Source organism: Triticum urartu, chromosome 3A (assembly GCF_056163025.1).
Source record: "Triticum urartu cultivar PI428250 chromosome 3A, HENAU_Tu73, whole genome shotgun sequence".
In the NCBI taxonomy this organism is placed as follows: Eukaryota; Viridiplantae; Streptophyta; class Magnoliopsida; order Poales; family Poaceae; genus Triticum; species Triticum urartu.
Window position 1 is genome coordinate 709,179,118 of NC_141875.1, and position 72,089 is coordinate 709,251,206.

Below are 72,089 nucleotides of genomic sequence, written 5' to 3' on the forward strand. Positions count from 1 at the left end.
ATTTTGTACACGAAGTGCGTCCAGTTTTTGCCGTGACCCTCTCTACTCTTTCGTGCATGCTATGCGGGTGATATGATGATACCATGCCAAGTTTCATCATTTTCAGGATTCATTTTGTAGCGATTTTCAATTTCACGGTCATTTAGCTCTCTAAAACAATTAGGTAAATGACCGAAAAACAACAAATGATGTCAGAACATGTTGGAAATTGATGACGTCGCTTTGAATGCTGCATACTGAACACAAAAGAAGTCCGGAGTTCAAATAAGTTTAAAAAACATTGAAGTGGCCGTGTAACAGATGAGTTCTCGTCCGAAACCCTGATACTCCGAAAGAGTTTGTCCAGTTCGTACACGAAGTGCGTCCAGTTTTTGCCGTGACCCTCTCTACTCTTTCGCGCATGCTATGCGGGTGATATGATGATACCATGCCAAGTTTCAACATTTTCAGGATTCATTTTGTAGTGATTTTCAATTTCACGGTCATTTAGCTCTCTAAAACAATTAGGTAAATGACCAAAAAACAACAAATGATGTCAGAACATGTTGGAAATTGATGACGTCGCTTTGAATGCTGCATACTGAACACAAAAGAAGTCCGAAGTTCAAATAAGTTTAAAAAACATTGAAGTGGCCGTGTAACAGATGAGTTCTCGTCCGAAACCCTAATACTCCGAAAGAGTTTGTCCAGTTTGTACACGAAGTGCGTCCAGTTTTTGCCGTGACCCTCTCTACTCTTTTTGCGCATGCTATGCGGGTGATATGATGATACCATGCCAAGTTTCAACATTTTTAGGATTCATTTTGTAGTGATTTTCAATTTCACAATCATTTAGCTCTTTAAAACAATTAGGTAAATGACCGAAAAACAACAAATGATGTCAGAACATGTTGGAAATTGATGGTGTCGCTTTGAATGCTACATACTGAACACCAAATAAGTCCGGAGTTCAAATAAGTTTAAAAAACATTGAAGTGGCCGTGTAACAGATGAGTTCTCGTCCGAAACCCTGATACTCCGAAAGAGTTTGTCCAGTTTGTACACGAAATGCGTCCAGTTTTTGCCATGACCCTCTCTACTCTTTCGCGCATGCTATGCGGGTGATATGATGATACCATGCCAAGTTTCAACATTTTCAGGATTCATTTTGTAGTGATTTTCAATTTCACGGTCATTTAGCTCTCTAAAACAATTAGGTAAATGACCAAAAAACAACAAGTGATGTCAGAACATGTTGGAAATTGATGACGTCGCTTTGAATGCTGCATACTGAACACAAAAGAAGTCCGGAGTTCAAATAAGTTTAAAAAACATTGAAGTGGCCGTGTAACAGATGAGTTCTCGTCCGAAACCCTGATACTCCGAAAGAGTTTGTCCAGTTTGTACACGAAGTGCGTCCAGTTTTTGCCGTGACCCTCTCTACTCTTTCGCGCATGCTATGCGGGTGATATGATGATACCATGCCAAGTTTCAACTTTTTCAGGATTTCATATTGTAGTGATTTTCAATTTCACGGTCATTTGGCTCCTAAAACAATTAGGTAGATGACCGAAAAACAACAAATGATGTCAGAACATGTTGGAAATTGATGACGTCACTTTGTATGCTGCATACTGAACACAAAAGAAGTCCAGAGTTCAAATAAGTTTAAAAAACATTGAAGTGGCCTTGTAACAGATGAGTTCTCGTCCGAAACCCTCATACTCCGAAAGAGTTTGTCCAGTTTGTACATGAAGTGCGTCCAGTTTTTGCCGTGACCCTCTCTACTCTTTCGCGCATGCTATGCGGGTGATATGATGATACCATGCCAAGTTTCAACATTTTCAGGATTCATTTTGTAGTGATTTTCAATTTCACGGTCTAAAACAATTAGGTAAATGACCGAAAAACAACAAATGATGTCAAAACATGTTGGAAATTGATGACGTCGCTTTGAATACTGCATACTGAACACAAAAGAAGTCTAGAGTTCAAATAAGTTAAAAAAACATTGAAGTGGCCGTGTAACATATGAGTTCTCGTCCGAAACCCTGATACTCCGAAAGAGTTTGTCCAGTTTGTACACGAAGTGCGTCCAGTTTTTGCCGTGACCCTCTCTACTCTTTTGCACATGCTATGCGGGTGATATGATGATACCATGCCAAGTTTCAACATTTTCAGGATTCATTTTGTAGTGATTTTCAATTTCACGGTCATTTAGCTCTCTAAAACAATTAGGTAAATGACTGAAAAACAACAAATGATGTCAGAACATGTTGGAAATTGATGACGTCGCTTTGAATGCTGCATACTGAACACAAAAGAAGTCCGGAGTTCAAATAAGTTTAAAAAACATTGAAGTGGCCGTGTAACAGATGAGTTCTCGTCCGAAACCCTGATACTCCGAAAGAGTTTGTCCAGTTTGTACACGAAGTGCGTCCAGTTTTTGCCGTGACCCTCTCTACTCTTTCGCGCATGCTATGCGGGTGATATGATGATACCATGCCAAGTTTCAACATTTTCAGGATTCATTTTGTAGTGATTTTCAATTTCACGGTCATTTAGCTCTCTAAAACAATTAGGTAAATGACCAAAAAACAACAAATGATGTCAGAACATGTTGGAAATTGATGACATCGCTTTGAATGCTGCATACTGAACACAAAAGAAGTCCGGAGTTCAAATAAGTTTAAAAAACATTGAAGTGGCCGTGTAACAGATGAGTTCTCATCCGAAACCCTGATACTCCGAAAGAGTTTGTCCAGTTTGTACACGAAGTGCGTCCAGTTTTTGCCGTGACCCTCTCTACTCTTTTTGCGCATGCTATGCGGGTGATATGATGATACCATACCAAGTTTCAACATTTTTAGGATTCATTTTGTAGTGATTTTCAATTTCACAGTCATTTAGCTCTTTAAAACAATTAGGTAAATGACCGAAAAACAACAAATGATGTCAGAACATGTTGGAAATTGATGGTGTCGCTTTGAATGCTACATACCGAACACAAAATAAGTCCGGAGTTCAAATAAGTTTAAAAAACATTGAAGTGGCCGTGTAACAGATGAGTTCTCGTCCGAAACCCTGATACTCCGAAAGAGTTTGTCCAGTTTGTACACGAAGTGCGTCCAGTTTTTGCCGTGACCCTCTCTACTCTTTCGCGCATGCTATGCGGGTGATATGATGATACCAAGCCAAGTTTCAACATTTTCAGGATTCATTTTGTAGTGATTTTCAATTTCACGGTCATTTAGCTCTCTAAAACAATTAGGTAAATGACCGAAAAACAACAAATGATGTCAGAACATGTTGGAAATTGATGACGTCGCTTTGAATGCTGCATACTGAACACAAAAGAAGTCCGGAGTTCAAATAAGTTTAAAAAACATTGAAGTGGCCGTGTAACAGATGAGTTCTCGTCCGAAACCCTGATACTCCGAAAGAGTTTGTCCAGTTTGTACACGAAGTGCGTCCAGTTTTTGCCGTGACCCTCTCTACTCTTTCGCGCATGCTATGCGGGTGATATGATGATACATTGCCAAGTTTCAACATTTTCAGGATTTCATATTGTAGTGATTTTCAATTTCACAGTCATTTGGCTCCTAAAACAATTAGGTAAATGACCGAAAAACAACAAATGATGTCAGAACATGTTGGAAATTGATGACGTCACTTTGAATGCTGCATACTGAACACAAAAGAAGTCCAGAGTTCAAATAAGTTTAAAAAACATTGAAGTGGACTTGTAACAGATGAGTTCTCGTCCGAAACCCTCATACTCCGAAAGAGTTTGTCCAGTTTGTACACGAAGTGCGTCCAGTTTTTGCCGTGACCCTCTCTACTCTTTCGCGCATGCTATGCGGGTGATATGATGATACCATGCCAAGTTTCAACATTTTCAGGATTCATTTTGTAGTGATTTTCAATTTCACGGTCTAAAACAATTAGGTAAATGACCGAAAAACAACAAATGATGTCAGAACATGTTGGAAATTGATGACGTCGCTTTGAATACTGCATACTGAACACAAAAGAAGTCTAGAGTTCAAATAAGTTAAAAAAACATTGAAGTGGCCGTGTAACAGATGAGTTCTCGTCCGAAACCCTGATACTCCGAAAGAGTTTGTCCAGTTTGTACACGAAGTGCGTCCAGTTTTTGCCGTGACCCTCTCTACTCTTTTGCACATGCTATGCGGGTGATATGATGATACCATGCCAAGTTTCAACATTTTCAGGATTCATTTTGTAGTGATTTTCAATTTCACGGTCATTTAGCTCTCTAAAACAATTAGGTAAATGACCGAAAAACAACAAATGATGTCAGAACATGTTGGAAATTGATGACGTCGCTTTGAATGCTGCATACTGAACACAAAAGAAGTCCGGAGTTCAAATAAGTTTAAAAAACATTGAAGTGTCCGTGTAACAGATGAGTTCTCGTCCGAAACCCTGATACTCCGAAAGAGTTATTCCAGTTTGTACACGAAGTGCGTTCAGTTTTTGCCGTGACCCTCTCTACTCTTTCGCGCATGCTATGCGGGTGATATGATGATAACATGCCAAGTTTCAACATTTTTCAAGATTCATTTTGTAGTGATTTTCAATTTCACGGTCATTTAGCTCTCTAAAACAATTAGGTAAATGATCGAAAAACAACAAATGATGTCAGACCATGTTGGAAATTGATGACGTCGCTTTGAATGCTGCATACTGAACAAAAAAGAAGTCCGGAGTTCAAATAAGTTATTAAAAATAAAAAAGAGGTGCAATGCTGGTTAATTTGCTTCAAGCCATTTGGAATAGTGTAGACTGCACTACACATAGCTCAGTGCAATCTATGCTATTCCGCAAGGCTTAAAGCTAATCAACATGTAGGTGAGCATTGCAACTCTTCGTCATTGTCTGTGTACTCACGGCTTATAAATCGCTCATACTGCCTCTCTCTTGGCGAGGTGGGACTGAAAATCAGCTTACAAAGAAACTCTAGTACCGGTTCATGGCATGAACCGGTACTAAAGGTCTTCGTGGGGGCCCCAGACTGACCATAGCCTGACACAGCCTCATTAGTACCGGTTCGTGGCATGAACCGATACTAAAGGTTACCCACGAACCGGTACTAATCATGCCCGCCCGCCTAGCCGTTGGAACCGGCACTAATGGTCACATTAGTGCCGGCTCAAATTCAAACCGGCACTAATGTGCTTCACATTTGACCCTTTTTCTACTAGTGGTCACCCTTGATGAAAGCACTTCTATGACACGCGATTTATCATCATGGAAGTGGACACTTCCGTGATAATAATTTTGGTAATGTCATGGAACACTTCTACGACAGCACAGGTATGACTATCTTGATTCTGTCATAAATTTGTCATGGATGTACATGCATGGCAAAAAACGCGACCTACCGTGACAAACACGTATCATCATGGAAGTGTATTTTTTTGTAGTGTAAGACCATTGTTACTAACATCAAAGGACCCATTACAAAATGGGTACCTAAAACCAAGCATTGATCTCTTGTAGGCGTTTGCTTCCGGTGGGGGATCATGGTTGCTCGATAGTGGAGCCACAAATCATATGACCGGAAGCAATAACTTGGTGGTGGACGTGCACAAGATTCCATCTATGCCACCAATGTCGAGTGGGGTGATGCCTCATCTTCTAAGGTATTGGGCCTTGGCAAGGTTGTCATTTCTCATGATCTCACGATTGAGAAAGTCATGCTTGTTGAGTCCCTTGCATACAATTTACTTTCCGTTCGTCAACTTGCACTCATGGGCTTTGCCACTTTCTTTGATATTGATTCCATGGCCCTCTTGTGGAGCAATACTCTTAAAGTAGCCTTTGTTGGGCATGTCGAGAACGATCTCTATGTGATTAACTTTTCGGAGCGACCCACTAAGACCGCGACATGCCTAATGGCTAAAGTTGACATGGGATGGCTTTGGCATTGCCGTTTAGCCCATGTCAATATGAGATCTTTGCAAAGTCTTCTCAAGGGGGACCATGTCTGTGGACCAACAAATGTTAGTTTTGCTAAAGATCATGCTTGCAGTGTGTGTATCGAAGGTAAGCTACATGAAAAGGCTCACCCTCCCACAACTATCATTTATTATAAGAGGCATTTGGAGCTCCTTCACTTGGATCTCTTTAGGCCTCCATCCTTTGATAGTCTTGGGGGTAGAAAGTATTGCTTGGTGATTGTGGATGATTATTCAGGATACACTTGGGTATATTTCTTCAAGAGGAAGAGCGAGACCCAACAAAACGTCATTGATTTTGCAAATGAAGCTCAACGCCAACACAATGCAAAGATCTTGTCGATAAGAAGTGACAACGGCACCGATTTCAAGAACTACACCTTGGATGAGTTCCTTAGTGATGAGGGGATGAAGCATCAATATTCCGCACCTTACACCCCTCAACAAATTGGTGTAGCGGAGAGGAAGAACCGGACATTGATGGATGCGGCAAGAACCATGATGGCGGAGTTCAAGTCCCCATACAACTTTTGGTCCGAAGCCATCAACACCGCGTGTCATGCATCCAATTGGCTCTACCTCTGCAAAGGCTTGAACAAGACTCCATATGAGATACTCACCGGTAACAAGCCCAACCTCAAGTACTTTCGGGGGTTCAGGTGGAAGTGTTTCATTCTCAAGAAAGGTGTTCATTTGTCTAAATTTGAGGCTAGAGCTCAAGAGGGCATATTTGTTGGTTATGCTACAAACTCTCATGCTTACCGTGTCCTCAATAAATCCACGAGACTTATTGAGGAGATGTGTGACGTGGAGTTTGATGAGAATAACGGCTCCCAAGTGGAGCAAAGTGGCACTTGTGATGTAGGTGATGAAATTCCTCCCCAAGCCATAAGAAGAATGGGAGTTGGTTTTATCCTACCCATTGAGGAACCCCTTGTGGCCGAAGGAGAAGGACAATGCTCCACTCAAGTGGAGCCATCACCAACCCAAGGCCCACACGCTTCCGAAAAACAAAGTGAAGGCCCTCAACATCATGAACAAGACAAAGGGCAAGATCAATCTCAAGACGGTGTTGAATCACCAAGTGATGCCCAAGGTCAAGTTCTCTCCTCCGAGCAAGTTCAAGATAGAGAGAAAGCTCAAGATCAAGAACAAGCTCAAGACGACGCTCAAGATGATCAAGTGACCGCTCCTCAACTCATCCCCGAGGAGGAATTAGAGTGTCGTGCCGCCAAGATTGCATCCAAGCTCACTACTAAGGGACATCTCATGACAAGTGTGCTTGGAAGCATTAGAAAGGGGGTAAGAACTCGTAGAAAATTGGAAAACTATTGTGAACATCACACGTTTGTCTCTTGTGTAGAACCCCAAAAGTTCTATGAGGCGCTCGAGGATTCGGATTGGCTTAATGCCATGCATGAATAACTCAACAACTTTCAGCACAACAAGGTGTGGAGGTTGGTGCCAAGGCCATCGGGGAACCATAATGTCACTGGAACCAAGTGGATATTCAAGAACAAGCAAGATGCTCATGGTATTATCATTCGCAACAAGGCTCGATTGGTAGCACAAGGCTACTCCCAAGTTGAGGGTATCGACTACGGTGAAACCTTTGCTCTAGTTGCACGTCTTGAATCTATTCGCATGTTGATTTCTTATGCTTCTCATCATAATTTTAAGTTCCAACAAATGGATGTGAAGAGTGATTTTCTTAATGGTCCTATTAATGAGTTGGTGTATGTCAAACAACCCCCCGGGTTCGAGGATCCCTATTTCCCTGATCATGTGTATCAACTCAATAAGGCACTCTATGGCCTTAAACAAGCCCCACGTGCGTGGTATGACCACCTTACCGAGTTGATACAAGATCGTGGGTTCGAAATTGGGAAAATCGACCCCACTCTTTTTACTAAGAAGGTCAAAGGGGAGTTGTTTGTGTGCCAACTATATGTTGATGATATTATCTTTGGTTCCCCTAACAAAGCTTTCAATGAGGAATTTGCCAGACTCATGACCTCCAAGTTCAAGATGCCCATGATGGGAGAGTTGAAATTCTTCCTCGGGTTTGAAGTCAAGCAACGAAGAGAAGGAACCTTCATCAACTAAGCCAAATACACTCAAGACGCGATGTCAAGCCGGCTTCCACTCCAATGCCCGTCAAATGCCAACTTGACATTGATCCCAATGGTAAAGCGGTGGATCAAAAGGTATATCGCTCCATGATTGGATCCTTGCTTTACCTTTGTGCATTTAGACCGGATATCATGTTGAGTGTGGGGATTTATGCACAGTTTCAAGCCGCACCTAAGGAAAGCCACTTTGTGGCGGTCAAGCGAATCTTTCGATATTTGGCTCATACCCCAAACTTTGGCTTATGGTAACCAAGAGGATCTAACCTCAACCTTATGGGCTATTCGGACTCCGATTGGGCAGGAGACAAAGTGGATAGGAAGTCCACTTCCGGAGGGTGCCAATTCCTTGGTTTCTCTTTAGTAGGTTGGTCTTCTAAGAAGCAAAGTTGTGTGTCTCTCTCTTCCACCGAAGCGGAGTATGTGGCGGCCGATAGTTGTTGTGCACAAATACTATGGATGAGGCAAACTTTAAAGGATTATGGTGTCATTTGTGACAAAGTACCTCTTTGGTGTGATAATGAAAGTGCCATCAAGATTTATCTCAACCCGGTGCAACACTTCAAGACGAAGCATATTGAGATTCGGTATCACTTCATCCGGGATCACATTAGGCGAGGGGAGGTCGAGCTCAACTATGTCAACACTCATGCTAACCTTGCAGATATTTTCATGAAGCCCTTGGATGAAGCAAGATTTCGCGAGTTAAGGCATGAGCTAAATATCATTGATTCGAGCAATGTTGCTTGAACCCGTGCACACCTCACCATACTCAACTTGTTATCTTGTTTAGGTGTAGGCATGGACATAGGGGGAGTGTTTTTATCTCAATGAACTCTCCCTCCCACATTATGCATAAATTGATCAACTCTTTCACATTAGCCATTGTTGATGGTACTTGTGCTTCAAAGACGAGTTTTGGTCATGGGCCCAAGGATAATTCTTTGCGGTGCCACACCAATTGACTCAAACATAGGTGGCTTTGGCCACCGCCCTCTCTTTGGAGAGGTTGTGTTGCGTGTTTAGTCCTTGTTGTCTCTTGCCTCCCTTTTCTTCGTGTCTAACTTGCGTGTGTTGTCTTGTGGGTTAGCTCTTTGGTGTGTCCGCTCGCTGGAAGGTTGCTTTGCAAAGGCCCCTTTTTCTTCTCTGTTTTCAAAACGAGCATTTTCTTGGTTCTACGGTACTACCGTGGATTACCACGGTACAACCGCGGGAGCTGCGCACGGTACCATCGCACCCAGCACGACATCAATTTTTTACTGCCACTTGGGGAGCGGTACTACCGCCCACGGTGCGGTACTTCCACCCAGGCGGTACTACCGCGATGACATGCAGTACTACCACAGTCGAGAGCGCGTGGGGGTTAAGAGCGGGCAGGGGAAGTTCCCACTCCCCCATACCCATTCAACTCTTTTTCCCTACGCTGTCTCTCTCTCCTGCCCAAGAACGGCGCCGGAGACCCTCGCTGGATCTCCGTCTCCGGCCGCTCTCCTCGCATTCCGTCTGGTGGGATTGTTCTGCACCACTTCCTCTTGCCATGGAACAAGGTTTCTCCCCAAATCCCTCTCTCTTTGGTTCATTTTTTTGTTTCTAGGTTTTTGGGGAGATGCATGTTGTTCTTGAGATTTTAGGCCAAATCTTTGCAAGAATAGGATGTAGTAGAGTAGTAATGCGTAGAGATGGTACTTGGTATGTTTCCCCATGGTGGATTTGATCAACCGTAGTACCGCGTTGTTGATGTTCGGATCTGACACCGTGCGGTACTACCGCATCTCCGGTGCGGTACTACCGCTGGTCTGGTACTACAGCTTCTCAGGAGCGGTACTACCGCGTGAGGCGCGGCACAAAAATTCTACTTCCGCTTCGAGCCGCGGTACTACCGTGCCATCCTGGCGCAGTACTACCATGGCTAGGAGCAGCACTAAATTTTTAGTACCGCGCATTCATGCGGTACTACGATTGTGGTCAAATCTCCCAAGTGGCAATTACCAAGTGCGAGCTCTACTTGTTTCACCTGTTTTGTAGTGGTCTTTGCATTGACCCCTCTTGTTTTTCTTGCGTGTTCTTGTGTTGTGTGTCATAGGTGGTGGCTCCGGTGCCCCTGCACGCCGTTCCAATCCCAGCCGTGACACTGGCCCCAAACGTCTGCGCAACCAAGACGAAGCTCCAGAGGGCTCCAATGCCCCTCAACGCAGAACCAAGACCACCGCCACCAAGCTCAAGGAGCCCTCCATGGGCATGTATGAGATACCACTGGCTGAGTATGTCCCCTGAAGGAGGATCAACCCTTATGTGAATCCTCGTGCCAACTTTAGAGGGAATGATCTGTTCTGGACCAAGCAGCAGAATCTCATTTATCTGGATGTGATCAAGGCCAAGAAGAACATCTATGTGGACGTGCACTGGATTGACATGAATCACATGAGGGAGAACAAACACCATGGCTATTTTGGTGAGGCTTTGGACCTGATGGAGCACTTTGCCATTGAGGACGTCATCTCTTTCCACCTGGACTTTGACCCTGAGATCGTGGCCCAGTTCTTTGCTTCAGTCCACTTCAATTCTGATCCGGAACGGACCATGACCTGGATGACCAATGGACAACATATGACTGCTAAGTGGAAGGACTTCATGGATCTGCTTAATGTGCCTGATGAGGGACTCGACACGCCCCATTGGTGTTTGCCCTCATGCCGACCCCGAGTCTGCTAACAAGAACAAGCTCCAGCCATTCCTTGTTGAGAAGAGGCTTCCCAATGACAAGAAGACGTGGGTGCTGAACCCGTTCCTTGACATCATGCACCGGATCTTCCGCAACACTCTATTTCCTTGCATTGGTGACAAGGACAAGGTGCATGCCTATCTTGTGGATATGATGCTCATTTGTGAGGAGGCGCATCACTCTCAGACTCAACCACTTGATGTCTCACACATCATGTGGTGCGAGCTTCGGTTTGCGGTATTCAACCGTAAGGTGCCCATCTATGGAACTTACATGTTTCTCTTGATCACGAGGACTTGGGAGAAGCTCTATCCCCAGGATGAGTTTGCTGCCCTCGACTGGATCCGTCACGACCCCGTCAAGCTCCGCATCAAGCCTCAGTAGGCTAACACCACCACTCGTGCTGAGGCAGAGGCTGCTAGAACGAATGTTGATGAGGATGAGACTGAGGAGGAGGAAGCGGATGAGGACAGTTCTTCTGGGTATGCTCCTCCCTCTACTGAGCTCTCTTGGGCTAAGAAGCAAAAGGCAAAGATGAATGCATTGTTCTGCATGCAAGCCAAGGGGCAGTACAAGACTTATATTACTTCCAAGGAGAGTCGCCGCCGTGACAAGAGGATCATGAGGACCTTTGGAGAGCACTTCACCAGCGATTCCGAGGAGCTCATCACCCAGAGGCTGAATGGATGGCGAACCAGGGTTATGATACGTCTCCAACGTATCTATATTTTTTATTGTTCCATGCTATATTATATTCTGTTTTGGATGTTTAATGGGCTTTATTATACACTTTTATATTATTTTTGGGACTAACCTATTAACCGGAGGCCCAGCCAAAATTGTTGTTTTTTGCCTATTTCAGTGTTTCGTAGAAAAAGAATATCAAACGGAGTCCAAACGGAATGAAACCTTCGGGAACGTGATTTTCGGAACAAACGTGATCTAGAGGACTTGGAGTGGATGTCAAGCAACAGACGAGGAAGCCACGAGGTAGGGGGGCATGCCCACCCCCACCAGGTGCGCCCTCCACCCTCGTGGGCCCCTCGTTGCTCCACCGACGTACTTCTTCCTCCTATATATACCCATATATTGTGGAAACATCATATACGAGGCTAAAGCCCTATTTCCACCGCCGCAACCTTCTGTACCCGTGAGATCCCATCTTGGGGCCTTTTCCGGCGCTCCGCCGGAGGGGGCATTGATCACAGAGGGCTTCTACATCAACACCATAGCCTCTCCGATGATGTGTGAGAAGTTTACCTCAGACCTTCGGGTCCATAGTTATTAGCTAGATGTCTTCTTCTCTCTCTTTGGATCTCAATACAAAGTTCTCCCCGATCTTCTTGGAGATCTATTCGATGTAATCTTCTTTTGTGGTGTGTTTGTCGAGATCTGATGAGTTGTGGGTTTATGATCAAGTTTATCTATGAACAATAATTGAATCTCCTCTGAATTATTTTATGTATGATTGGTTATCTTTGCAAGTATCTTCGAATTATCAGTTTGGTTTGGCCTACTAGATTGATCTTTCTGGCAATGGGAGAAGTGCTTAGCTTTGGGTTCAATCTTGCGGTGTCCTTTCCCAGTGACAGCAGGGGCAGCAAGGCATGTATTGTATTGTTGCCATCGAGGATAAAAAGATGGGGTTTATATCATATTGCATCAGTTTATCCATCTACATCATGTCATCTTGCTTAAAGCATTACTCTGATCTGATGAAATTAATACTCTAGATGCATGCTGGATAGTGGTCGATGTGTGGAGTAATAGTAGTAGATGCAGAATCGTTTCGGTCTACTTTTCACGGACGTGATGCCTATATACATGATCATACCTAGATATTCTCATAACTATGCTCAATTCTATCAATTGCTCGACAGTAATTCGTTTACCCACCGTAATACTTATGCTATCCTGAGAGAAGCCACTAGTGAAACCTATGCCCCCCGGGTCTATTTTCCATCATATTAATCTCCCGACAACAAGCTATTTCTGGCGCCGTTTATTTTACTTTGCATCTTTATTTCTCTTTATCATAAAAATACCAAAAATATTATATTATCATATCTATCAGATCTCACTCTCGTAAGTGACCGTGAAGGGATTGAAAACCCCTTTATCGCGTTGGTTGCGAGGTTCTTATTTGTTTGTGTAGGTGCGTGGGACTCGAGCGTGGTCTCCTAATGGATTGATATATACCTTGGTTCTCAAAAACTGAGGGAAATACTTACGCTACTTTACTGCATCACCCTTTCCTCTTCAAGGGAAAACCAACGCAGTGCTCAAGAGGTAGCAAGAAGGATTTCTGGCGCCATTGCTGGGGAGCGCCAAGTCAAGTCAAGATTTGATTTCCCAACAACGAGCCATTTCTGGCGCCGTTGCCAGGGAGTCTATGCACAAGTCAAGACATACCAAGTACCCATCACAAACTCTTATCCCTCGCATTACATTATTTGCCATTTGCCTCTCATTTTCGTCTCCCGCACTTCACCCTTGCCATTTTATTCGCCCTTCTTCTGTTCATCTTTCCGTTTGCCTTGATGTCTTACTTGGCTAGTTTGCTCGTTTGGTTGGAATAATTGTGTATTTATTGCTAAATATAGAATCTAAGATCTATCGATCCTCATCCGCTTGGCAATCATTTTAAGAGATCCAATTATGGTGAACCAATTCCTAGTGATTTGAGTGCACTATATTATCTTTATGAGGTTTTGCTTGAAATCCGTGAATCTGAAAATTGTGATGAAGTGCTTTGTGAAGTGATTCACAATAGATCTTTGAATAAAAAGCATGATTGCAATGATGTTATTATAAATTCTATTAATGTCAATTGTGTTAATGATATGCAAAACCTAAGCTTGGGGATGCTAGTTTTGCTTTGACTACTATTTGTTGCAATGATCATGATTGGGGTGATTCTTCTTTTAATCTTGAAAATTTATTTAAGCCCCATGATGAATATGAGATTGATAATAGTTTTTGCAACATTATTGAAAGTGGTTTTGGAAGAGTGTCAACTTTAGATCCCACATATTTGGAGAATGTTCAATCTTATGAAGTTTTTGATAAAAGTGGGTTTGGAGAGGTCATGACTTTAGTTAATGTTAATCCCACTATTTTGGAAGAGTGTCAACTTTGCATGCATGTGGATCGTGTTGAGAATATGTTATGTGATAGCTATATTGTTGAATTTTCTTATGAGCCTACATGTAATTATTATGAGAGGGGGAAATATGGTTGTAGAAATTTTCATGTTACTAAATTACCTCTCGTTATGTTGAGATTGCTATTGTTTCTTTCCGCCTCCTTGCATATGCTAGATTTTTCTTGCCTTGATAATTTGTTTGCCTATAAGATGCCTATGCATAGGAAGTATGTTAGACTTAGATGTGTTTGTCACGTGTTTTATGATGCTCTCTTTGCGCCTCAATTCTTGTCTTTCATGTGAGCATCATTAAAATTATCTATGCCTAGCTAAAAGGCTTTAAAGAAAAGCGCTTGTTGGGAGACAACTCAATATTTTTACTTTCTGTTATTCAATAAATAATCCATATAGCTTCTGGTTAGATGTGTTTTTATGTTTTAATTAGTGTTTGTGCCAAGTTAAACCTATAGGATCTTCTTCGATGATAGTTATTTGATCTTGCTGCAAATTCCAGAAACTTTCTGTCCACGAAAACAATTGTTAAGAATCACCAGAACGTGATAAAATACTGATTACAATTGCAGTAGATAAATAAACAAATTATCTAGGTCTTCCTATGTTGGTAGAATTTTTTGATTTCCAGAAGTTTGCGTTAGTTACAAATTACTACAGACTGTTCTGTTTTTGACAGATTCTGTTTTTCGTGTGTTGTTTGCTTATTTTGATGAATCTATGGCTAGTAAAATAGTTTATAAACCATAGAGAAGTTGGAATACAGTAAGTTTAACAGCAATATAAATAAAGAATGAGTTCAATACAGTACCTTGAAGTGGTGTTTTGTTTTCTTTCGCTAACAGAGCTCTCGAGATTTTCTGTTGAGTTTTGTGTTGTGAAGTTTTCAAGTTTTGGGTAAAGATTTGATGGATTATGGAACAAGGAGTGGCAAGAGCCTAATCTTGGAGATGCCCATGGCACCCCAAGGTAATCTAAGGACACCAAAAAGCCAAAGCTTGGGGATGCCCCGGAAGGCATCCCCTCTGTCGTCTTCGTCCATCGGTAACTTTACTTGGAGGTATATTTTTATTCACCACATGATAAGTGTTTTCTTGGAGCATCTTGTATGATTTGAGTCTTTGCTTTTTAGTTTACCACAATCATCCTTGCTGTACAAACCTTTTGAGACAGACACGCATGATTCAGAATTTATTAGAATACTCTATGTGCTTCACTTATATCTTTTGAGCTATATAGTTTTTGCTCTAGTGCTTCACTTATATCTTTTAGAGCACGGCGGTGGTTTTGTTTTATAGAAATTATTGTTCTCTCATGCTTCACTTATATCATTTTGGGAGTCCTACAAAACAGCATGGTAATTTTTTTTTAATTGTACAATTAGTCCTAATATGCTAGGTATTCAAGATTAGTAAAAACTTTCTTATGAGAGGGGAGCGAGATCTGGATCAAGCGAGGAGAGGGGGGCTGCTAGGGTTTGGTTTGGGTTGGGTTGAGAGGGGACCTGAGAGACGTTGGATCCGTCGGATGTGGACGGTCCAGATCGGCTAAGGGGGGTGATCCGTGTGAAGAGCTCTGATTGGTTCAGAAAAAAAATATGATTTAGAATAGTTTCTAAGTACTAAAACTAGGAGGGTTTTGTGAAGCATCTATCAAAAATATTTTGCAAAATGGCACAACTAAAATTTTCTATCAATTTAGACCATATTTTATGGATGATAGCCAGTTTGCATGCAATTTTTTATCTTTGTAGCTATTTTAAATCATTATTCGAGTGCCCAAACTGAGTTTTTTTGTGAAGGGCCTACCAAATAATTGTTGCAAAAATGTACCAAATCAATTTTCTAAAATACTAGGACATATTTAAACCACAATTTATCAAATTGTTGGGTGTCAGAAGTTTTGATCCACCTCTGGCGAAAAAGACAAATTTCCGCCGATTCAGGTGGAAGCGGGTCAAATTTGAACTACAGCTACCTCGTAGTTTGCTCTTTATTTTTTCTAAAAAATCATTTCTAGGTACATAAGTATCTATTTAATCAGCGAAACACCAAAAAAAAAATCCAAGATTCAACCACTACCTAGGAACGGACATTCGCGCCGTTTTGACCGCATTTTGAAACGGGCATAAAAAATTCAAAAAAAATCAAAAAATTGGAAAACCTTCGCATTGTGTCATTATAAGTGACCAAGTTACCAGGAAAAATTATAAACTTGTAATACGGCGATTATTTTAAAAAAAGTGTTCTCAGAAACGAGCTATCAAGTGTGAAGATGAATGACTTTCAACCCAAATGCTGAATCTTATGGCCACATTCATGTCATAGTTTGTTAAAATGATCTCATATTGTGCACAAGGGTGCATATTGGAATGACAAATAATGTTGCTTAAGGAAGTTTTCATTTTCTTTGGATGAAAAATTCATTTTCCATTTTTTGAGTGCCCGAAAAGAGGTTTTTTGTGAAGGACCTACCATATATTTGTTGCAAAATTGTACCAAGTCAATTTTCTAAAATACTAGGACATATTTAATGCACAATTGACAAAATAGTTGGGTGTAAAAAGTTTTGATCCACCTCTCGTGAAAAAGACAAATTTCCGCCGATTCAGGTGGAAGCGGGTCAAATTTGAACTATAGCTACCTCGTAGTTTGCTCTTTATTTTTTCCAAAAATCATTTCTAGGTACATAAGTATCTATTTAATCAGAGAAACACCAAAAAAATTCCAAGATTCAACCACTAGCTAGGAACGGTCAAGCCCGCCGTTTTGACCGCATTTTGAAACGGGCATAAAAAATTCAAAAAAATCAAAAAATTGGAAAACCTTCGCATTGCGTCATTATATGTGACAAAGTTTCAAGGAAAAATAATAAACTTGTAATACGGAAATTATTTTTAAAAAAGTGTTCTCAGAAATGAGCTATCATGCGTGAAGGATCATGGCTTTCAAGCGAAATGATCAATCTTATGGCCACATTCATGGCATAGTTTGTTCAAATGATATCATATTGTGCACAAGGATGCATCTTGGAATTCCAAACAATGTTGCCTAAGGGAGTTTTCATTTTCTTTTCACGGAAAATACATTTTCTATTTTCCGAGTGCCCGAAATGATTTTTTTGTGAAGGACCTACCATATATTTATTGCAAAATTGGGCCTAATAAATTTTATAAAATACTAGGCCATATTTAATGCACAATTGACAAAATGGTTGGGTGTCAAAAATTTTGATCCACCCCTGGTGAAAAAGACATATTTCCGTCGATTTAGCTGGAAGCGGGTCAAATTTGAACTGCAGCTGCCACATAGTTTGGTTTTTTTTTCCAAAAATCATTTCTAGGTAAATAAGTATCTATTTAAACAGAAATACATGGTTTGATGGCGAGACATCGAGGTTCGGACGATGGCCGAGGGCCCCCAACTCTAGAGCGCATAAGCTCGCATGCCCGCCGCGTGGTCACCGCGTTACCGTGGCGTTGCCAATGTGTTCTGGGCGGCCTAGGCATGTCTATATATAGATTTCTATGGGGGTCAATCTGATGAGAGATGATTTGTGCCTTGTGGACATATGCACCATGAAGTCTATACTCAGGGAAGTAAATGTTTCCACTCTCGTTGAGAAAAAAGAGACTTTTTGAAATCGCTATACGCGATGAGGTATTTGTTGGCTCGACTCGAGTAATATTTACTATTCCCGTGGGTACTCGAGTAACGTCAAGATGCTTCATTGCTTCCTGGTTTAACTCGTACCCTACTAAGCTATAGAGGTATCCGTCAAAATAGTTTCCATAGAGAAACTTATGATGACAACAAAGAGGACTAACTTCTCTTTACCATATGCAACGGATATGGCAAGCACATTCTCTATGTATCATCTGGGTTGTACTACAAATACTACAAAACCCCTAGCACATGTTGCATATGAGATAGTTTTCCAGAGTGTCTTTTGCATGACAAACTTGGCATTCCCGCTTTCGTCATCATTGACATTGGGTTGAAACCGAAACTATCATCAATTCCAATGGTTTATGATTATTATGATGCTAAATTCTAACAATATTTGATTTTGTGTGCACTACATGTGATGCATGGGGGCAAATTTTAAGGCTCACACACCTTAAAGTGTATGTTGAACCACTCAGACTCCTTGAATGCATCAAGTCAAGGTAAGTGGCTCTTCCCGACCATTGAGTAGACTATTCAGGTATTCCATGGTTCTAAAAGACATATCTACATGATGGTCTTAAGTGTGTGCTTTATTCACACAAAACCATTGGCTCATTATCCTGACATCGATTTCAAGCAAATAGAATGGATAACATTGCAGAACTCTCCTTGAGTGCCTTCTCTATGGACCACAGATTGAAGTTTAGCAATTTCTCCTAATGTCTAGACTCAAAATGGTTTAGTAGAATCCCATCCAAAGAATTGAGCTCATTGCATGATCTTTACTTTCAAATTGTAACTTACCAACTTTACGTTGGAGTCATGTCGTTTTACACGCTCATGACCAAACTCCATAATATTATTCCCCTCTATCGTTGATACGTGGAAATCTACCAAGTATATCCCATCTGCGGTAATTCGGTTAGACACCGATATCACCACCCCGATATACATCATTGGCCCCTCAGCATATAATGGGATCTATGTGAGGAATAACTGTATTCCCGTCAATACCTCAAGCCCCTCATCCGGGGAGTTATTCAAGCCTAGTATGCTGATTTAGTGAGGAACATTTCCAGGCATTAGGGGGAGAGTTCAGGTACCATAAAGAATGCAGGAAATTAGTGGAATGTTCACACATTTCTGCCTCAAATCCACGTACTCAAAGATCTAAACCATGTGTTCAGAAGATTTGCAACACATTGCAAATAACCTACCAGATTCATTTATTTACTATAAAGGTGTCACACAATCCTAAAATACTAAAAAATGCCTGAAAGAGTGAAGGTACCAACAAAATCCACTCCACTCCTCATTCGAAGTAACAGGGGGAGATGTATGGCAAAATTACATCAGGATTCAGCTTCTCACAAGCAAGGATATCGAGGCCTTTGAATCAGTAAATGCAGGTCAACTTCATGTTGACAAACACCTAATGGGTAGTATACACCAAGTGGGTGGGAAACCTCCACCAACCCAGGTCATAGTGCACACCATGACCGGGACATCGGAATACCCGTGCCGGGGTTTCTGATCCACGGACACCTATGGGACCGGCAGACCGGGTCACTTTTGGTTCGGCGGGGGGCGGAGGTTGCGCAAAGAGCAGATCGAGGCGAAGCTCGCGGGCGGTGGAAGTGGGAAGAGTAAATCGAGGCGAAGCACGCGAGCGATTTACCCAGGTTCGGGCCGCACGGATGCGTAAAACCCTACTCCTGCTTTGTGGTGTGTATTGATTTCTGGCTCAGGAGCGCGGAGTGCTGCAGTATGCTCCAGAAGCTAGCAAGACCGAGCGTGAGCGTTCGAAGTGGCTAACCTTGATGGCTCTCAGAATGGCCGACCCCCCTCTACGTTGCGGACGGGCCTCCTTTTATACTCAAGGGGTTACCGACATAGAGCAACGGGGGCCAGGGGCAAAAATGGAAAGGGTGCCGCAGTAGGGGCAGCTAGGTGTTGTAGCAGGCACAGCTACCTGCTACAGTGCTATCATACCTAACCCTGACGGCAGGGGACAAGGGCATTAAATGCCCGTCTGTGTCGCCTGAACAGTACCGAAAGGGGCTTGCTAGAGAAGCCACCGCTAGCCACGGTGGTTATCTCGTCAGCGCCTGCTCACCACCTCGCACCCCTAGCTGCGCGACCTCCTACCACGTGTGCTTGGGGGAGGCCCCCAGAGCGACACGTGGTGGTTGTGCTGGGGCGCGGGCTCGGAGAGGCGGTTCCCGCGGCAAACTCCTCGCCGCGGTCGTCGTCTTGTCGCGTCCGGGAGCTTGTCGCTCACCGGGTCTTGCCGGGACGCGGGGCGCGCCGCGGCAGGTCTTCTGGGAATGCCTTGAGTGGGGCCTTGCCGGGACGCGTGGTGCGTCACGGCAAGTCCCTTGAAAATGCCTTGAGTGGCCTTCCCGGCAAGCTCCTCTTGCCGGGGTCTCGTTTCCTTCCCGGCAAGCTCCTTTTGCCGGGGCCTTGGTTGGCCTTCCCGGCGAGCTCCTCTCGCCGGGGTCTTGTCTTGGGTACTTTGTTCTTGAATGGTCTTCAAAGTAGCCACAGAGGGTCTTGGCGGTCACCCGGCTTGCCGCGGGGATGCTGCGACTGCCCGTGCACAAGTTCGGGGTACTGGGGTACCCCTACCTTAGTACACCAACAGGAGCCCCCGGGCCTGGGCCAGACACGGTGCCGAGTGCTGTTGGGCCAGGCCCAAAACAGTGCACGGGCACGCGCGGCCTAGGTCACGCCGAATCTTCCTCCATATCCACCGCGCCCTCCCCCTGAATGGCATGCGTTGAATGCGGCGTCGTGGGAGAAGTCGTGGGGGTTCCTTTTCTCGAAATGTGGAACGTCCGCCTCCCTCCCCCTTTAAAAGCAGGGGAAACAGGGGCAGTTGGCCCATTCGCCCGTTGCCGTTCCCAATCTCAGAAATCTCCGCCGCTTCCTCGCCTCCCCCAAAGCAGAGAGAAAGAGAGAGAGCAGCGCTTCGCCCCCCACTGCCGCCAGCACCACCAACGCCGTCTACCCCCTCCACTGCTTCCGCCATGGCTCCAAAAGCCGACAGGGGGAAGACCGTGAAGACGACCGAGGCGCAGCGGCTCGCGGCGCTGCGGAAGACGCGGGCCGTTTTCCCCCCAGGCTCGGCGCGAAGGAGCTGAGGGCGGACTATTCTCTGTTCTGGTCAGCGGAGACGCGCGCGCATCCGCGCACAAGGGTTCTCCCCGCTGCCGCCTGTAAGACTGCTCCAAATGGGTATGCCTTCTTCGCGTTGTTCTTCTATTGCGGGCTCTGCCCGCCCTTCTCTGATTTCTTCTGCGACATCATGAACACCTATGGATTCCACCTCCTCGACTTCACCCCCAACGCCGTTCTGACGATGGCAGTTTTCGCGCATCTCTACGAAAACTTTGTTGGAGTTCTTCCCAACGTAGCCCTCTTCCGCCATTTCTTCACTCCTCGAGTAGAGAGAGGAGAGCCTCTATCCGGCGGGATCCCCTGGATCTCGAGGACCGGCAAGAAGGAGACCTATCTGGAGGGAGAGTTCCGCGGCAAGTGGGAGGAGTGGAGGGCTGATTGGTGCTGGATTGTCGAGGAGAGTCCGCAGCCTTTCACCGACCGGCGCCAAACCCCGGTGGCGCGCGGCGACAACTGGAGCGACCTGGCCCCGGAGGACGACAGGCTGGGGATCGCCGTCACCAGGATCCTGCGCCTTCGGAATGCCGGGCTCACTGTCGGCGCGGTTGGCGCAGACTTCCTCCGCCGCCGCATCGCCCCCCTGCAAGAGCGGGGGAGGCCAACTTGGGAGTTCAAGAACGCGGCAGACATTATGAGGCTGCGGCCGGGCCTCAACTACAACTTCACAGTTCTGGAGCTCCACGCGATGCTGCAGGAGCTGTTCAGATATGACCCCCAGCATCCCGAGGTGTTCAGGTTGCCGGGGGCATCGTGCCTTTGTGCAACAACTCCGCGCTCGACCGCATCCGTGCAATGATGCCGGAATGCGACTCGCACGGGATTGTGCCAACTTGGCAGGAGCCTGCCGACGAGGTCGTGCAGCAGTTCTTCGACGACTTGGTGGAGGTGGCAGTCCGCCCCGACGAGAAGGACGGCCTCACCCGCGACACCACTGACACAGAGATGGCGCGTATCGCCACCAGGCTGGAGGAGGCGGCGGCTGCCGTAGCCGCGGGCGAGTTTGGGTTCACCGCCGCGGAAGCAGATGTGGCAGAAGTGGCGAGCTGTGGCGAGCAAGGGGAGCCTACCAGCAAGGAGGGGCTTGCCGGGCAAGATGTTGAGCCGAGCGAGCCCACCAAAGATACGGGCAGCTCGCGGCAAATCGACTCCTCTTCCTCCTTGCCTCCGGACAGCCCGCCAGTAGCAGAGCCTCCATCGCCACCAAGGAGGCGCCTCCGCAAGGTTGGTGATGCAGCGGAGCGGCAAGCGGGCCAACAGTCGCCACGCCGTGTGACGCGCTCGACCACGGCAAACACCGTTGCCACGGGAGCGCCTCATGCTACAACGGCAACTGGAGCGGGGTCCAGCCGGACCACCGCTTCGGTCCCTGCCGCTTCTCGTGCCGCGCCGTCAGCCGGAGCGGGGCCTTCTCAGACCACCGCCACTGCTCCCGCTAAGCGGCCAAGGGAAGCTTCTCCTCCGCCTCCTCGCTCTGGGAGCGCGCCCGGGTTGAACTTCTCCACGCTGAGCTCCGACGAGGAAGAAGAGGGAGAGTAAGCTTCTCTTGTTATACTCGCATTTCTTCGGTTTTTGCTGTTGTTCTTGTTTCTCAATTGCTTTTCCCTGAACCTGCTCCTTTTTAGGACTCTGGCCCAGAGAGCGGCAAAGAGGGCTAAGGCCCCGGTGGTCATCATCAAGGACGAGCCCACTGCGACAACAGGTGGCGCGCCCGAGACGACCTTGCCGGATCTGGCGACTTTCCTCCATGGCAGCCCCCGGCGTAAGTGTGTGAACTATTTTCCGCGGCGAGGCGTGCATGGGTACTTGTCCTTCCTGATATCTGCTTGTTGACTTATGTAGGAGCAGAGCAGCCCCACCAGGAGCGTCCTGAGACAGCCCCCGGCGTGCCATCTGCTACAACTACGCCGCCAAGGGAAATTTCTCCGGCAAGAGATTCTCCGGCGAGGGACTCTCCGGCAAGAGGAGGTTCTCCGGCAAGGGGAAGCTCTCCGCCAAGGGACGGCTCCAGCGTTCCCCCAGCGGCGGAGACCATGGCCACCGAGCCCAGCGCAGGTAATCTTCTTGCTTCAAAGTTTCCCTTGGGTTCTTCTCTTCTTGATCTTCTTGAGTTCTTGCTGGATTTTGCTTGACTCTTTTCTCCTTCACCGGCTGTCAGATCCATCCGCTATGGAGCGGATGGAGACAAAGGTCGCCGCCGACGAAGCTGCCGGTGCTGGAGACACCGCCGGCGCCGAGGCCGCCAAGGCTGGCGCCGCGGCGACTGGCGAGGGATCTGGCGACCGTACTGACGGCCCAGAGGCCACAGGAGCGCCGGACGCTACACCGACCGCCAACCCGTCCGCCGAAGCCGCTGCGCCAAGCACCGAGGAGCCCCAGCCGGGCGCTTACTTGAAGGCCGGCGAAGGCGTCTTCATCAACCTCCCCTGGGCGTCGAGCTCCAGAGCGCCGGTCGAAGGGGAGATCTTCGACGGTGAAGTGCTCGCCTCCGCGGGGCAGAAGCTGGTCGATGCGCCAAGCGGCAGCAGCAACGAGCCCGAAGAAGAGCGGCTGCTGCGTAGGTTGATGTCGCTCTACTGCGCGCGACAAGCCAAGCTGGAGTCCCGTGAGGCGCTTGTCACGAAGGCGGGAGCGGACATTGAGAAGCGCGCAGACGAGCTCGGGGGTTTCCACTAGGAAGCCCTCCGATCCCTGGCGGAGGAGCGGGAGCAGCTCGCTGAAGCGAAGAAGGCCTTTCTCCTCGAGAAGGCCGAAGCCGAAGAGCTGCAGCGACTGGCCGCCGTGAAGCTAGCCGCGGAAGAGGGCGAGCTGGCGCAGCGGAAGGTCAACCTCGACGCTCACGAGGAGGAGCTTGCCGCGCGCGAGGAGAAGCTTGGCGGAGCCCTCAAGCAAGCGGAGGACGCTGCCGCCGCTGCCGAGGCCGCCAAAAAGGTGCTGGAGATGAAGGTGGTGCAGCTGGAGGCTGACCGCAAAGCATATGGCGAAGAGCTCAGCGCCGCCAAGGACTCCAACGCCGCCCTCAAGTTGAAGCTGGTCGCTTTGACCAAGGCACTGGATGGCGCAAAGGAGCGGGAGGCGGCCCTAAAGAAGGAGATCGATGCCGACAAGGCGTTGCTGGAGAGTGCTGCCACCACCCAAAACGCCTTTAGGGATACGGTGGAGCACTGGACGGAGAACCTCGTGAACGCCGCCGGGGACATCGATAAGGAGCTGGCGCAGCTGGGGGTGGAGGACTTCGGGTACTCCTCCGACGAGAACCTCCAACCTAGCGCCAAGCTCACTATGTTCTTCCAAATCGTGGCGACGGCGCTCCAGCGGCTCCGGGATGAGATCCCGAAGCGGCTGGCCGACGAGTCGCGCGAGATTTGTACGGGAGCCCTTCAGAAGGTGTTGATGAAGGTGGCCTTCCGCAATCCAGGCCTCCGCCTCCACAACGTCCTCAGATCCTTGCCGCCTAATATCGATCAGGAAGAGCTCAAGGCCCTTGTCGCACCCATTGTGGACAAGGTGAGCGGGATCAAGAGGGTCGAGGGCGACCGCGTTGACTAGGCCGCCGGCTTCCTTCTTTCCTTGCCGCTGCTAGCCATGTCATAGAAAACATTTATTTGGGCTGCGACAAGCTATTTTGTAATATAACTTTCTTCTGGGTAGCCATTGCAATGTTATTCCCTTTACTTGACTCCTCCCTTTGTATGTTTTTGCCCTACGCTTTTAGGGAACTTGCCGGTGCAGGCACCCGAACCGCGAGCGCTGGGCGTGGAACTGGCGGTGCCGCTACCGGCAAGAAACCTTGTCGCAGCCAGCTGCAGCTCACTTAAGTTGCTGAGCGGGGCTCGAAGCAAAGTAAGGGCGCGGCTAGTTAAGCAACTAGCCGCAGCTAACTTACGTTGTTGAGCACGCTCAAAACAATGCAAGGGCGCGGCTAGTGTAGCAACTAACCGCAGCTCACCTAATGTTGTTGAGCAAGCTCGAAACAACGCAAGGGCGCAGCCAGCTACGAGTTGGCTCCTGCGCGCATAGGTTTCCCATACAAAGTGCAGTCGTTCCAGGGAGATAACTTGAAATTTAAAAAATTTGGCTGCTCAAACTTTGGCAACTTAGCTTTTCTGTCGTTTGCTTCCCGGCAAGACGAAATTCTTGAACGACGCCTGGTCCATACCCTTTTCTTCTCCCTCCCCCCCCTGCAAACTTGTGGGCGAGGGAACATTTCTTTCCTTGGAAGAAAAGAAAGAAGAGAAAATAAAGATATAGAGCCTTGCGGCTCGTTATCGCTTACTGTGGGGTTGGTGCTGCACAAATGTCAGATCATATATGCCAGAAAATAGAAAGCATAAAATCGACAAAATGTGCGGAGCACGCGACCTCTGCTTGTGCACGGGATCTGCGCCCGGGCTCGTACAAAGGATTACATGCAACAGCGTCAAGACTTTGTACAAGAGGTGGTTGCCGGAACGGGTTCCGACAACCGCGCCTTACGGGTAAAACTTACGAAGATGCTCGATGCTCCAGGAAGTACTCACTGGGATGCTATATTCGGTCCCAAGGCGGACAGCGCCGGGCCCTGTGACTCGTTTCACCCGGTAAGGGCCTTCCCATTTCGGCGTCAACTTTGTATGTTTTTACCCCACGCTTTTAGGGAACTTGCCGGTGCAGGCACCAGGGCCGCGAGCGCTGAGTGCGGAACATCAGCAGGCTGCTGGCGGTGCCGCTACCGGCAAGAAACCTCGTCGCAGCTAGCTGCAGCTCACTTAAGTTGCTGAGCGGGGCTCGAAGCAAAGTAAGGGCGCGGCTAGTTAAGCAACTAGCCGCAGCTAACTTACGTTGTTGAGCAGGCTCAAAACAAGGCAAGGGCGCGGCTAGTGTAGCAACTAGCCGCAGCTCACCTAATGTTGTTAAGCGAGCTCGAAACAACGCAATTGCGCAGCCAGCTACGAGTTGGCTCCTTCGCGCACAGGCTTCTCAAACAAAGTGAGCCGATCCACGGGGGATAGCTTAAAAATTAGAGATCTGGTTGCTCAGGCTTTGGCAACTTATCTTTGCCCTCGGCGCGGACGGAGCGGCTGCTTCCGAAACCTTCTTCTTCGGCGGCATGTTGATGAAGAAGGCGAAGATCTAGCTCGCGAGAACGCCGGATCTGATTCACACAACTTTGACGCCCCCTACCTGGTGCGCCAGAGATGCCGGGGTTTCTGATCCACGGACACCTATGGGACCGGCGGACCGGGTCCCTTTTGGTTCGGCGGGGGGCGGAGGTTGCGCAAAGAGCAGATCGAGGCGAAGCTCGCGGGCGGTGGAAGTGGGAAGAGTAAATCGAGGCGAAGCACGCGAGCGATTTACCCAGGTTCGGGCCGCACGGATGCGTAAAACCCTACTCCTGCTTTGTGGTGTGTATTGATTTCTAGCTCGGGAGCGCGGAGTGCTACAGTATGCTCCAGCAGCTAGCAAGACCGAGCGTGAGCGTTCGAAGTGGCAAACCTCGAAGGCTCTCAGAATGGCCGACCCCCCTCTACGTTGCGGACGGGCCTCCTTTTATACTCAAGGGGTTACCGACATAGAGCAACGGGGGCCAGGGGCAAAAATGGAAAGGGTGCCACAGTAGGGGCAGCTAGGTGCTGTAGCAGGCACAGCTACCTGCTACAGTGCTATCATACCTAACCCTGACGGCAGGGGACAAGGGCATTAAATGCCCGTCTGTTTCGCCTGAACAGTACCGAAAGGGGCTTGCTAGAAAAGCCACCGCTAGCCACGGTGGTTATCTCGTCAGTGCCTGCTCGCCACCTCGCACCCCTAGCTGCGCGACCTCCTACCACGTGTGCTTGGGGGAGGCCCCCAGAGCGACACGTGGTGGTTGTGCTGGGGCGCGGGCTCGGAGAGGCGGTTCCCGCGGCAAACTCCTCGCCGCGGTCGTCGTCTTGTCGCGTCCGGGAGCTTGTCGCTCACCGGGTCTTGCCGGGACGTGGGGCGCGCCACGGCAGGTCTTCTGGGAATGCCTTGAGTGGGGCCTTGCCGGGACGCGTGGTGCGTCACGGCAAGTCCCTTGAAAATGCCTTGAGTGGCCTTCCCGGCAAGCTCCTCTTGCCGGGGTCTCATTTCCTTCCCGGCAAGCTCCTTTTGCCGGGGCCTTGGTTGGCCTTCCCGGCGAGCTCCTCTCGCCGGGGTCTTGTCTTGGGTACTTTGTTCTTGAATGGTCTTCAAAGTAGCCGCGGAGGGTCTTGGCGGTCACCCGGCTTGCCGCGGGGATGCTGCGACTGCCCGTGCACAAGTTCGGGGTACTGGGGTACCCCTACCTTAGTACACCGACAACCCGACTCAACTACACTGGGAAATCGCGGGCAGTCACCATGGGTAACGATATTTCCATCAACTATCTATACATATATAGACTCTGGAGAAACATATAACCGGAAGTCTACAATTGTTGACATACATTTCTCAACTAGATTGTAAAATCCTTTCAAATGATTCAGATCCAAAGACCATGGCCATGGCAATGTGTGAACAACACTCGGACTGAACTCAAGCAGGAGATTATAATTTACGTAGAAATAATTTTGCTCAGTAAAGGGAAGGTATTCACATAAGCAATACCTACACCAATTTTCTTCTGGAAACAGAATTGCTAACAACGAGGTGGTGAAGCGTAGAGCAAGTATTGTAGCACAAGGGTTCATGTAGATAACTAACTATTCTCCAGAAGGTGGAATATCTTTTCGATAGATTTTATCATTGGCAGTATAAAATCATCTATCTCTGAAGTTGATAGATGTAGTGATTACATATCCATGTGGATCACTAGATTTAGACATGGATGACTCTTGTTGGAATCTCACTTTTGAATCAAAATGCAAAATGCAACATACATTGTGTAAAATCAGTAAGTCGCTATACGACTTATTGTTGTCAGTATATTTTGGTAGAACCGACGTAGTGAGTTCCTTATTCACAAGGTTACTCTTATATGATGATTACCCTTACATGTTAAGCATGTGATCATCTAAATGATGGAATTTGAGTTGAAGGATCTAGGAAAAACCTCGAGCACCTTCACTCATACATTATGGTACACTATGTTGTCTATATTCAAAATATATTGGAGAAATACATTCTGGACAAATCTTATGCATTCGTAACTCACATGGCTTCGTTCTCTAGACGTAGAGAAAGATCCATTAAAATCGTGAGTTCATGGGAATGCGATATTGGAACATAGAGTTCCATATCCTAGTGCCATTGGACCCACCATACATAATCTGTTGGGGCTCAAGAATATCTTTCGGTATCTCCAAGGCATCAAACATTTTGTCCTAATCTTTCAGTTTCAGAGAAATCTGGACACCAATATCATTGGATACATCGGTCAGATCCCTACTATGTTAGACTATAGACAAAGTTTGTGTTCCTGCTAGGTGTGATAGCCATCCCATGAATGTCTTTGAAACATACCTTAATGGCTACAACCACCAACCATTATGTCTAAGATAATGTTACTTGTGTTGCCCGGATGCATACATGTTACATAATAAGCAATATCACTATATTGCATATCTTGCAAGTCAAATCATATGACTGATTTGTTCATCAAGTCTCTACCAAATTTTACAATTTTGTCCGTCTCTCTAGCATTTTTGCCACCCATCCCATCACCCAGTCACCCACACTCCATCCCACACCTGCCACCCGATGCATGCTCCGCGAGATGCGACCGCCGCCGTGCTCCTCCCCCAGGCCATGCGCCCCTCCGCCGCACTCCTTCCCTAGGCCATGCACCCCTCCGCCGTGCTCCTCCTCCTGCCTACAGGTTTGCCACCTGGTCCTCCTCCCTTCGACGTGTGTCACACCAAGAAAACCCCCGGCCGGCTCTTCCTCTTACCTATTCCCGGCGATGAGCACCATGGCCGACACACGCCCAGCCACCCCTCCTCCTGCCTCCTCTAGGGGATCCATGCCGTGCCCGGCGGGCCTGCTGCCTCGGTCCCCTACGAGGCAGGTCGCCAATCCATTTTAGCTCCCTCCGCCGGGGTTCTGGTGGAGCGTAATGAAAGGAGCGACATCAGTGTTGCCGCACTGCTGGTCGGGGCGAACGAGTCCCCAATATGTGCCCACAAGGGTGCACCGGAGGTCTGGGCCGGCTGTGTCTACTCTTCGAGCAGATGAGCATGGCTGGCATGCTTCTGAGGAGGTAAACTTCTGCACAAGTTGTAATTCACGGGACTAGTAGTATATGACAACGACTGTAAGAGTTGCTCAAAAAAGTCTGACGAGGGAGGAGAGGTTAGGGAGTGGAGGCAGGCCAGGCAGTTGTTTTTTACCGGCGTCGGAGTTACCCACAAAATCAGATGACACTTGTAGGATGTATGTTTCATATGTGCGCAGATCAGATCCAATTGATAACTATTTATAGTTGTCCACCATCTCTTTTGTTTTGTTGATCTCCCTCTGTATGTTGCATACACACAAGGTTCTTCATGCAGTGAGCTTTATATGTCAAAATGTCAGTAATCACATATTTGTGTTCCTAAACAGAAGAATCAGTCAAGCATGCAACTAAATGCAACTACATGGGTCATCAGGTTCCTATTTGATTTATAACAAACTATCTAAGCTCGAGTTCCTTGTATTCTTGGCTAAGACAGTTGTTTTGGATTTATTTGCTGGGGACAGGGGCAGTAAGTTTGTTTGCTAGAACAAATTGAGATTTGCTTCGATAGTGACTACAAGAAGATGTTTATAGTTGTATACAACCACATGGAGTGCCCATTTTGATGAGTAGGAGTTGGTCATAGTGTAGCAACGATGAGTTTCTAGGCGGGTGGGGGCATATTTGTTATAATTGCAAACGACTAGTTGATTTACCGGGAGCGGGGTTTACTTAGCGATTTTGCAGGGTGAGAGATTTTTGTGCAGTGAGAGGGTTTGGGTGGGGACGTGTTATGGTGGATTCACCGGAGCTGGGCACGAGCACGATGTCTATAGTGGCACGCGTTTGTTGAGCAGACTGGAGTGAGAGACAAGGCGAGAGTGTTGAAATACAGGGGTTGCCAATATTATGCCATGAGTTGCTCTCAACTTTAGTAGTAGTTGCTCAGATTTTTTAAGTAAGGAGGGAGTTCATAGGGGGGATTGGCGTGGGTTGGTTTTGGGCCAGATAAACATGGATGAATACTGAACTTTTTAGTTCTAGAGACCCGCTCCTAGTTGGATTAGAATAGCTACTTACTAGTCACCAGAGATTGATCAATTGTTAGAGATCTCTGGTTAAGGCAACATGGAGAGGGTATACCACTGATTGATGGAGAGATTTTTGTGCATATAGGCTTTAGTGCTGAGCTGCAAAGGAGTAGCTCAACAAATGAGTTGTGTATGCTTGTGCTTGTGCATATGTATGTATATCAACATTTGTGAGAGTTTTGCGAAATGTCCAATGATTGATCAGGTTTTAGTATGTATCAGTTGTTTGTCAGGCATATCAGAGACACATATTTGTGATGTGCTCGGCAGGATATTTTTGGAATCATTAGTTTATATCGGAAACTCCCAAGCTTTATTTATGTAACACGGGGTGGTGGTGGGTGGAACCTATGGCTACTGTTTATCAACTTGCAGCAGTTTTGAGAAGTTTCATAGGATGGGTTAGGGGGTGTACAATAGTTGCCTAAGAAGCGCATGCTAGTTGCTTACTTTTGTTTGTCGCTCATCATGTGTTCTTTTTTTCTGTTTCCAGAATGACATGCAAAAATAAAAACAGACGGTGATGCCAATGATGCACGAGGTGAAACAACGGAGCAAAAGGGGGTACATGTTGGTTCTGAGATGCCCTTTTTAATTTTTAAGATACCCTCTTTTTTTACATATTTACCCATGCCTTTTTTTGTTTGACATATTGTTATTCAAAAAATGGTTGGCTACATGGACCAGCAATGTCGGACACAAGTGTGGGCACACCAAGCAAAAGTAGAAATCAAGAGGTTGAAGAAGTTGAAGAAGGAAGGGAGACGAAACGGACAAAGTAAGGCATGCATGAGGTAATTCTAAAAGTTTAAGCAATAAGGAGTTGCATCATTTGATAGTGGGATTTGCTCAGTCCACAGCAGTAGTTGCCTTAAATTTCCCTGTGAGAATATGAGGTGGGGGTGTGTGAATAATAGATGATTTTTGTTTTTAGGTGCTTAAACTCTAACTCGCCTCATCACACATATCACATGTATTTTTTAGTTAGTTGCCTAATCAATCCCAAAAACAGCACATCGACATTTTGCTATCATTAAAAAACACGGTAGCAGATTAAGTTGCATCAGGATATATATGGAGTTTCTCAGTTTACATCAACACTTGACTAAGAATGCCTGGAACAATAATTTATATGGATGACCAGAACACAAGTTGTGTTTTCGAGGTCAAAAGCATGCGAACAGTACTCTCATAAAGGACGTGATAAGGAAAGGAGTATGTGTATGTTTTTCCCAAAGAACTATGACATTGTTTGATAACACATTTTGTTTATTAATAGTTGCCCATGAATCACACTACAGTTGCTTGTTTTAGAGAATATAGTTGCTTATTTTTGTTTTACTTTACTGTTTTCCCTATCATTTCATGTTTGTGTATCCTCAATATTATACATGTTTATAAGGTTGGCTGCATCTAGACAGACACAAATCATGATAATCCGCTGCATAAGTTTTCCGTGTTGGACCATCCACCCAAAATAAATTCTCACACCTCCCCTCCACATCCATCTTTCATTTGAAAAAGAAATCTGGGCCCGCCTCCTTCAGCTTGTAAAAGTAATTAATCATCTCTTCCACATCAATGTCCTTCTACAGTGTGTTCAATATTGCACAATCAATTCAGAGCCATAGAACTTTGACATAAATTAGAGGCAAGTAACCGCATCAAAGAAAGCAACTTAAGACAAATCAAAGGCAACTACTGACACAACAAACATGCTGCATGTGAGAAAATACAAAAGCAACACAACTAGATGGGGGTGTGGTGGGCATTAGGACTGGGGATCACAAATATATGAGATCAGCAGGGTTTGCTATGGGGGAGTTACTTTTTTTGCAAGAAGAACTACCATACATGAACATGTAGTGAAACCTGGTAACTATTGGTAGGTAACCAGTACAATCAGGCTTGCAAAAAAGAGTCAACTATTGGTAGGATTAGGGCAACTTTTTCAGGGTTTAGAGGCAAGTGGTTGGTATTTTTGGTCAACCAATTAGAGAAACAGATTGTACAACACAGAGTCGGCAATAGGAGGAAATTGTGTGTTCCATGTTTCTAAATTATTTAGTGATTGTTAGATTTTGTTTATTTTTCTATACAAATGTTCATTCTATTTTTCAGCAATATTTTTCCGCCCAATATCAATGCATTTTATTTTCTTTCTCTTTTGCCAGAGGTTATAGCAAGATTACTTCTCGAGGCGTAGTGGAGACCTAGTGGTGTGTGAAGTCTCTTTTTCTGTCCACATTGTGCGTTATGTTCCATGCCGGGTAGGGAATAGCAGCCATGTGATCGTATGGCTAGTACACTTTGATATTATGCGACCGTGTTTTTGTTTTTACTTGTGTATATAATGCACTTATATATGTGTTACTGTCACCTATATATGTGTTACTGCCACCTATATATGATGTACTCTACTTACTGTTTTTGTGGTTCTTTGTTTTTTTTTCTTTTTCACAACGGTTTCCTAATATTACTGCATGGAGCTTATTGGGGCAACGGTCCCTTTTTTAATGCCCAACACTAGTTGCTTCAAAATTTAGCATGACTTGCCTGAAATCACAAGCAAAGTTGTTGCATGTTTTTACTTTTTCACAGGGGATGCATGATATTTTTACTACAAGGAAATATTTCGATATGGGTAGCAATCATTTTTACATGCCTGATAGTAGTTGCTTCAAATTTTAACACGAGTTGCCTAAAATCACTGGTAAAGTTGCCTCATTTGGTTTCACTTTTTTGAAAACAGCACAATCCACAACCCATACATGTATGAACTTTTTTTTAAGATTCTCTACTTGTAGTACATAGTTGCCTAGCTTTTTGGGAGCTTTCTTCTCAAGTTCGTACAAGCCATACCAAGCGCTTATGTCTATGTGAAAGGAGCCAAGCCAAGCTTTTACTTATCATCAACCTATTTTTTGTGGTTTTTTGCTGTTCAAGTATTCCTAGTAATTAAAACAAGTGAAAGTGGAAGGTGGGGGAGTGGACAGAGCGGGTGTGCAGGTTTTGTCACCTGTTTTTTGCTGCAACATGATTGACGCCTTTAAGGAGGAGAGAAAGATGCTCCGTTCAAGACATTATGATTTCCAAGGTTTGTAGATCTATAGGAGAGAGGATTTTGGAGAGGGTTAGGTGGGAATGAGAGGAAGGACGACGGGCTGGAGGATTGGGGGCTTGCATTGGTAGTCAGGAAAAGGAGGGGGGAGGGGACCAGGTGGGCCGTGCGACTAGGGTGGGCGCGCATTGGCTCATGGGGGACCAGGTGGGCTTTGTTCTTCCCCAAATGCTTAAAAGTGCGGATGCACTTTTTCGTCATCTGGAGCGCACGCTGCATCTGCCGCACGATTCCATCCCAAGACAATCTAGAGCACGCATGTCCTACCTGGTCAGACGGCAGGCAGCCCACAAGCCCCAACTGCAAAATCCAAAATCCCCTTCCTTTCACACCAGCAAACTTTATTTTTTGGCCGTGTACGACGCCGTCGCGGCGGCGCTGATCCGGTTGTTGTTCCCCTGCAGCACCGCTCATCGGCATCCATGATAGAGTGACCCTGACCAGTGCCTCCACTCCTCATCCTCACCCATCGGTGCCGGATCTAAGACCTTCCCCTCCTCCTTCCTCTCGTTCGGCGACCTACTCGACGCGGCCGCCCGGGCAGGGGGTCGCGGCGCGTGCCGCTTCCTCGTCGACCTTGAAGTCAACTCGAGGATCAACCTCTGGCTGGGGCACCCAGGGAATCTCCTAATTCGTGCATGTTTGGTTGCTGTAGGGCCTTGACGAGGTGCAAATCAGCCCTGATTTTGTGTGGAAATTTTTTGATTGTATTTGCACCAAACAAGATTCTTACGTTTTTGCATGGACAAAGTTGCTTATAGCACACATGATAGTTTCTTAAAACTAGTATGCTCGTTGCTGGGAGAAGGAACACATGGTTAGTACACTTTGATATTATGTGATCGTGTATTTTTTGTTATTACTTGTATATATAGTGCACCTATATATGCGTTACTGCCACCTATATATGTTCTACTCTACTTGCTATTTTTGTGGTTCTTTTTTTGCACAAGCGTTGCCTGATATTACTACAAGTAGCTTATTGTGACTGCCCCGATTCAATCGTACACTAATCATGCACGCAAACGTGTACGATCAAGATCATGGACTCATGGGAAGATATCACAACACAACTCTAAAAGAAAAAAGTCATACATGCATCATATTACAAGCCAGGGGCCTCGAGGATTCGAATACAAGTGCTCGAACATAAACGAGTCAGCGGAAGAAACAATATCTGAGTATAGACATAAAGTTAAACAAGGTGCCATATGATGGCTAGCACAAACTAGGATACAGATCGAAAGAGGCGCAGACCTCCTGCCTGGGATCCTCCTAAACTACTCCTGGTCGTCGGCGGCCTGAACATAGTAGTAGGCACCCTCGGTGTAGTAGGAGTTGTCATCGACGGTGGCGTCTGGCTCCTAGGCTCCAGCATCTGGTTGCGACGTCCGAGAAGAAGAGGAAAAGGGAAAAAGAGGGAGCAAAGGAACCGTGAGTACTCATCCAAAGTACTCGCAAGCAAGGATCTACACTACATATGCATGGGTATTTGTGTAAAGGGGCAATATCGGTGGACTGAACTGTAGAATGCCAGAATAAGAGGGGGATACCTAGTCCTGTTGAAGACTACGCTTCTGGCAGCCTCCATTTTGCAGCATGTAGAAGAGAGTAGATGGTAAGTTCACCAGTATCATCGCATAGCATAATCCTTCCCGGCGATCCTCCCCTCATCGCCCTGTGGGAAAGCGATCACCGGGTTGTCTCTGGAACTTGTCTGGGTGTGTTTTATTAAGTATCCGGTTCTAGTTGTCATGAGGTCAAAGTACAACTCCGGGTCATCCTGTCACCATCGACACAACTATTCAAATAGATCAACTTCCCTGCAGGGGTGCACCACATTACTCGACATGCTCGATCCCTCGGGCTGGGCACACTTTCCTGGGTCATGTCCGGCCTCGGGAGATCAACACGTCGCAGCCCTAACTAGGCCTAGCAGAGAGGTCAACACGCCGGTCTAAATCCTATGCTCACAGGCGTCTAGGCCCATCGCCCATTTCACACCTTTACATTGCGCACGTGGCCGGTGAGCAGACCTAGCAACCTCCATTACAAAGGAAGTTGCATTACTTGGTCCAACCCGGCGCGCGCCGCTCAGTCGCTGACGTCTAGGAGGCTTCGGCCGATACCACGACGCCGATTGCCCATATCTTGTCCCACGTGGCGGTTAGTGCGTATAAGGTCAACGACCCAACTCAAATCAAATACCAAGATCTTGTTAAGCGTGTTACACTGGTACGCATCAGTGCTATACAAATGGTTTTAAACCCCTTTCCGCCACGGCATTTGGAACCGTCGCCAAGTGAGTGTGGGCGATAGGGAGCCCCTTCCCACACGACCCAGAAACCGTTAGGGATATGCCCTCCTGGCACACATGCTCAGAAAAATGAGGTCATGTGCGACCTGCGAGCGAGCAAATATGGTTATACGTACAGTAGTGCTAAAAAAAATTATACAGGCGAAATCATTTTCGGTCGTAGGTACACCCCACACAGTCAGCCCCCGCTAAACGTTTCCGTTCGTATGTACATTCCACATAGTCCATCCAAGGAATACATTTCCGTTAGTATATACAACCCACACAGTTAATACAAGAAGTACCAAACGTTTGTGATGCGCACAACACCACAAACAATCAATAATTTCGGAGTGTGTGTGGTAAGGTGACTATCGCAAAAATTTAATAAGAAAGAACTGTGTGCGATGCTGTTGTTAATCACACACGTTTTTTCTTGGCTGATCGTGTGTGCAGTGGAGATTGATCGCACATGTTTTTTCCTGGCCGATCGTGTGTGCGGTGGAGATTGATCGCAAAAATGGTCGTTGCATGGATCCTTGCCAATGGCATATGTACCTACAAGCAACAATCAATATTAGAAGCTAACAAGTGTCCAGGCTTGGATCTATATGCACTACATTATGGAACGACGGGGGAGTACCAGCCAAGGGATGAAGCTAACCTCGGCGGAAAATGGTGGCCACTCCTGTTGTTGTCCTGCATAAGTAGTGGAAAGGCATGATAAGTACGACAACCTTAACATCAAACAAATATAGCAAAGGTAAACAATATCATCTCCAAATGATAGCTTGAATGTGTTGGTTTCAGCATGCTGTTAAAGCATATATAAAATGGAAGGCGATGTTACTCACAGCAGGCTTAACAACCATCAAACAGTGCAATTAAAAATGGTAATGTTGAAAATGAATAGAACGTAGGTAATGCTTAAACATCACTGGATAAATGTGTAAAACTGAACTAAAGGGCATGTGTTAACTGTTAACTACACTAGGCATAACTGGAACCAAATATAGCCGTTCAAACTGGTATTGATGCAGTCGAGCGGCACAGTTTCGACTTCTACATAATGAATAACACATTGTGAATGACTGAAATAAACAAGGCATAAATGATCAGTATAACAACCAAATATAGCCATTGAAAACTAGATAGATTCTCACCGGAACCAACCTAACAAGCAAATATAGATAAGCAGGACATATGTTTGAAAACTGGACAAATGGTGACTGCAACCAACCTAACAAGCAAATACAGATAAACAAGGCATCTGCTTGAAAACTGGACAAATGCTAAAAAAGCAACCTAACAACCAAACTACAGATAAACAAGGCACATGCTTGATAACTGGACAAATGCTCACTACAACCAAACTAAGACAAAATATATATAAACAAGGCATCGGCTCGATAACGGGAAAAATGCTCACTACAACCAACCTAACAACCTAACACAGATAAACAAGGCATCTGCTCACTATAAACAACCAAATATAGCCATTCGTGAAACTGAAGTGGAAAATTAATACTTAAACATCACATAGCCCTATTGAACAATACATTTTTGCATAACTGAAATAATTAAATAGGGCACAGTTATAGCACCCATGAAAAATGCTACTACATGAAAGGGTATGGGTTGGCAAGCTAGAAAAGGTAAGATTTGCTTATAGGATGTTGACTCACATTTCATGGACTCAATCCTTCCAGTTGCAAGAGCACAGACCCATGGTGAAAGAACCTTTGTGGGTGCCCTCCTCGTGGTCGTGGTCGATGAGATCTGACTTGGCAATTGAGGATTCCAAGCCGCCACAGTAGATCATGTCCTTCAGAAATGACAAAATGGGCTCGATGGCGTATAAGGATCGGAAATTCTTGACCGTTTAGCAGAGGAGATCAACGGCAAGGCCGTCGAAGAGATTGGCGGCGGTTGAACCAGAGGGTTGGGGATGGACCACGTAACCTGTGACATGGCCCGCGTGAAGTTGTCGCTGTCGATGAGCTTGATGTCATAGCCAGCTTTCCTGAGATACAGTAATACGCAAGCCCGCTGACATGAAGCCTTAGACATGACAACGTAGTCAACGTCTTCGCCGGCTTCCGCAGTGACGTGTTGCTCTGGGATCGACAGGTTGGGGCGAACGGCAGCCACCTCGCCAACGTCCGCTGGAGAGGCCATGATAAGCCACTTCTTGGCCGAACGCTCGTCAGGCTCCCCGGCATACATGGTCGAGCTTAGGCTGCGACATTCTGGAGCAGGGGATGTGGATCTGGCAGGGAGGGACACCGCAGGCCTCATCTAAAAACTCACGGGAGTGGGGCGACGGTATGTGAATCGCTGGGTAACCTGAAGTTTATTATCTAAGCTAGGAGGAATGGGAAGACCGGCATGGGTTGGCGGCGGCCGCGAGATAGGGTGCCAGGGGGGAGGGGGCGGGTGGGTGGACTGTGGTGGTGGTGGTGGGGGGGGTTGTGGTGTTTGAGCATACGCCGTGGCTACTGATATTTTTAGTAATGGTGGGCGGAGATGGTCGTGGACGAGGGAGGGCAACAGTTCAAATACCTCGGCTACTGCAATTTGACTATAAGGTCGGTGCTGGAGAAGTGTGGGCGACGGTTGAACTACGATGGCTACTAAAATTTGGGTAAAGGAATTGATGCAGGGCGGGAGTGGCCAAGAACGCGCAGTCATGGTGATTTCATAGCGCACTTGCATCGCACACGGTTAAGACAGTACCTGCACCATTTTGCTCGCGCTTGCGCGGTCGTGGTGATTTCACAGCGCACATGCATCGCACATGGTTAAATCAGTACCTCCACCATTTTCTCGCGCGTGCGTAGTCATGCTGATTTTACAGCGCACTTGCATTGCACAAGGTTAAGATAGTTCCTGCACCATTTTGCTCACGCTGGTCACCCTATGGGAACTACTCCCTCCTATCACGCACATTTTTTCTTTTAGAAACTGTGTGCGATGGCTGGTGTGTCGCCGCCTAGCCTTCAATGAGCACTGACACTGGTGGCGGGAAACGGATGGGAGAAGTGGCGGGAAACTGATGAGAGGAGTGGCAGGAAATGATAGCCTGTTTAGAAAACGCACAAGAGAAGGAAGCGTGAGCTAGACGACGCATGCGCACAGTGCTTACCCATGTATTGCATGTGCTGTCGAAAGGGCTGAGGTTTGCCGTTCGATTTGGGAGCATCTAACGGTGCAGACGTACGATCCGTGGGGTTTGGATTCTGGCCAATTAGAACGCACGACTCAAATCGCGGGCGGCATCGGCCACGGTTTGGTAGGCACACGGCTTTCGTTTGGCCTTTTTATACACTAATTGAGTTTCCTAGGCATTTAATGTCCATAATGCAAATATGAACTTCAAATACATGCTCCATTTCACAAAAATGGCTAGAAAAATTATACATGAAAGTTGGCATGGTGTCACGTCATGAAAGTTGGCATGGTGTCACATCACGGTGCATATATGTCATGGTAAAAACATTGTCCAATTTGGGCCAAGCTTTATTAGAAACCTCAAATGAACTCTGAAAAGGTTGAAAGTTGGCATGGTATCATCATTTCACCCACATAGCATGTTCTAAAAGTTGAGAGGGTTACGGCAAAAACTAGATGCACTTCATGTGCAGAATGGACAATCTCTTTCGAAGTATCAGGGTTTTGAACGAAAACTCATCTGTTACAAAGGGATTTCACTTTTTGAACTTATTTGAACTCCGGACATTTTGTGTGTTCAAAATGCACAATTCAAAGCCACATCATCAATTTTCAACCCTTCCTGACTTCATTTGGTATTTTTCATGCATTTACTGATTTTTTGAGCTAAATGACCCTGAAATTGAAAAGCACTTCAAATGAACTCTGAAATGGTTGAAAGCTGGCAAGCTATATATCATCATTTCACCCCCATTACGAACCTCTTACAAATCAGAGCTTCTCTCAATAAGAAGCCTTGTGGTTCCGACAGGGAAATGTGTTCCCCTTGTTGTCGAAACGTAATCACAGCCTCTTTTCGCCTTGTATTTTCTTCTATGGGCAACATGGAACTACATGATATCCATGCTGAAATTTAAACTTATTCAGGGTTCGTTTGGCCTTTTTATACACTAATTGAGTTTCCTAGACATTTAATGCCCATAATTCAAATCTGAACTACAAATACCCCTTCCATTTCTTTTTACTCCGCATAAGGTTTGGTAAAGGTCACACTACACAAAGTTTGACCAAATTTATATAAAAAATATGAACATCTACAATATTAAAACTGTATAGTATGAAAATACATTTTCTGGTGCATCTGATAATAATGATTTCATATTGTCAATGTTTATATTTTTTAATATAAAGTTAGTCAAACTTTACAAAGCTTGACTTTGACCAAACCTTATATGCAGACTAAAAAGAAACGGAGGGAGTACATGATCAAGTTCACCAAAATGGCTAGAAAAATTGTACATGCATGTGTCCTTGGGTGCATGTTTAATTAGGTCCCATGCCAGGAATGTGAATGAATGAAAACCGTACCGGCGTCCTGGCTTGTCCCCAAACATTTGGAATCTCGGGTTTTAAATCAACATAAAATCCAAAACTCACCAGAAAGTCATCAAAGGTGGCATGGTGTCATCTCATGGCACATATATGTCGTGGTAAAATCATTGCCAATTTGGGCCAAGCTTTATTACAAACCTCTTACAAACCGGAGCTTTCTCTCAACAAGAAGCCTTGTGGTTCCGATAGGGAAACGTGTTCCCCTTGTTGTCGAAATGTAATCACGAGCTCTTTTCGCCTTGTATTTTCTTCTACGGGCAACATGGAACTACATGATATCCATGCTGAAATTTAAAATTATTCAGGGTTCGTTTGGCCTTTTTATATATACACTAATTGAGTTTCCTAGGCATTTAATGTCTATAATTCAAATCTGAACTACAAATACATGCTCAAGTTCACCAAAATGGCTACAAAAATTGTACATGCATGTGTCCTTGGGTGCATGTTTAATTAGGTCCCATGCCAGGAATGGGAACGAATTACAACCGTACCGGCGTCCTGGCTCGTCCTCAAACATTTGGAATCTCGGGTTTTAAATCCCCATAAAATCCAGAAATCACCAGAAATTTATCAAAGGTGGCATGGTGTCACGTCATGGCACATATATGTCGTGGTAAAAACATTGCCAATTTGGGCCAAGCTTTATTACAAACCTCTTACAAACCGGAGCTTCCCTCAAGGAAGCCTGATGGTTCCGATATGGAAATGTGTTCCCCTTGTGGCGAAACATAGTCGCTCCCTCTTTTCGCCTTGTATTGTCTTCTACGGGCAACATGGGACGACATGATATCCATGCTGAAATTTAAACTTATTCAGGGTTCGTTTGGCCTTTTTATACACTAATTGAGTTTCCTAGGCATTTAATGTCCATAATTCAAATTTGAAGTACAAATACATGCTCCAGTTCACCAAAATGGCTAGAAAAATAATACATGCATGTGTCCTTGGGTGCATGTTTAGGTCCCATGCAAGGAATGGGAACGAATTACAACCTGACCGACGTCTTGGCTCATCCTCAAATATTTGGAATCTCTATTTTAAATCCCCATAAATCCAAAACTCACCAGAAAGTCATTAAAGCTGCCATGGTGTCACGTCATGGCACATATATGTCGTGGTAAAAACATTGATTTGGGTGAAGATTTATTACAAACCTCTTACCAACCAGAGCCTGTTGCAAGAACCCTTGTGGTTTCAATAGGGAAATGTGTCCCGTTGTGGGACAAACGATAATTTCTCCCTCTTCTAGCCTCGTATTTTTTCTACACGCAACACGTACGGAACAACGGGTGATTCGCGCTGTTGAAATTATTCATAGTTATTTTGACCATTTTTATTCATTAATTGAGTTTTCTAGGCATTTAATGTCCATAATTCAAAGCCGAACTACAAATACATGCTCTAGTGCACCAAAATGTCTGAAAAATGTACATGTGTCTTTGGGATGCATGTTTAGGGTTCGTATGGCCATTGTATATATTAGTAATAAGTTTTCTATGCCTTAAATGTAGTCCATAATTCAAATTTGAAGTACAAGCACAAAATGGGTGGAAATCGTACATGTGTCATTCGGTGCATGTTTAGGTCTCATTTAAGGAATGGGAATGAATTACAAACTTGTTGTCGTCCTAAAACATTGAGAATCTTTGTTTTTAAATCCCAGTAAATCAAAAACTCAACCCAAAACACATGAAACATGGCCTGGTTTCATGACATGGCACATATATGCCATGGTAAAAAAATCGTCCAGTTTGAGAAGAGGCGCACACATTAGTAGCCAACGAAGTCCTTTTTGAAACAATAAGCCGACACGTTAATATCACAAATGGTTGTATCATATGAACCGTGCCAATATTTAACCATACTCAATGGCGTGCGTGCAACTGTTTGATTAGACGGGACGAGCATGAGAAGTCCGGGGTTCAGGCTCGACAGGACGCGTGCGAGCAGTCCGCCGCGCAGGCTCGACGGGACGCGTGCATCTTGTCCACCTCGCAGGCTCGACGGGACACGTGCGAGCAGCAAGGCCGCCCATGCTCACCGGGAAGCGAGCTTTTTGACCTCCATGCACCAGCCGCAGACCACCTCGCTCAAAACTTCGCCATTAATGGGTTAATTAAAGCGCCTGGACAAAGGTTTTTTTAGGGGTGGACGGAGGGTGTTTGGTTGTGATCCGATGGCAACCTTTGCTTTGTTCATGTTTTCAACTCATATTTTGGCCTAATTTAAATTGCCACATAGGGCAACGGATAATAGGACGAAAAATAAAATGGCAACGGATAGTACGACGACAAATTTACAATGGCGCAGATAATAATTGTCTTACATATTCTGGATAATTTTAAATGCCACATGCGGCAAAGTTCGGAAGACACGGGGGCAAGAGAAGAAGGAAATCGTAGACAACAATCTACTAGATCGCTACTGTATCTACTCTTCGATGGATCGCCGGGTGATGACATCCTCCAGCTCCATCCTCAATTCCTCACGGCTTCGCTTGAAGCCACGGATTCCTCCACCTCCTGCTCACGCTCGATCCGGATCTTCCTCAAGTCACCAATTAGTTCCTGGACGACCGCTGTCAGCGTCATCCCCGAGGCACTGCTCTGCTCATGCAGCATCTTCCAGCCAGCGGCCTCCTCCTCCTCGGTGAGCGCCTTGAGGAGCCTCGCATTGTCACCCATGAGTTGCTCGACGAGGCCGGTCGCCTTGTCAACCGAGGCAGCGCTGATCTCGAGCAGCTGCAAAGGACTTCAGCAATGCCAGCTCATCGCGATCGCTGACGTGACGAGTGCGCTTGTGAGAGCCCTCACATGCCCATGAGAGCTCGTTCGAGGGCTCCGCGGCGCGCTGGGACATCTCTGCTGCAGCTACAGCTGCCGCTCCACGGCGAGACCTCTCTGCTGCGGCTGCCACTTCGCGGCGGGAACTCTCTAGTGCTTCAGCAGCCTTGGTCTTTGCTGCGTGGTTATATGCCCACCCGAAACTCCTCCTACCGGTCATGGCGGAATGACTTGACAGGAAAGACCAGTTTTGTAGGTCATGAGGAGAGGAAATGTGAAGTAATTTTCGAGTGGGTAGCTTTTATAGCCCGGTGCTAAGTGTGAACACATATAAGTTTGATCTGTGTGAATAGATTTGTAATTACTTATTGCGTTGTAATCTGCAATGTGAGGAGAAACAAAGTCAAAATTTATTGATGGTTCTGGGCCCACAAAGCCCCGTTTTTGTTGTTCTATCTCATCGCAAACAGTTCTTTTGGATCAACCATATGCCACTCATCGGAAGCCCGAAACGTGGGCCCTTGTTCTCGGATGTGCGTGTAGGTGTCTGCCCACTATCACACACGAACTTACTATAGTAACCGTCTGTGTTATAATTTCTCATCCCAAATTATTCATCCGAGTGGGCTGATTGCTGCGTATCACACACATCTGGTTTACACGAATCGTTTGTGTTCTTTGGGCTGATCGCAAATGCCGCATATCACACACATCTTGCTAAGATGAACCGTCTCCGTTCTCTTTCCTAGTCGAAAATAGTTTGTCCGAGTGAACCGTATGCTGTATATCACACACACCTTGATCTGGCTGACCGTTTCTATTGCATTCCCTAATAGCACACAATTCATCAGAGGGAACTGTATGCTGTATATCGCACACACGATATGGCTGCCCGTTTCTGTTGTTCTGCCTCATCACAAACTGTTCGGCTGAATCAACCATATGCCCTGCATCGCACAAGCAACTAAAATCTAAACCGTGTTTGATGCATCGGTCATCGCAAACGTTTTGGACATTTTTGACGATTCTCTGACACCACCGTTTGCGATTATTGCATCACACATAGTTTCTCGAAGGGTCTCTGGTCGTAGTATCGCATTAGCAGCATCCTGCAGTAGTGTTAATTGGTGTAACCGCAGATGCGAACCAGGACCAAGCCCACCTGTCGCCTAGGTGGTCACAACCTGCCCTGTCGCTCTGCCTCAAAGTAACACTCGGGAACCCAGGTCCACCACTACCTGGATGGAACCACCTGTCCTTTCAGCCCCCATATCCGAATCACTTGCGGGCACTCTATGAGCCGACCCTACTTTAGTCACCACCTATATAGAATGTATGTATGCATGTATGTATGTATATACCCGTGATCACCTGCCGAGTGATCACGGCCCGATAGTATAGCATGGCAGACCGACAAGAATGTAGGGCCAATGATGAAGTACTAGCAACCTATACTAAGCATGTAGGATTGCAGGTAAAGGTATCAACAATTGTAGCAACAATGACAGGCTATGCAGCAGAATAGGATTAACCGAAAGCAGTAACATGCTACACTACTCTAATGCAAGTAGTAGAGAGAAGGAATAGGCGATATCGGGTGATCAAGGGGGGGGGGCTTGCCTGGTTGCTCTGGCAAGAAGGAGGGGTCGTCGACTCCGTAGTCAATCAGGGCAGCAGCGACGTCAGTCTCGTAGTCTACTGGAGAGAAGGGGGGAGAAACAATAAATATAATGCAAACATAAGCATGACGATGCATGAAATGACAATGAGCGATGCTACATGTGCCCTAACGCGGTAGTAGATGATACTGGCGAAGGGGGAAACACCCGGGAAAGTATTCCCGATGTTTCGCGTTTTCATACAGATGAACCGGAGGTGAAATGTTGCACGTTCACTATGCTAGGGACGTGTGGCGGGCGAACGGACTGCGTATTCATATTCATCTCATTGTTCTGAGAAACTTTCATGTATAAAATATTTTCATCCGAGTTACGTATTATTTTATATGATTTTTCAAAGTTTTAATTAATATTTTGAAATCCTAGAACTAATTTAATTTGAAAATTAAATGGATAAATTGCTAGGGGTACAGGGAAGTGTACCCAGCAGAAAGCTCATTAGGCTGACAGTGGGGCCAGGGGCCGAGTCAGCAGGTCAACTGTTGACTGGTCAACTGTTGACTGGTCAACTAGGTCAATAGGGAGCCCACTTGCCATTGACTGGGATAGCCCAGTTAGCAGGTTGACTGGTCAATCCGACCAGTGGATCCCATTAGTCAGTGGGACAGTTAATAAATAGTTTTTTCAATAAACCTAATTAATCTAATTAAGCATGGGGTCGAGCTGTTAGTGGGCCAATTAATTAATTCATTAACGATAACCTAACCTAATTGCTACAGAGGCGACCCCACTTGGCAGTGGCTATTAGCCAACCAATTAGTAGCTAAACAAATCGAACATGGTGGCTCGGCCGAGATTAAGCCGACGACAACCAACTCCACGGCGGTGCTTCACCGAAAAACGTGCATAGGGCACGGATCCACGCACACTTGGGATCTACGGGATGCTAGGAACACGCCGCATCCAATGGTGACCAAGGTTAGTGAGGGGGTGGCTGGAGCTGACCGGGGCGGCGACGGGGAGCGGCAGTGGCGCTCGGATGCGATGATGAATGGCGATGGGGGTCATGGCGGGGCCAACAGGTGGGCGCTTCGGACTACTCGGAGCTCCAGGAGCTCGAGACGAGGCCCAGACGCGAGCTACGCATGCGGTGGTTGTGACGGAGAAGTAGAGCGGCGGCGGTGAGCTTGCGGTGCGTCTAGCTAGGGGGCGATCGAAGCACTGGGAGAGAGAGGAGGCACGAGATCACAGCGGGGGCCGACAGGGAGCCGAAGGGAGCTGGGGGCGGCGGGATGGTGCAGATCGACGACGAGAAGCTGCATCGGTGTCGGGGGGGGCGGGGTCGAAGGTGACAACGAGGTGGCTCCCCGGCTCCGTTCCCGCGGCGTAGTCGAAGGAGAAGAACCAGCCGGAGCTCGTGGACATGCCGACTTGGCGCAGGGAGGCCGGTGGTCGCGCCTACGCCAGCGACATGGCGACGGCAGCGCTGGCGATCTCGGGCGTGTGGGAGAGGGGTGAGGAGAGGCGGTCTGGAGGGCAGCTAGGGTTTGACCGGTGTATGGGTGCCCTTGTAGGTCGACGGGGGCGACGGGGAATGGCCGCGGATGGCCAGCGCGTGGAGAATCGGCGCCGTCAACGCGCGCGCTGCGTCCACCGCGCCCCTGGTGAACGGGAAAAGGAGATGATGCGGCGGTGGGCTGGGCCGCGGGGTACAGGGCTGGAAGGCTAAGTGCACAGTGCACTTAGGCCTATTTCATTTATTTCTCTCTTTTTTTCCTTTTATTATTTTCTTTTTCTTATTTTGTTTCCTTTGTACTTTATATTTATTTTAGTTTTAATAAAATACAAAAAATGACACCTAAAATAGGGTTTCAAAATATTCCTCTGCTACAAAAAGTTTGGTGATTTAACTATTTAGTTTGCATTCTTTTATAATCTAAAAAGGTATTTAAATAATTGTTTTGGGTCCATTTTTTAATTATTTAAGGGCATTACAATACATTATAAAATTTGGTTTCTTCACCAATATTTATTATGGATTATTTGCCACATTTTGAACACTTTAGTTTTCATGTTTCGAGAATTTTATGATTTTGCTTATATTTTCAATTTGAATTGAATTTGAATCTAAGAGAGATTAGCAACAATATTTCCGATGACGTGGCACCATTAACATGGGATTACTGTAGCTTAATTATCCGTGTGTTACAAATATCCTCCAGTACAAGAAATCTCGCCCCGAGATTTAAGAGATAGAGTAGGGGAAAAGGTTTGGTTACGAAATTCTAACGGATCTTCTTGGTCTTGGGTTCTCCTCTCGAAGAAGTTGATCCCTTTCGTTGATGTCTTTATTTCTCTGCTCCAACTCATCATGATGAAGTCGTCATCCTTTCTTCAGGAACTCCATCATACTTACGAAATGGATAGGAGGGAAAACTACAATGACAGATGTCTGCAGGGGCTGATATTTGATAATTAGCTCAGGGGTTTTGGCCGAAGGTACCCCTCGAGTTGAAACTTAGGAAAAAATTGAGAGCAAAGTAAGAAGGCACAATAAGGAGTTTCAAGCGGCTAGGCAATCATTCAATGCCTAATCAGAAGGTGAAATGGTTTCAGTGCAATGAGAATAAGTATTGCGTCTGATGCCCGAATATATCACTAGGAAGGTGGCCGAGGAATTACCTACGAAACCAAGCGTAAGGATAACTTTGAATCAGGGATGTATAGGAGAGTCAGGTTTCGATCCTGTGGAACTATGGGTTATGGTCCCACCATGTAGGTTAAAAGTAGAAAGGGCGGTGATAGTTTGCACAGTCATGATAATAAGGCATGTCAGAGGATAGCCTGTCAATTTTGTCAGCAACAACATCGGTACCAAGGGCGAGGGACGGAGAGAACCATTCTCCTGCTCGTTGAATGAGGCAGACGAATAGGCAAAGTTCTCGTCCATCGGTGGTTACCGGAATGTCCTCAACAGTACTTACAGGGTTACACTAGACAAGATGGTACACCGAGGTTTTTACATTAGCAGGGAAATATTACTGCTTATATAATGTAGGTCACAAGAAAGGTTAACCAAAACAACATAAAGGAAAATGTGATTATTACAATAATTAGACCAATGGAAAGAAAAAGGTGTTTATACTCAATTATTAGAGTATATCTTTACCAAGGAAAGGTAGAGCAAGATATTAATGATAGGGCTCCAAATATGTAGTCATTTAGACGAAGGGGCAAGGATTTTATGAGGTTTAGCCATATAGTGGTCTTTGGATAATTGATACAGAAATTTAGCATTGGGCTTCAGATGCTCTTATTGATGATCGAAGTACCACAGACATGCTTCTAGGTAGCATTGCCATGGTCATCAGGTAAAGATCAGGCTATGGATACACAGAGGATCCATCAAGAACAACTTATAGAATAAGTCTTACAATTTCCTCAGGGAAGAAGGGTTAGCCTTGCTAAAAAGGAAGAACTATAACAATAGGTCCTCCAGCCAGGCGAGCTAGGCATGACATCACCTTATCGAGTCAAATACTAATGTTATAACTCTTGGGAATTTGTTCCAACCATCATATCTGACCGAGATTCAGATCTGATTGGGGTCAAGATACCTCAGACTCAGGATGCTTGAGAAGAAGACGTGCAACACAAATCAACGAGATGACAAGGTAAGATTCTCAGGAAATGAACTATGGAAGCGAGTTTCGAAACAAGAATTCATCATTAAACGAAGGAGAGGATGAGGAGGTAGTTGATGAACTCAGCGACAATTCATCAAGATTTCCAAAAGATGGATTTCCACAATTATGTGAACAAGGAGATAACCTTTGTTAGATCAAATGATATAATGATGTATGCTCGAGGAAAACATACACAATTAAACATTGGTTGAAAGGTGCACCTGCAATATGGCCTTAGGTAGCATGATCAAAGTTAGAATGCTGATTCTATAACCAATAGTCTAAGAACGAACGGTTGACCATGAACTTCAAAGCAATAGGGTCGCTAGAAGTTTTAAATTTACACATCACAGTTCATTTGTCGGCATTTCGGTTAGAAACAACACTGAGACGAAGAAAAGAATGGTGATGGTAATAAGTATTACCTGTATCAAGAATTCTGAAGGGGTGGTGAAATTCTCGCGACATTCTTGACATAAAAGACGGTAGTACTCCAAGGTAAAGAACAAATGCTGGATAGCAAGGAATTCAAAGTATAACACAAAACATGAACACATTTGTGTTGGAGGGGAGCCAATAAAGTGGTCGATGATAACACAAATCGTCGAGGGAAAGGATGGTATTTCTCATCATGAATTCAATTGATATCCTGGAAGGAGTCAAAATGTTGATGATGATCACGACAAATTTTTTCGGGAGGCTCCACGAAGAAGCAATCGAATAGTGACTCCATCAAGCAAAATGACTGATGCAACGAAAGATTATTGGAACCGCAGATACGACACAAACTCGGAATCAAGTTTGTTGTTCAAGGCGGAATGATATGTCGAGGAAAATCAACGTAAGCTTAGCTCATCGTCAAAAGTGGTGCTCTGGGAATAAGGACCAGGTAGCACAGTTAAAATCATCACGATAATGATATAGCGAAACAGACTAGGAATGACATGATCGGGTACATACTCGTAAGTAAAGAAGGTTACTAAGAGTTGTTGAACCGTAATGCGGACTCGGTTCAGTTATCGATGTTTTTGAGTGTTTAAAAACTGGGAGCCCGTTAAAAATTGGAATCAGTGAGGATGTAGTACTTGATGAAGAACTCATAAGTAGTTATGCAGTTCCATGCTAATCTCGAGATACCAGGGGGTAATACTTGATGACAGATCAAAGTAGAGGTTCGACTGGGGTATTGCTCTGTAGAAGACAAGTTCTTAAACTTGCACGAGAAATGGTATTTGAAGGAGAACATGGTCGGAACCATGATTGAAAAAGGCCAGCTCCCAGATATAAGATGAACTCATACCAAGGGAATAATTTACTTTAAGAGAAGATTTAATGGTAAGATCTACATCGTGTCCATGGGCATGAACACAAAGTTCAAGGTCGACTCCCACTTCTTCAATGCATAACCTTTCATTACTGCTCAAAAAAAATGATTTGAGTGCAAAGATCTACCCGGTGAATTACCAGAGGAGTATGAACATTGGTAAACCCTCGGGTTCACATAGATTAAGGAAGGCATAGGTTCAACCCATCGGGGCTTCTTAGGAACATATACCACAAGCTTCGAGAGTAATTATCACCAGTTCGAAAGCAGAGAATGGTTGGCCAAATCCGAGAATAGCACTTACCAATGGCATTATGTATCAGGGAAAGAACTACTCAAGGTTTTTGTATACGAAGGACACTGTCGGATACTAATTCAACGAAATACATGAAGGTCCATAACGGAGTTGATGTGAGCACCGACACAATCAGAGGAAGATACAATGTAAAGGCATTGGATTATAGAATACAACTAACTACACTACAAAAAATACACTTCCGTGATGATACGTGTTTGTCACAGTTGGTCACGTTTTATGTCATGCATGTACATCCATGACGATTTTATGAAAGAATCAAGATAGGCATACCTGTGCTGTCGTAGAAGTGCTCCATGACATTACCAAAATTATCATCATGGAAGTGTCCACTTCCATGATGATAAATTGCGCGTCACGGAATTGCTTTCGTCAAGGGTGACCAACACATGGGATCCACCGTAATGGAACGCCGTTAAACTATCGGGTCCGCTTTTGGATCCGATAACCCGTTAACAGCCGGACCAATGGGGATTTTCCATGTGTAAAATCATAATTGGCCGAAGGAAACACGTGTTGCCTCACCGTTGGGACAGATGTCATCCACTCATTGGACAGGAGGCGCCTATGATAGGTCAACACGTGGCACGACCCAACAGTGGCCCATTCCGGTGAAAAAGGCCGGACTAGTAAAAATTAGTAGGCCGGCCCATATAAGGCCTACTTGTGTCAGGTCCATTTAAGTCCATGGCCCGTACGAGATGTGCCAATTCGGCCTGCTAAGGGCCCGTTAAAGATTTGACACCATTGCAGCCCATCGTCAGTTCAAGCCCGCTAGCATCCTCCTATATATTTGGGCTCAATATCGGCCCGATGAGATTTCAGCCTGTTAACGGCCCATTCAAGGGATGGGCCAATTTTCAGGATGTACTTCTTTCGGACTTTTAGCGACCCATTTAAATGTTCGGCTAATTTCCGGCCCGGTGTGTCTTTCAGCCTGTTGACGGCCAATAAATCAGTTGGGCCATTTGTAGTCGGACCTAAGTTTTGGCCTTTTAGCGACCCATTTAAGTGTTGGGTCAATTTCCGGCCCGGTGTGTCTTTCAGCCTGTTGACAACCCATAAATCAGTTGGGCCATTTGTAGTCGGACCCGAGTTTTGGCCTTTTAGCAACCCATTTAAGTGTTGGGCCAATTCCCAGCCCAGTGTGCCTTTCAGCCTGTTAGCGACCCATAAATGAATTGGGCCATTTGTAGTCGGACCTGAGTTTTGGCCTTTTAACGGCCCATACACTTCATGGTCCAATACCAGCCCGGTTTCTCTTTCAGCCTGCTAAAGGTCCACAACACAGTTGGGCCATTTACTATACGACCTGACTTTCGGCCTCTTAGCGGCCCATGCTCTTCATGGTCCAGTACAAGCCCACTGTCCCATAGTATAGTTGGGTGATACGTCTCCGTCGTATCTATAATTTTTGATTGTTCCATGCCAATATTATTCAAGTTTCATATACTTTTTGCTACTTTTTATACTATTTTTGGAACTAACATATTGATCCAGTGCCCAGTGCCAGTTCCTGCTTGTTGCATGTTTTATGTTTCGTAGAAACCCCATATCAAACGGAGTCCAAACGGGATAAAAACGGACAGAGAATATTTTTGGAATATTTATGAATTTTAGGGAAGAAGAATCAACACGAGACGGTGCCCGAGGGGGCCACGAGGCAGGGGGCGCGCCCCTGACCCTCATGGGCACCCGTAAGGCGGTTACTGCTCTTCTTTTGCCGCAAGAAAGCTAAATTTTGGAAAAAATTGTGGCGAAGGTTTCAATCCAATCGGAGTTACGGATCTCCGGTTATAAAAGAAACGGTGAAAGGGCAGAATCCAGAATGCAGAAACAGAGAGAGACAGAGAGACATATCCAATCTCGGAGGGGCTCTCGCCCCTCCCACACCATGGAGACCATGGACCAGAGGGGAAACCCTTCTCCCATCTAGGGAGAAGGTCAAGGAAGGAGAAGAAGAAGGGGGGCTCTGTCCCCCTCGCTTCTGGTGGCGCCGGAACACCGCCGGGGGCCATCATCATCACCGCGATCTACACCAACACCTCCGTCATCTTCACCAACATCTCCATCACCTTCCCCCATCAATCTATAGCGGTCCACTCTCCCGCAACCCACTGTACCCTCTACTTGAACATGGTGCTTTATGCTTCATATTATTATCCAATGATGTGTTGCCATCCTATGATGTCTGAGTAGATTTTCGTTGTCCTATCGGTAATTGATGAATTTCTATGATTGGTTTAATTTGCTTGTGGTTATGTTGCTGTCCTTTGGTGCCCATCATATGAGCGCGCGCGTGGATCACACCATAGGGTTAGTTGCATGTCGATAGGACTATGTATTGGAGGGCAAGAGTGACAGAAGCTTCAACCTTGCATATCAATTGATGTATACGGGATTGAAGGGGGACCAATATGTCTTAATGTTATGGTTTGGTTTTACCTTAATGAACGTTAGTAGTTGCGGATGCTTGCTAATAGTTCCAATCATAAGTGCATAGAATTCCAAGTCAGGGATGACATGCTAGAAGTGGCCTCTCCCATATAAACTTGTTATCGGTCTAGTAACGTAGTCAATTGCTTAGGGACAATTTAGCAACTCCTACCACCACTTTTCCACACTCGCTATACTAACTTTATTGCTTCTTTATCTAAACAGCCCTAGTTTTTATTTATGTGCTCTTTATTATCTTGCAAACCTATCCAACAACACCTACAAAGTACTTCTAGTTTCATAATTGTTCTAGGTAAAGCGAACATTAAGCGTGCGTAGAGTTGTATCGGTGGTCGATAGAACTTGAGGGAATATTTGTTCTACCTTTAGCTCCTCGTTGGGTTCGACACTCTTACTTATCGAAAGAGGCTACAATTGATCCCCTATACTTGTGGGTTATCAAGACCTTTTTCTGGAGCTGTTGCCGGGGAGTCATAGCATGGGGTGAATATTCTCGCGTGTGCTTGTTTGCTTTATCACTAAGGGCATCTCCAGCCGTTGGCCCCCCAGGGGGCGTCTAAAAGCGCCGCCTGGGGGTGAGCCGGCGCAAAAAATGGCCCTGGGGGCGAGTCGGTCCCCAACCGTCGGCCCCCAGGGCCGCCCCCAGGCGCGTATTAAAAAACAAAAAAAAAGAACGTTCGGCGAAGTTATGATAAAAACTAGTTAAATTTCGGCCAAACATGGAAAATTTCGGCGAAATTCGTCCAAACATTACATTAACCTAATCTAAAAAAAAGAAAGGGGGAAGTCGTCGCCGCCATCGTCGTCATCGGCCTTCTCCTCCTTGACGCGGGCGCCCCTGCTGGACCCCTGCCCGGCGTCGCCATGGCGAACAGGCGGCGGCGCGTCGTCGTCGTCGCTGCTGTCGCATAAGACGACGACCCCGCCTTCCTCGCGGCCGCGTCGGCACTCCTCGAAGCGGCGTAGGGCGGCGCGCTGGCGCTCCTTCTCCTTCTCGCGGCGCGCCTTCTCCATCGCAATGGAGTCCTGGCGCGCCCATTCGAGGGCGGCGTCGCCGTCGTCGGCGAACTCGGCCTTCACCGGCGCCAGCCCCGGCTCCGTCTTTGGCTTGACGAAGCGCGGAGGAGCCGACGAGGGGGCGCGCCGGCCGCCCTCATTGATGACGATGCCGGCGCTGCGAGTGCGCCGGCCGAGCGGCGTCTCCGTCGCGGGCTCGGCCTTGACGCCGAGCAGCGCCGGAGAGCCGGAGGAGTGTGAGGAAGAACGGGATGATGAGGAGGAAGAAGAGGAAGAACGGGATGAAGAGGAGGAAGAACCTCCCATGGCCCGGCGCGTCGGTGTTGCGCCGGGACGGCCACCCTCGCCGGGGGGTACGCCAACGGCGCGTCGTTGCCGCCCTCGAGGTACGTGAGCATGCCCTCGAGTGTGCGGCCGGGGACGCCCCACCAGAGGTAGCGTCCCTCGTTGTTCTGCCGGCTGCCGACCAACGGTGCGCCGTTGGTGGACGCCAAGCGCTGCTGTTGGCGGTGCTCGAAATACGCCGCCCAGGCCGCGTGGTTGTCGGCGGCGTACTGGGGGAGGGAGAGCTCGGCGTCGGTGAGGGACGCGCGCACGATCTTGACCTCCTCGGCGAAGTACCTCGGGTCCGCCGCGGCGTTGGGCAACGGGGGAATGGGCACTCCCCCGGCGCTGAGTCTCCACCCCATCGGCCCGGCGCGTATGTCCGGCGGCGCCGGGATGTTCGCCTAGAACAGGAGCCAGGACTCCTGTTTGCGCAGCGAACGGCGGCCGAAGCCGTTGGCCGCCGCCGTATCTCCGGGGAAGCGTTCTGCCATGGTGAAGGCGGGGCTGGGCAGGCTCGGAAGAGGTAGAGGGAGGGGCTGGGCGGCGGCGCTCGGGGAGAGGTAGGGAGAGGAAGGGCTGGACGGCGGCGAGGGGCGGGGCTGGTGTGGGCGCAGGTGAGCGGAGGCCGCCGGCTTTTATAGCCGGGCCGCGCCCGTGTGTACGCGTGCGAGGGAGTGGAGGCGTCGGCGTGCCGTCCCGTGAACGCGCTGCCCGTGAGGAATCAATGGCAAGGCTGACCGGCGGCAGCCTTGCCATTGATTCCCCGCGGGAACCGAGGCCGTTGGGGGAAGACGAGGCGCCGAGTCACTGACGCGGCTGGCCCGCGTCTTTTTCGCGCCAAAATAGCTCGCCCCGGCGCCCCCGGGCGCCCCCCAGCGCGCCGGGTTCGGCCTGGGTCCGCCGGCGCTGTTTTCGGCCCAAGCCGGCGAAAATCGGGCTCCTGGGGGCGCGACTGGGCCGTTTTTTCGGCGCCGGCGCGAAAAAATCGCCTGGGGAGGCCTTCATGGGGGCGCGGCTGGAGATGCCCTAAGTAATTTTTATTTGCTGTTCTTAGCTGTTTTCTACCTTTAGTTGTGGGTAGGAAACGCAAAATACCAAAAACATTAATTGTACCTACTAAACCAATGGTTGAAGAACCACTCAAAATCTACCACACTACTGAAGCTTTTTACTTGGATCATCTTCGATCCCTATGTGCTCGTGCTGAAACCCCAACTAGCTTAGTTGAGGGCAAATCTTTAGATGAGCATGCTTGTTATGTGCGACATCGCATATCTGAAAAAGGGAAACTTTTACTGGATCAAATTCATCGTTTGCAATGCTATGCTTGGAATTTATGTGAAATTTATGATGTTGTTCTAAAAACCCGAAGAAACACCTTCCCTACCAATGTGAGTTTAGTGATAATGGAATCATATCTTTGTATGCTAAGGGTGTTTAAAATTACTATGACGTTCAACAAATTAAAGAATTTGTTGCTTTTAAGGGTGCTTATGAAATTGCTTCTTTGATTGACAAGTATGATGCTACTCTTTACAAATCTAAATTTTTTGCCATACTTAAATATTGTTATGATAATTATGCTTACTAGTCGTCAACCCGTGCGAACGCACGGGCTAGCATATAGGGAATGTTAGTTGTCTACAATTGTAAATGAACATTACAACTAAGTTGTTATTAGTTAATAACGGTTTTGCAGTTAATTACATAATCATTTTATCGCGGATGCAAACATGTTTTTTTTCATGGAAGGCACGACATGGCTTTTCGTCTACTCATTTGTGTCGGTACACATATCAGTGAATTTAGAGCCATTCTAAAAATATGTTATCCAATTTTGCAAAAGGGGCGATGCTATTTAGCGCGCGAGCATTCCAGCACTCGATTTCCGACCGAAACGCAGGTAAGTCAAAGTTTCCTTTTTTTTGACGGGATCTCAACCTTCCTTTTAAGTAAAACCCTGTGACAGAAAAATTAAGGGACGCACCTGGCCCCACCCCCGTTGAAATCAGGGGGGGGCAGAGAGATTTATGGAAGGCAACGCTGGGCCCCACCTGTTTAATTTATTGCGATAGAGATTTAAGGAAGTAAAGACTGGGTCCACTAATTAATAGAATTAACTGGAGGAGAGGTTATGGATCGAGCATTTCAATGCTCGCCCGCAAAGGAGCGTTCTCCCCCGCTCGGTACCCTAGAGCCCTAACTCATACGATCCTGATTCTTTCTCTCCCAACGTAAAGCTCCGATCCCATCTATTCCATGCAGGCGCCGCCACGGTTGTTCATGGCCCTGATTCTTTCTCTCCCAACATAAATCTCCGATCCCATCTATTCCACGCAGGCGCCGCCACGGTTGTTCATGATGATCGTTTGGAAGGCGTGCAATACACATCGCTTCCCATCTGATGCTGCGGCGCTACAGTGCGGCGCCGGCTAACTCTCCGGTGACCAGTTTGTCGGTCTAAACAAGTCAATAGGCAGGCACGCAGAGTGCCTCAAGTAATGGTGAAGATTCAACTTGCCGCTGCTCCTCATTGGCGGTCGTGGCTGCAACATCAAGGCATAAACCACGTCGCCTCCTGCTGGTGCTACATGTACAAGGTACGTGTTTGATTAAACAATAGCAGTAACGATGTTGCCATGGCCTAGCAAACAAGCTCTTAGTAATTTAATATTTGTTATACATACATGCAAACAATATTCGCCACGGTCATGGACAAGGAACTAATCTATCTACTATTGCACGGTCATGGACAAGTAACTAATCTATCTACTATTCCATTGCGACCTCACTCCCTTCCTCCCTTCATAAAAAAGACAATTGTGTGGTATGATTTCTCTACACCCCACAGGAAAGAAATATATCATGTCTCAAACTCGTGATTGCAGGTTGGCGCATGGATCCCGTGTGGTCAAAGGTCAAATAGCTTATTTCCTCGAAAGGAATTTCCTCATGTGGATCAGGTTTGTCTTTGCCGCACATTATTTTTTTTCAGAATTTGTTTCTTCATTGTTTATAATTGATTCCATTTTATTGATCACATCAGCTGACCGTAATGTGCCAAGTCCATGTTAAACAGGTGTTTCTTCATTGCAAGTTGGGCATTCTTTTTTTCTCCAAGTATTCTTCCCACGCACAATATTTGTACACCTCGTGGACATTGGGTCGGAGCACAACTATACCCATCAGCTGGGCAACATTATCATCAAAGAGCATTATGTTGGTTGTCAGTTGTCACCATCACCGCCGGTTAAGGTTCTCCTCTGGGTGCAAAGGTTATTTTTGGTCAGCAGCTGCCACTACCCAGGTTAGATAAGTGTCTTCTTGCAAAAGAAGAAACAAAATTCTAGCGATTTGTTGTACCAGTTTAGAATCACGCTGTTACTCAATATTGTTAACCTACTACTTTTCATACTCCACTCATTCCAATTTGCGTCTTGAATCATCTTTGAAAATTTATTTTCCTTCATGTCATAAAGATTTATGTTCCTTTTTTTTGCCAGTAAGATTTCTGTTCCTTTAACAATATTAAAGTTCTATTTTATTTATTTCCAGAAATTCAAGGTCTAAAACAATTAATGGTGTGTGATACGCTTAATGCAATTAGCAATAAGAAGGATTCCAGCAAAGTGAATGTCCGAGTAATTAGGCACGGGCGATGCTATTTAGCGCGCGAGCGTTCCAGCGCTTGATTTCCGACCGAAACGCAGGTAAGTCAAAGTTTCCTTTTTTTTTGACGGGATCTCAACCTTCCTTTTAAGTAAAAACCTGTGACAGAAAAATTAAGGGACGCACCTGGCCCCACCCCCGTTGAAATCAGGGGGGCAGAGAGATTTATGGAAGGCAACGCTGGGCCCCACCTGTTTAATTTATTGCGATAGAGATTTAAGGAAGTAAAGACTGGGTCCACTAATTAATAGAATTAACTGGAGGAGAGGTTATGGATCGAGCGTTTCAACGCTCGCCCGCAAAGGAGCGTTCTCCATTTCAAAAACAGGTGACTTAAGTTCTTCCATATCAGGGCAGTGCTTGAAATGCTTACATTTAGTTAATAATAGTAATTAACTCTGGCTGAATTCTAATATATAGAGAATGTTAACTTTCTGTGTTCGGAAACAAATATATTTTTATAGTGTGACAATTGCTTGCTGTTTTCATTTCCGGTGTGTGTGTGTGTGGGGGCGGGGGGGGGGGGGGGGGGGGGGGTGTTAATATTGTCATCTTGTCCCGAACATTTCCATTTATACACAATTGTTGTATGAATTTTTCATGGACACCATTTACTTCTTCTCCTTATGTTCACTTTGCGATCTACTCATTTACATACAATTCTAGAATGTCTTGCCAAGCTCTTGCGACTGATAGATCTATGGTTCATCTTTGACTTGGTCTAACCAGTCAAATAGTAGACAGAGTTTATTTTATTTTTTAGTTTTCTTGTGTCCCTCCATTCCACAATGTAGTTCCATGACAATGGTTTGAATACCAATTTAAATGTTCGGTAGAGTTTATTTTTATTTTTATTGATCGCTAAAAATATATAATATGAAACTACATCTTACGATGAATCAAATGATATATGTATGGCATTCTAGATGTAGATGTTTTTCTCCATAATCTTGGCCAGAATTTGTGAAGTTTGACTTTTCAAAAAATATATAGGCACTACATTATGACACTACCTTATGGAAAGGAGGAAGTATATGTTAACTATATTTGTATTATACACAGCAATTAGCTTTTGTTGTGATTTATAATTCATGCCAGAACATCTGTACCCAGACTGGTGCATTTCATCCGTCGCATAATACTTTTTTGCGTGAGAGATGATGCCCATTTCAAAAGTAATTGTGAGATACATAATATTGTAAGAAATTATTCATTGTACATGTTCTTTGGTAGTTAACTCAAGCTTCTACAGATACTTTCTTACATATAGTTTTAATATGAAAACAGTTTTAAATTTGGCAATTGATATTTGCGATCTTTATTAGTTACCAAGGCGCACAGTTGAGTTGAGTTATGTTTTTCTTCGGCTTATTAAAATAAACTATGTTTTCTTATTTGAGACTCGTTCTTGTGCGTTGTGAGGTTGGCAAGGCACATCTTATCCATCTGCTGAAACAACGAAGCAGCATCTTATGCTTTTAGTATGCATCATCAAACCTCTGATCTTGTGTGTACGAACAGGCACGTGGTTTCCAATCCTATCTCCCTATAAAAAAATTCATAGGCAAACTACGCTCTCTGAGTATTTAATTAGTATAGGTGCCTAATGGAGAACGCTCCTTTGCGGGCGAGCGTTGAAACGCTCGATCCATAACCTCTCCTCCAGTTAATTCTATTAATTAGTGGACCCAGTCTTTACTTCCTTAAATCTCTATCGCAATAAATTAAACAGGTGCGGCCCAGCGTTGCCTTCCATAAATCTCTCTGCCCCCCCTGATTTCAACGGGGTGGGGCCAGGTGCGTCCCTTAATTTTTCTGTCACAGGTTTTTACTTAAAAGGAAGGTTGAGATCCCGTCAAAAAAAAGGAAACTTTGACTTACCTGCGTTTCGGTCGGAAATCGAGCGCTGGAACGCTCGCGCGCTAAATAGCATCGCCCCCGAGCGGGTGCTTTGCAACGCTTGGTTGAGAAAAGGATGGTGGGTCTTTTCAGCGGGCCTCTTTAAGAGATTTGCTCGCAGATTGAGCATTATGACAAACCAGAATATACAGATCGATCTAGACCGTAATAATTTGGTCCCACCGAGATTAACGACAAAGGATGGTGGGCCTTTTCAGCGGGCCTTTTAAGAGATTTGCTCGCAGATTGAGCATTATGACAAACCAGAATATACAGATCGATCTAGACCGTAATAATTTGGTCCCACCGAGATTAACGGCTCCTATTTACTAATTAACGTGAGAATTATTAGGGAGTCTGTAATTAGTATAGGTATAGATAGATAATGCCTATGTTAAACCGTATATTGAGGACTCCTCCGCTGTCCAAGAAGAAACTAATATTTTGCAGGAATCTATGGAAGAAGAAATTAATGAAACTGTGAGCTCATTGGATGGAAAAGATGAGGAGGAGAGCGAAGAACAAAAGGAGGAAGAGCGGATTGATCACCCGTGCCCACCTTCTAATGAGAGTAACCCTTCAACTCATACATTGTTTAATTTCCATTCGTTCTTACTGAAGGATGATTTCTATGATGATTGTTATGATCCTATTGATTCTTTTGAAATACCCCTTTTTGATAATACTTGCTATGCTTGTGGCCAAGATGCCAATATGAATTATGCTTATGGAGATGAACTTGCTATAGTTCCTTATGTTAAACATGAAATTGTTGCTATTGCACCCACACATGATAGTCCCATTATCTTTTTGAATTCTCCAAACTACACTATATCGGAGAAGTTTGCCCATATTAAGGATTATATTGATGGGTTGCGTTTTACTACTACACATGATGATTTTGATAGATATAATATGCATGTGCTTGCTACTCCTACTTGCAATTATTATGAGAGAGGAACTATATCTCCACCTCTCTATGTTTCCAATATGATAAAATTGTAAGAAACTGTTTATACTATGCATTGGCCTTTACTATCTATGCATGAATTGTTGTTTTATGACATGCCAATGCATAGGAAGAGAGTTAGACTTCGTTGTTGCATGATATATGTTACTTTGTTCACACTACTAAATCACAAATCATTGTTAATTAAAATTGGCTTTGATATACCTTGGGATCCTAGTGGATCTATTACTTGAGCACTATATGCCTAGCTTAATGGCTTTAAAGAAAGCGCTGCCAGGGAGACAACCAGGAAGTTTTAGAGAGTCATTTATTTCTGTTGTGTGCTTTTATAAAGTTTAAATATAAAAATAATGTGCAAAGGTTTGCCTTTAGGATGTTCAGATTGCTTGTTGGTTCGTGCGGTGCAAGACAGAAACTTTGGCTGTAGTGCGCGATTTTACATTTTTACTGGAACGTCAAACGGTTCTGATTCTTCTTGAACTATCTTTCTATACAAATTATTTATTTTTCCTAATTTTGGCAGAATTTTTGGAGTACCAGAAGTATGGTGAATGTTCAGATTATTACAGAGTGTCCTGTTTAAGACATATTCTGTTTTTCATGCATAGTTTGCCTGTTTTGATGAAACTATCAATTTCTATCAGTGGATTAAGCCATGGAAAAGTTATATTACAGTAGCTACAATGCAAAAACAAAATATGAATTGGTTTGCAATAGTACTTAGTGTGGTGATTTGCTTTATTATACTAACGGATCTTACCGAGTTTTCTGTTCAAGTTTTGTGTGGATGAAGTGTTCGAAGATCGAGGAGGTCTCGATATGAGGAAAAGTAGGAGAGGCAAGAGCTCAAGCTTGGGGATGCCCAAGGCACCCCAAGTAAATATTCAAGGATACTCAAGCGTCTAAGATTGGGGATGCCCCGGAAGGCATCCCATCTTTCTTCAACAAGTATCGATATATTTTTAGATTTGTTTCGTTCATGCGATATGTGCAAATCTTGGAGCGTCTTTTGCATTTAGTTTTCACTTTTCTTTTATGCACCATGCTGGTATGAGATAGTCCATGGTTGATTTATAGAATCCTCATTGCACTTCACTTATATCTTTTGAGTATGGCTTTATAGAATGCTTCATGTGCTTCACTTATATCATTTGAAGTTTGGATTGCCTGTTTCTCTTCACATAGAAAACCGCCATTTGTAGAATGCTCTTTTGCTTCACTTATAATTGTTACAGCATGGGCATATCTTTTGTAGAAAGAAATTAACTCTCTTGCTTCACTTATATCTACTAGCAGAAGAGCCCTTGCGTTGCAACGGGAGAGAAAACATAATACATGCTCTTAACTCAACAACCATCACTCAAGACCGTAATAGGTCCATCTCCTTTATTTTTGTGAGGCATCATATTTGTGTTACCGCTTATCCTCCTTCTCACCCTCGCCGGTGATGACCTCGGTGTTCACACAAAACAACAAAAAATGTATGTTGAATATGGTTAATCTTAAGGCATATCTCTCTCCCTCTCTCCTCTCTCTCTCGCTTTCTCTCACTTTCACGATGAGAAATCTGTTGTTTTCACCTGCGACATTTTTCAGGGGTATGCTTGTGTGGTTATAGATGTTTTCTTTTTCGTATATGGTTATAGTGTGGTGTTTATTTGCAATCCGGATCGCCGCCGGTATGGAAAAAAACGAATCTTGCACTATAAATTATAAGTTTGCTTCCATAAAAATATTTAACAGGTAAAATTAACATCATATTTAGATTCCACACATTTTTCTAATAAAATTTCATATATAATATGTTAAACTCAAAGTTACGGTTTAAAAGATACAAATAATTTAGAAAATCATTTTGTTTGACTCAAATATATTTAAAAATAATATTGAAAAGTACTTAACAGGTAAAAATAATCTCATATTCATATTCTACATATTTTCTAATCAAATTTCATATATAACATGTTCAAATCGGAGTTACGGTTTAAAAGATATGGATGATTTTAAAAAGCATTTGTTTAACTTAAATATGATCCGCGGATGAATTATCTAAAACATAAGGGGGGTTTTTGAAAAATTTAAAATAATGGTTCGGGTGTGACTTAAATCCGGATGGTGGGTTGATTTCAATAAAAGACAGGGACTTTTGTGTAAAATACAAAAATAACAATTCATTTTAACTTAAAAAAGGACTGCAGGTTGAATTCTCTCGAATAGAGGGACTTTTCTAAAAAATGCCATGACAGACGAAAGAAACCCAATTTGCTTTATTATTAGGTAAAGATTTAGAGAGATGACAGGAACCGGTCATTCACATGGTTAGTCATAAAATCCTACATAAAACTTGTAGATCATTGAATATGATATGTTTGATTCCTTGCAATAGTTTTGCGATATAAATATGGTGATATTACAGTCATGCTAGTGGGTAGTTGTGGATTGTAGAAATACTTGTGTTGGAGTTTGTGATTCCCGTAGCATGCACATATGGTGAACCGTTATGTAACGAAGTTGGAGCATGAGGTATTTATTGATTGTCTTCCTTATGAGTGGCGGTCGGGGACGAGCGATGGCCTTTTCCTACCAATATATCCCCCTAGGAGAATGCGCGTAGTACTTTGTTTCGATGACTAATAGATTTTTGCTATAAGTGTGTGAGTTCTTTATGACTAATGTTGAGTCCATGGATTATACGCAGTCTCACCCTTCCATCATTGCTAGCCTCTTCGGTACCGTGCATTGCCCTTTTTCCCTCGAGAGTTGGTGCAAACTTCGCCGGTGCATCCAAACCCCGTGATACGATATGCTCTATCACACACAAGCCTCCTTATATCTTCCTCAAAACAGCCACCATACCTACCTATCATGGCATTTCCATAGCCATTCCGAGATATATTGCCATGCAACTTCCATCATCATCATATACATGACTTGAGCATTTATTGTCATATTGCTTTGCATGATCGTAAGATAGCTAGCATGATGTTTTCATGGCTTGTCCATTTTTTGAAGTCATTGCTACGCTAGATCATTGCACATCCTGATACACTGCCGGAGGCATTCATATAGAGTCATATCTTTGTTATACTATCGAGTTGTAATCATTGAGTTGTAAATAAATAGACGTGTGATGATCATCATTAGTAGAGCATTGTCCCAAAAAAGAAAAAAAAAGAAAGGCCAAAAAAAGGAAGGCCCAAAAATAGAAAGAAAAAAAGGAAAAGAAAATAAAAAGGGAGAATGCTACTATCCTCTTTTTCCACACTTGTGCTTCAAAGTAGCACCATGATCTTCATGATAGAGAGTTTCTTATTTTGTCACTTTCATATACTAGTGGGAATTTTTCATTATAGAACTTGGCTTGAATATTCCAACAATGGGCTTCCTCAAATGCCCTAGGTCTTCATGAGCAAGCAAGTTGGATGCATGCCCACTTAGTTTCTTTTGTTGAGCTTTCATACATTTATAGCTCTAGTGCATCCGTTGCATGGCAATCCCTACTCCTTGCATTGACATCAATTGATGGGCATCTACATAGCCCGTTGATTAGCCGCGTTGATGTGAGTCTTTCTTCCTTTTTTGTCTTCCCCACACAACCTCCATCATCATATTCTATTCCACCTATAGTGCTATGTCCATAGATCACGCTCATGTATTGCGTGAAAGTTGAAAAGGTTTGAGAACGTCAAAAGTGTGAAACAATTGCTTGGCTTGTCATTGGGGTTGTGCATGATTTGAATATTTTGTGTGGTGAAGATGGACCATAGACAGACCATATGATTTTGTAGGGATAACTTTCTTTGGCCATGTTATTTTGAAAAGACATGATTGCTTTATTAGTATGCTTGAAGTATTATTATTTTTATGTCAAATGATAGACTATTGCCTTGAATCACTCGTGTCTTAATATTCATGCCATGATTAGATTACATGATCAAGATTATGCTAGGTAGCATTCCACATCAAAAATTATCTTTTTATCATTTACCTACTCGAGGACGAGCAGGAATTAAGCTTGGGGATGCTGATACATCTCTGTCGTATCTATAATTTTTGATTGTTCCATGCCAATATTATTCAACTTTCATATACTTTTGGCAACTTTTTATACTATTTTTGTAACTAACATATTGATCCAGTTCCTGTTTGTTGCATGTTTTATGTTTCGTAGAAACCCCATATCAAACGGAGTCCAAATGGGATAAAAACGGACGAAGAATATTTTTGGAATATTTATGAATTTTGGGAAGAAGAACCAATGCGAGACGGTGCCCGAGGGAGCCACGAGGCAGGGGGCACGCCCATGACCCTCGTCGGCACCCCGTAATGCGGGTACTGTTCTTCTTTTGCCGCAAGAAAGCTAATTTTTGGAAAAAAAAATCATGGAGAAGGTTTCAATCCAATCGGAGTTACGGATCTCCGGTTATAAAAGAAATGGTGAAAGGGCAGAATCCAGAACGTAGAAACAAAGAGACAGATCCAATCTCGGAGGGGCTCTCGCCCCTCCCACGCCATGGAGACCATGGAACAGAGGGGAAACCCTTCTCCCATCTAGGGAGAAGGTTAAGGAAGAAGAAGAAGGGGGCCTCTCTCCCCCTCGCTTTCGATGGCCCCGGAACACCGCCGAGGGCCATCATCATCACCGCGATCTACACCAACACCTCTGTCATCATCACTAACATCTCCATCACCTTCCCCCATCTATCTACAACGGTCCACTCTCCCGCAACACGTTGTACCCTCTACTTGAACATGGTGCTTTATGCTTCATATTATTATCCAATGATGTGTTGCCATCCTATGATGTATGAGTAGATTTTCGTTGTCCTATCGGTAATTGATGAATTGCTATGATTGGTTTAATTTGCTTGTGGTTATGTTGCTATCCTTTGGTGCCTATCATATGAGCGCGCGCATGGATCACACCATAGGGTTAGTTGTATGTTGATAGGACTATGTATTGGAGGGCAAGAGTGCCAGAAGCTTCAACCTAGCATAGAAATTGATGCATACGGGATTGAAGGGGGACCAATATATCTTAATGCTATGGTTGGGTTTTACCTTAATGAACGTTAGTAGTTGCAGATGCTTGCTAATAGTTCCAATCATAAGTGCATAGAATTCCAAGTCAGAGATGACATGCTAGCAGTGGCCTCTTCCAGATAGAACTTGCTATCGGTCTAGTAACGTAGTCAATTGCTTAGGGACAATTTCACAACTCCTACCACCACTACAAAAAAATACACTTCCTTGATGATACATGTTTGTCACAGTAGGTCACGTTTTCTGTCATGCATGTACATCCATGACTAATTTATGACAGAATCAAGATAGTCATACATGTGCTGTCGTACAAGTGTTCCATGACATTACCAAAATTATCATCACGGAAGTGTGCACTTCCATGGCGATAAATCACGCGTCACAGAAGTGCTTTCGTCAATGGTGACCGACACGTGGCATTCATTGTAACGGAACACCGTTAAGTTATCGGGTCTGGTTTTGGATCCGATAACCAGTTAACAGCCCCGACCAATGGGGATTTTCCACGTGTAAAATCATCATTGGCTGGAGGAAACACGTGTCGGCTCACCGTTGGGAAAGATGTCATCCACTCATTGTACCCAAAGCGCCTATGATACGTCGACACGTGGCACAGTCCAACAGAGGCCCATTCGTGTGAAAAGGCCGACCCGTTTGACTTGGTCAAAATGTGGCGGGCCGGCCCACGGCAAGCCTGTTAACGACCTGTTCGCATATAGCCCATTTACAACCCGCTATCCCAGGTCCCGTTTACGGCCTATCCGAATTAGGCCCAGTAGCATCATCTGGGCCGTCCAATATAATTCTAGCCCGTTTTAACTTTCGGCCCATGTATGGCCCATGACGTCTTCCGGCCCACATGAGGCCCGTAATGAACAGTGTATCACTTTATACCCATTAATGACACATTATTCCGTTGGGCCGTTTCCAGCCAATGATATCTTTCAGCCTTCTCAGGGCCCATTTATTCTTGGGCTCATTTCCAGCATTCAGTTACTTACGGCCCATTACTGTCATTTTCTGCTTGTGGGCCAAATTCAGCCCGTGGTTAGAGTCAACCCGTTTGTGGCCCATTAATACGTTGGGCCGTTTTCATGTCGAAAGAAACCCGTTGGGCTGTTTTCATAGAGTTATCAAGTACGGCGAATAAACGGCCCGTTATTGTCCACATATAGTACGACCCATGATTGGCGAAATGATGATACGCCTCGTAGAAGGCCCATGGATCCTACGGCCCATAAAAGGCCCATGGATCCTACGGCCCGTAGAAGGCCCATGGATCATACGGCCCGCAAGAGGCCATGGTTACAACAGTCCGTGTGTTGCCATGATTATTTTGGCCTAGTTTCCAAAAATAAGTTATTGTGGCCACTAGAAAAACACAGAAAAAGAACTGCAGTGACTACAAGCAAACAACTAAACAAGACAATAAGGAAATAAATAAGCAAGCAATTAACGCTAGCCTATTACCGCTATTACAGATATTACATCCACTGGGCATCAAAGTTCGCCACCAGTGCAAATATAGGGAACAAAGCAGCATATTACATACACTGGCCATCAAAATTGGCCACCAGTACAAATAAATGCGACAGCAAAACAAGAGCATAACTAAAACAACTTCAGAAGAGCTCAATAAACGTGGTATCCACCATGCTGGCAATAAGCTTAGCAAGCTTATTAGCTTTGTCCTGTTTGGCGCTAAAATCCTCCAATGCTTGCTGTTGCACCAGAAAGTATGCATCTGAATGCTCCAGGGACTTCCATAGTCCTTCCGCTTCTTGTCGCAGCACAACTGATCGATGTCTTTCAGCTTGTAGTTGAGACTCAAGAGACTAAACTGATTCAGACAGTGAGTTTGAATAGCTTGTGCAAGCGGTAGTGGCCAGTAACTCCAACACTAAACCAAGACAGGACTTTGGGGTTGTCTCACTGTCTTCGAGACAGTCTTCCTTAGGTGTTTTATCAGCTTTGTTGGAGACCAACAAGGATGTGTAACTATCCCGAACCTTTGATGTCTACTACACAACCTTCTTCTTGTAGATGTTGTTGGGCCTCCAAGTGCAGAGGTTTGTAGGACAGTAGCAAATTTCCCTCAAGTGGATGGCCTAAGGTTTATCAATCCGTGGGAGGCGTAGGATGAAGATGGTCTCTCTCAAGCAACCCTGCAACCAAATAACAAAGAGTCTCTTGTGTCCACAACACACCCAATACAATGGTAAATTGTATAGGTGCACTAGTTCGGCGAAGAGATGGTGATACAAGTGGCATATGTATAGTAGATAAAGGTATTTGTAATCTGAAATTATAAAAAAAGCAAGGTAACTAATGATAAAAGTGAGCGTAAACGGTATTGCAATGCATTGAAACAAGGCCTAGGGTTCATACTTTCACTAGTGCAAGTCCTCTCAACAATAATAACATAATTGGATCACATAACTATCCCTCAACATGCAATAAAGAGTCACTCCAAAGTCAATAATAGCGGAGAACGAATGAAGAGATTATGGTAGGGTACGAAACCACCTCAAAGTTATTCTTTCCCATCAATCCGTTGGGCTATTCCTATAAGTGTCACAAACAGCCCTAGAGTTCGTACTAGAATAACACCTTAAGACACAAATCAATCAAAATCCTAATGTCACCTAGATACTCCAATGTCACCTCAAATATCCGTGGGTATGATTATACGATATGCGTCACACAATCTCAGATTCATCTATTCAACCAACATAAAGGACCTCAAGAGTGCCCCAAAGTTTCTACTAGAGAATCACGACGAAAACGTGTGCCAACCCCTATGCATAGGTTCATGGGCGGAACCCGCAAGTTGATCACCAAAACATACATCAAGTGAATCACGTGGTATCCCATTGTCACCACAGATACGCATGGCAAGACATACATCAAGTGTTCTCAAATCATTAAAGACTCAATCCGATAAGATAACTTCAAAGGGGAAACTTAATTCATTAAAAGAGAGTAGAGGGGGGAGAAAACATCATAAGATCCAACTATAATAGCAAAGCTCGCGATACATCAAGATCATATCACCTCAAGAACACGAGAGAGAGAGAGAGAGATCAAACACATAGCTACTGATACATACCCTCAGCCCCGAGGGAGAACTACTCCCTCCTCATCATGGAGAGCACCGAGATGATGAAGATGGCCACCAGAGTGGGATTCCCCCTCCGGCAGGGTGCCGGAACTGGTCTAGATTGGTTTTCGGTGGCTACGGAGGCTTCTAGCGGCGGAACTCCCGATCTATTGTGCTCTCGGATGTTTTTAAGGTATATGGAGATATAAAGGCGGAAGAAGCACGTCACAGGGGCCACGAGGGGCTCACAAGGGTGGAGGACGCGCCCAGGGGGGGTGGGCGCGCCCCCCTGCCTCATGACCTCCTCGCAGATCCCCCGACGTGCACTCCAAGTCTTCTGGGCTTCTTTCCTTCCAAAAATGAGTTCCGTGAAGTTTCAGGTCAATTGGACTCCGTTTGGTTTTCCTTTTCTTCGAAACCCTAAAACAGGTTATAAACAGAAACTAGCACTGGGCTCTGGGTTAATAGGTTAGTCCCAAAAATGATATAGAAGTGTATAATAAAGCCCATAAACATTCAAAACAGTAAATTATATAGCATGGAGCAATCAAAAATTCTAGATACGTTGGAGACGTATCAGCATCCCCAAGCTTAATTCCTGCTCGTCCTCGAGTAGGTAAATGATAAAAACAGAATTTTTGATGCGGAGTGCTACTTGGCATAATTTCAATGGGATTCTTCTTAATTGTGGTATGAATACTCAGATTCGAAAGATTCAAGACAAAAGTTCATATTGACATAAAAATGATAATACTTCAAGCATACTAACTAAGAAATTATGTCTTCTCAAAATAACATGGCCAAAGAAAGTTATCCCTACAAAATCATATAGTCTGGCTATGCTCCATCTTCACCACACAACATATTTAAATCATGCACAACCCCGATGACAAGCCAAGCAATTGTTTCATACTTTTGATGTTCTCAAACTTTTTCAATCTTCACGCAATACATGAGCGTGAGCCATGGACATAGCACTATAGGTGGAATAGAATGGTGGTTGTGGAGAAAACAAAAGGGAGAAGATAGTCTCACATCAACTAGGCATATCAACGGGCTATGGAGATGCCCATCAATAGATATCAATGTGAGTGAGTAGGGATTGCCATGCAACGGATGCACTAGAGCTATAAGTGTATGAAAGCTCAAAAAGAAACTAAGTGGTTGTGCATCCAACTTGCTTGCTGATGAAGACCTAGGGCAATTTGAGGAAGCCCATCATTGGAATATACAAGCCAAGTTCTATAACGAAAGATTCCCACTAGTATATGAAAGTGACAACATAGGAGACTCTCTATCATGAAGATCATGGTGCTACTTTGAAGCACAAGTGTGGTAAAAGGATAGTAGCATTGCCCCTTCTCTCATTTTCTCTCATTTTTTATTTGGGCCTTCTCTTTTTTTTATGGCCTCTTTTTTTATTTGGGTTTCTTTGGCCTCTTTTACTTATTTATTTATTTCCATCCGGAGTCTCATCCCGACTTGTGGGGGAATCATAGTCTCCATCATTCTTTCCTCATTGGGACAATGCTCTAATAATGATGATCATCACACTTTTATTTACTTACAACTCAAGAATTACAACTCAATACTTAGAAAAAGATATGACTCTATATGAATGCCTCCGGCAGTGTACCGCGATGTGCAATGATGCATGAGTGACATGTATGAAAGATTTATGAACAGTGGCTTTTCCACAAATACGATGTCAACTACATGATCATGCAAAGCAATATGACAATGATGAAGCATGTCATAATAACGGAACGGTGGAAAGTTGCATATCTCGGAATGGCTATGGAAATGCCATAATAGGTAGGTATGGTGGCTGTTTTGAGGAAGGTATATGGTGGGTTTATGGTACCGGCGAAAGTTGCGCGGTACTAGAGAGGCTAGCAATGGTGGAAGGGTGAGAGTGCGTATAATCCATGGACTCAACATTAGTCATAAAGAACTCACATACTTATTGCAAAAAACTATTAGTTATCGAAACAAAGTAGTACGCGCATGCTCCTAGGGGGATAGATTGGTAGGAAAAGGCCATCGCTCGTCCCCGACCGCCACTCATAAGGAGGACAATCAATAAATAAATCATGCTCTGACTTCATCACATAACGGTTCACCATACGTGCATGCTACGGGAATCACAAACTTTAACACAAGCATTTCTCAAATTCACAACTACTCAACTAGCATGACTCTAATATCACCATCCCCATATCTCAAAACAATCATCAAGCATCAAACTTCTCTTAGTATTCAATACTCTATATGAAAGTTTTATTATTGATCTTGCATACCGACCATATTAGGATTTTAAGCAAATTACCATGCTGTTAAGACTCTCAAAATAATCTAGGTGAAGCATGAGAGTTCATCTATTTCTTCGAAATAAAACTACCACCATGCTTTAAAAGATATAAGTGAAGCACTAGAGCAAATGACAAACTACTCCGAAAGATATAAGTGAAGATCAATGAGTAGTTGAATAATTATGCAACTATATGAAGACTCTCTAACATTTAATAATTTCATATCTTGATACTTTATTCAAACAGCAAGCAAAACTAAATAAAATAAAATGACGCTCCAAGCAAAACACATATCATGTGGTGAATAAAAATATAGCTCCAAGTAAAGTTACCGATGAACGAAGACGAAAGAGGGGATGTCTTCCGGGGCATCCCCAAGCTTAGGCTTTTGGTTGTCCTTGAATATTACCTTGGGGTTCCTTGGGCATCCCCAAGCATAGGCTCTTGCCACTCCTTATTCCATAGTCCATCGAATCGTTACCTAAAACTTAAAAACTTCACAACACAAAACTAAACAGAAAACTCGCAAGCTCCGTTAGTATAAGAAAATAAATCACCACTTCAAGGTACTGTAATGAACTCTGTCGGTGTCAAAACCGGCGGATCTCGGGTAGGGGGTCCCGAACTGTGCGTCTAGGTCGGATGGTAACAGGAGGCAGGGGGCATGAAGTTTTACCCAGGTTCGGGCCCTCTTGATGGAGGTAAAACCCTACGTCCTGCTTCATTAATATTGATGATATGGGTAGTACAAGAGTAGATCTACCACGAGACCAGAGAGGCTAAACCCTAGAAGCTAGCCTATGGTATGATTGTTGCTCGTCCTACGGACTAAAACTCCCTGGATTATATAGACATCGGAGAGGGCTAGGGTTACACAGAGTCGGTTACAATGGTAGGAGATCTACATATCCGTATCGCCAAGTTTGCCTTCCACGCCAAGGAAAGTCCCTTCCGGACAAGGGATGAAGTCTTCAATCTTGTATCTTCATAGTCCAGGAGTCCGGCCGAAGGTATAGTCCGGCCACCCGGACACCCCCTAATCCAGGACACCCTCAGTAGCCCCTGAACCAGGCTTCAATGACGACGAGTGCGGCGCGCAGATTGTGTTCTGCATTGCAAGTCGGGTTCCTCCTCCAAGTACTTCATAGAAGATTTTGAACACAAGGGTAATGTCCGGCTCTGCAAAATAAGTTTCCACATATTGCCATAGAGAGAATAACATTTACACAAATCTAATCTGCTGACGTATTCCGTAGCGTGACATCACACCACGGCCAAGTCTTTATTCGAATCGTTTTACTGTCGCACCTCAGCGCGTTTAGCTAGGCGGCTTCCCTGGCACGTCTTATTAAAGCAGAGATCGTGTCCCCTTATTCCGGGATTCTCATCAATACGGGTGTGGGTAACCCAACCGCGCCATTGACTACGGCGCTTGGGAGATAAGCGAGTTTTACCAGGCTGGTGGGGACGCATAGTCACGTCCGCCCATATAAGGGGATAAGGATCCACCTTTTCATCCACGCCTTCTTCCTCCTTCGCG